Source organism: Salarias fasciatus, chromosome 16, assembly GCF_902148845.1.
Source record: "Salarias fasciatus chromosome 16, fSalaFa1.1, whole genome shotgun sequence".
In the NCBI taxonomy this organism is placed as follows: domain Eukaryota; kingdom Metazoa; phylum Chordata; class Actinopteri; order Blenniiformes; family Blenniidae; genus Salarias; species Salarias fasciatus.
In genome coordinates, this window is record NC_043760.1 from 20,798,736 (window position 1) to 20,870,824 (window position 72,089).

Below are 72,089 nucleotides of genomic sequence, written 5' to 3' on the forward strand. Positions count from 1 at the left end.
TGGCCATGTAGTGGAGATGTGTCGGTCATCCTGCGTGTTGGAAGAGAGGACCGAGGGAGAGGGTCGCTTCTCGCACGGAGACACGTCATCCCGGAGTGGAAAGAGAGAGGACGTGACAGATTGGAGGAGTAAGAAGGAGAGGCAGCCTTTCTGAGAGATGGCTGAAGAGCGGCAGAAGTATTTGTCATCGCCGGCGAGACGAGAGGAGGAGGAGAGCGAAATGAACTGAGGGATGAACGAGAGGGGGACAGAGTGAGCGAGTGAGCGGAAGGGACATAAGGAGAGATGGAGAGGAGTTCAGAGGGCATAATAATGACAAAATGACAAGGAGATGATCGAAGCATGGGTCATGTTTACCCACAGGAGAGGGAGAGAGAGAGAGAGATGCCGAGGAGTCTGGAGGCAGGGAGGCGACGGCGCACTGAAGGGTCACTCTGTTTACGGGGAGAAGGAGAGATTGAGGGATATTGATGTGAGGACGGAGGAGAGAGATGAAGAGAGACAGTCGGGGATGGAGAGAGGGCCTCTGGCTCTGAAAAAGAGAAGGGGTTGATGAAGCAGAGGAATGATGAGAGCCTGAGAGGGGGGAGCAGTCACAGACGGGAGAGAAAGAGGGGTGATAGGAAGAATAGTTAAAGGGAAGGAGAGAAAGAAAGAGATGCTGAAATCCATTGAGAATATGTAGCTCATTGCGCAAAGGCAGGCTTTGATGTCTTAGAAAGATTTGTGAAACATGAGGGATTCAGTCCGCGGCAAAGACACGGTTTTGTTTTGGGAGTTTTTTTTAATCCAGAGGAGACGAGAAAGGCACCGAGAACCCAAGAGTGATTTATCTGTGTCAGAAGATAGAAGAACAAGGTAGCGAGATGACTACAGAACTAGAGAAGGGCTCTCCTCCGAGCTGAGGAGGAGAGAGATGAGTATCTGTAAAGCATTTGTTCGAGCTAGATGGGAGCGGACCTCTGTGCTCCCCTGAAAAACCCTCAAAATTTAAGAAATCAATAACAGTCTGAGAACCCATATCAAACAGAATCACCCACCTGCACCAAACTGGGCCTTTTGAGAAATATATTTAAACTCGTAGCTTTACTATAGCAGTAGAGAAATGGTACGAAGCAACCTAATGAACTGAGATGATCAGAAAATACCGATGTTAAACAAACTATGCTTTAATTTAAGAAAAAAGTAGACAGATAAAATTGAAGTCAGAAAGAAAATAATTTTATGGTTACATAAATATTTCATGTCTTACATCTTATATATGACTTTTAATAGGTGTTTTTCCACTCTTCTTACAGATTTGCACAATGCTTTTTCTTTTTTATACATTTAAAAGCAGGCTAAGTGCTATATAATATACAATATATAAAATATATTTGCTATTTGCACAAAAAGTAGCCTATGGATCTGTTTGAAACCAGACATGCTGCAGCTTATTTTGCATGCACAGTGCACATCGTGAAATATACAGTCAAAAGCTTAAAACACTCTGGTGTTATTGTTATGAGAAATGAGAAGCAGAAGTGCTGATTATTGACGTAATTAAGACAAATTCTGGTAATACTGTGCAAGTCGTGTCTCACTAGAACACTGAAATTCACTTAACGTTAATTTCAAGATTCAGGGGAATAAATTAGTATATTGACAAACACTTTAAAAGCCACTATCAAACTTGAAAAGCGATTACTCCAATCTACCCCTCTTCTGTGTCAAAACGTTTGATTCTTCACATTTGAGTCACCACCATCTTACAAAAGGCACAGAGAACACAGATACTTGACAAACATAGAGCAGGAACAGTGCATTGTAACATATTACTTAAAAAAAAGACATTCCTCACTTATCTTCCACTGTTTTATTTATCTGTTTATTTCTCTATTTATTTATTTATTTATTTATTGGCCCTCTGGAACTGAAATACCGGCAGAATTAATTGTTGTGTTCCTACAAAATCCCCCGTCATTATATCACTTATTCTTTATTCGTCTGTCTTTTCCATCATAATCACATTGGTCGTAACTCAATCTCTGGCTATAAGAATGCTTATTTTGCGTTCGTTGTTTGAACTCTGCACAGGTTCACCTGATTGTGTTTGGCGAGGCAGATTTGAATGAGGGCGGGGGACGTTGTCCCAGAGAGTGAGTGACGGCCTGAGAGGAAAAAAAAAACAGATGAGACAAGAACGGAGAGACTGCTGAGTCACATGGATGGGAGGAAAATGTGGTAATGAGGGAGGTTAAAGAAGCCAGGGGTGGGTTAGAGGAGATAAATGGGACAAAGAGTGGGGTGGGACAAAAGAGAATGAGAGGCAGAAGGGGAATTGGAAGGTGCACTGAGGGAGGAAAGAGGAGAGGAGGATGGGAGGATGAAGCAGTGGCAGGCATGAGCTCATGCTCTGCTGTCATTAGCAGAGTATGTAGGTCATGCCTTTTCTCTCCCTCCTGATGATTTAGGCTCCGAGCACACCTGTTTGTTTCTGATCCCATCAGAAAAGGGCTCAAGTGAGTGTCTGTGTGTGTGTGTGGATTGTTTGGTCACGGTGTGAGTGCTGATGCAAAAAACATGAAGTAGACGTGATTTAATGTTTTTCTAAGGTGACGCATCAGATCCAACGAATTCTGATGCATCGTTTTAATAACTTAATTTCTCAGACAATTAAAGTTGAACTTCTCATAGTTACAGTCATATATGCATTGTGCCCTTTCCAAGAAGGGCCAAGGTCGTCTCTATTTTTCTAGCCAGCTGAGGTCCTTCATGCATCTGCCTCACTCTGCTGAAGGCCGTCGATGTTTGCAGTGTTTTGGTTAATTTCATCTTTTCTGTGCTTATATTAGTCACCATTAAGCCTGGTACATATTAATATTTTATGTTATTTATTCAGTTTATTCTGCCTTATTTGACGTTTAACTTTCTTTCTATTTATTCTGCGGTAATTCAGTGCAGAGCGATGCTGAAGGGAATGTCCCTCTGGGTCTAATAAAGTATTTGTATTCTATTCTGTTCTCTTCTGTTCGATCAAACAGAAGCTCAGAGGAGACGGAGCTTTTTCTGTTGTGGAATGAGCTACGACTTCACATCAGACGAACTCTGTCTCTGTCTATTTTAAAACTAATATTAAGACCCAATTCTACTCGTTGGCTTTCACCTTGAGACTCTGCTTCAGTTTTTAGCGTCACCATTTTCTCATTTCTTTTATTTTATTGCTTCACATCTTTTGATTTTAGGTATTTATGTCTATTCATTTCTTGCATTTTGTTGCAGTGGTGTTTGTTTTTAAAGTGCTTTTTCAGACCAAAACCACACAAAGCACTGCAAAATTGGGCTTTAGTCCTCTGATTTATTCCAGTCTAATCTAGTCCCTGAGTGCTGTACAAAAGATGTTTAATTCCACATTAACATCAACCACATTTAAAATCAGGAAGACGCTAAAGAAAAAATATTAAGTACTGATTCAAAAATACACAGTGTCACAGGGTAAAGAAATGTGCACACAAAATCAGTGTCCTTTGGCCTACATGTTGTTGAATACTATATGTACAATGTACAGTAGTTTTCGGTGGACGGTGCTGATGTCTGATCAGTACTTTTCATTATGATGATACAGCATTAACACCAGTTTCATAAAACGTTATAGAATATGGTCAGCTCCTCTGATAAAGCTTTGGAAGTGTTGGTCTCGATGAAAACAGTTCAAATTGGCATCAAAACATTAAAAAGATGAAAGTCAGCAGTGTATTAGTCAATCGCTGGCTTTTTCATTCTGTTTCTTGCACAGGTTTTATTTTTGTGTCGGTTCTTTGATGGTTAGATCAAGCACTTTTATCAGTTAAAGTCAAAGTGTTGCACCATCAGATAATCCTAAACACTTTGCTTTGTGGATTAGAGCAACGCAGAGAGAATAGCGTGCTTTAAAAATCTTCCAGTAAATACAAAATGTGACATCAAAAGGTTTGTTTAAGGACTATATCAAATATGAATGATAACATCATGAAAGGCGGGACTGAGAAACACAGAGGAACAAGATAAATTAAATCATTTTTATTAGAGTGTTTTCTAATAAGGCTTCTGATGTTTTTGTGGCGGAGATTTCCAAAACGATCTGAAAAATCTCATCATTGCTTTCAAGCAAAAATTGAAGAACAACTACCAGATCCTGAATGCTGAATGAATGACAGGCAGATAGACGTGCATGAGTGGAAGTAATTTGTAGCTTTATCAATAAGAGGAAAGGATTTAACATTGATGTGATGTGAGCTCTTCTGTTGGTGTTGAACCAGTTTTTTTTAAACCACTACAAAGTCATCATGGTGAAATAAAGGCATTGTTGATCACTTCAATTTCTTTTTTAAATACGATGTCGTTTTGATCAAGTAATTTCAGGTAAAGATACATAGACAGCTCTAAAAAGACATCCAGGTGTCTCAGTTTGGTTTTGAAGTTTGAGGAGAGTTTCTGCAGGAGTGAAAATGTTTTTTGTTTTAAGAAAAAGAAAAAAATCACACAATTAATGCATTTTATATGGAAAAGTCAGCCAAATGTGAGTAAAAATGTTTAATTGGCAAAAATCAGACATAAACTGCAGTGACTCTTTAAAGCGATACTTCAACATTTTGGCAAATTGGCCCATTTAGCACAATTCCTTAATCATTTCGAACAGCATACTTACTTTTTCTGTGAGGGCAAGCTGTTGTTTATTTAGAGGTGAGTCGGGGAAGGTTTTTGGGACTGACACAATGGAGGTGAATGGTATTTTTGTTCCCCCTCGTCAAACTCATCAAATACACAATCCAACAACCCCAAAACACTCTGGTGGACACGTTATAATCCGCACATTCACTACGCTGTGAAATATTAATGCAAAATTACCAAATTGAGTTGTTTATGCAAAGATTGCTAAGACGGAACTACTTACTAAACATGGCGTCTGGGCGTAGTGATTTCGAAAGAAAAAGTAGTTCCCAGTATTTGCTTCAGTGCCGTAACGCTACAATATTATTTGTTGGTGTTTCACAGCGTAGGGAATGTGCAGATTATAACATGTCCACCAAAGTGTTTTGGGGTTGTTGGATTGTGTATTTGATGAGTTTGACGAGGGGGAACAAAAATACCATCCACTTCCATTGTGTCCATCCCGAAAACCTTCCCAGACTCGCCTCTGAATATAACAACAGCTCGCCCTCACAAAAAAAGTAAGTATGCTGTTCGAAATGACTAAGGAATTGCGCTAAATGGGCCAATTTGCTAAAATGTTGAAGTATCCCTTTAAGGGAGATCCTTTATTATTTCAAACGCCACAAGATGAAATCTAACAAACAGAAGTCTTGATGGCCACATGTTTGACGCCGGAAATCATTGTTTTTTTACATTCAGAAATCAACAGTTAACCAGGTTCTTATATCCTTCTGAAGCCAATTCAATGCAACACAGAGTAAGGCTCAGGAAAACAAAACATGTTAGGGTTTGTTCTCATACAGTAGTCATTTAACAAGCACAATAGATAAAGAGGGAGAAAACAAACATAATTGCTAGTTTAGTACAGAAAATCCCCCTCTGCTGTGTCTTGTATTTATATCTCATTAATGAGACATAATGTGAGTGCGTTTGATGTGAGCCTTATTAGCTTTATTGCTGTTTATTTGTTGTATTCTTTTTCTTTTTTTTGGTTTGATTTCCTTTTTGTTTAAGATTTTATAGCATTATTGTTGTTCTTTTCTTTATGATGTATTTATGATGTTACGCATTATGAAGTAATGCTAACTGCGGATCCAAGGAAGAGCAGTGAACTTTGTAATGTCCAATAAGGATTCAGTTTAATGATGTGGCTGGATGATGGCTTTGATTAAGCTATTCTGTTGTACATTTAGAAACTAGACAACAGTGGAGGTGGATAGCTCAGAGAAATTACGTTTACCAGCACTGATGATACTTCTCAGATGAATCCAAGAATTGTGGGATTTATCTGCACATGAACATTTTAAGATCTTGATCAGTGGGAAGGACGGCTCAGTGCAGCATTAGTTGGTAGTGCAGAAAGTATGCTTCTAAGAGGCCTTTCTATGAGGAAATTGCAAATTTTTCCACATCTGCAACAGTCGTCATTGCTGTTGAGCTTTTACTTGACTTGATCATTTAAGTGTAATTTTGCTGAGCAGAAAAGAGTTGTAATTTAAAAATCAAAAGTGGTTTGAAATGGCAGTCAGAGAAAGCAGTGAACATAAAATAAAAGAAATGGAATGTGTGTGTGTGTGTGTGTGTGTGTGTGTTTGTGCGTGTGTGTTTGTGTGTGTTTTCTGTCACACATATGGAAAGGAAAGTCTGCAGAGTTTGCTGTAAAGTTGTTTATGAGCAGTGAGATCCACTGAGCAGCGACAGGAACTCTGGAGTTGCTGTTCTGTTGGAGGGCGCTTTTTAAAGAACCACGTCACTGATTCATGCTGTAGCTTTACTCCACCCTCCTTTTTTCATCCATGCAAACAGCTCTGTTTTGAAATCGTCCGCAAATGTCTGGCTATGTTGGATCAAATTAGTTTGTGGCTCAAAAAACCTCAAATCGCTATCGCTGAGTCTGGTTCAGTGACCAGAGGTCAAAGTTATCCCACATGCTGACAGCAACATGGAGAAGTTTAAGCAAAATTTGTCTGTAAATCACACAAAACTCTTGCATCACATCTCAGTTTCCTTACAGTAAAGGTCTCCACCTTTATCTTTTACAATAATCTTAAAAAGAAAAAGAGGGAAGAAAAGATGTCATATAGATACCTCAGTTATTAAAATCTGTGTCCCTTGGTAAGAGGTAATGGTCGCTCACTTATAGAAAATAGCTTCGTCAATTTGGCATGAAATTAGTCCAGCTGTACCTACAGTTCAGCATTTTCTGCACAATTGATTTATCTTCCCCGTAGTTTGTGACGGACTCAGATCTGGTCTGAAACGCTCGCCGTCCTGCTCTCAGCGGGCTCAAACTTTCAGACATCATGTCACCGCCGTGACGTGAACACAGGTGTTGCTGTTGCTGACAGCTGATTAAAAACACACCACATCGCTGGCTGACGCAACAACGTGACAAATCTCTCCCGTATCCCAGGCAGCATGTAACAAAACTTTATGACGGTAATCAGGTGGCAACATACAGAGATCTGTAGTGAATGCTGCAATCAAACAAAAAGAATAAACTCCCTATAACGGGGTTTAGCTTCGGGGTCGAAAATCTTTAAAGAACAAGGTTTATGAAGGCCTGACGCACAAAGATCCTCAGATGGAGTCACAGTCACAGTGTGCTGTACGCTTGTTCCGTCTCGTTCTGATGACTTTCTCCATTTCTTCATTCCTCTCTTTCGGTACAAACTTTCAGGGAAACAATCCCACCTCACGTTGGCATGCACAAATAAATGTGACCAGCAAGCATGAATTCATTTATTTCTTTTACTTTGCATGCTTCAGGTGAAAGATATTGACTTTCTGCAATGACTATAAAACAGGAGAGGAGGAATCACTGCTCTTTTTTTTTTTTGCCCACATTCAGTTACCATGACAACAAATTGCAAAAAAAAAACAAGGAACAGCCCAGAGAATAAATTCGACACTACGACTCGTTTCTGTTTTGTTGAAACTGGAAAGTCTTCCATAATTTAGGAGAAGCTTTTGCACCCTGTATGCATTTAATTTTAGATAGAATATGCTTATTTTCTGCATATAAACATTCCTCACAGCTTTAATCTTCCTCTTCCAGTTGTGTTTTTTTCACTTTATTTCCAGACTAAAATCGTTTTGCTTCAAGTTCGCGTCGGTCAAAGGTTGAAGGCTGGATTGTGCTCATCAGTCAGATGACAAGACTACCGTATCAAAGTAGATCCTAAGGCTACGGTGTATGTTTTAAATTTCCCCAACTTGAAATGTTTAGGAACAGTTGATCTGTGCAGCATATTGAAGTCGGCAACAGCCGGTGAATCTGAATCAGCCCGGTAAGTAGAGTTGGCAGCCAGACTCCTCTGTTTGTCTGTCTGTCTGAAATATGAAGGGCGATCGCTTCAGGGGACATTTCCTTTCTTCTCTCCACGCCCTCCTGCTTTGTCTTTCTGTGTTTTACTGTTTTATTCCACCTATTGATCTGTTAGCTCCTTCTTTATTTATTTATTTATTTTTTTTAATGGTCTTTTCTCGAGTCAGTTCTCCATTCTTGCTTCCATGACCCTTTGTCATCTGTCCCTAATCTGTCTTCCTTAAATATTTATTCATGTTAGATATTCAGATGCAGGCTGATTTCCACTACAAAATATCTATATGGTGATCTTTTAAAAGGAACTTCACATGACAAGAGCGTAACGTAAATTCGCCGTGGATCGGGGGGCATCTTATTTTGCCTGAAATGATGGAAAAGTTTACCTCATAATTATGACCTTCTGCCAAACTATAATCAGGAGCCTAATCTTTGTGAAACATATGGCTCTTATTAGATGTGCTAAAAGTCATCAAAAAAAGTTTTTTTTTCTTTTAAATTTATGCAACTGTAAGGGTCGCTGTGTTGTGTACGGTGTGTTTGAAGTGAGGAAGACTGGACATGTTGACGGTCGTTTGAGACATTATCGGCGTCATCTCTTTGCCCTTTATCATTTTTTATGTGTTGCACACAAATATTGGCTCTTTCACACACATCACTCAGATTATACACACAAGTATGACCAACACACACACACACACACACACACACACACATACTCACACACCACCCACCAGTCGTGCGTTGAGTCATCACCCCTCAGGTATGCTTGCTCTCTTGTTAAATCTCTAATGGCATTGGTTGCACGCCTTGCAGCCCACCATGCACACACACACACACACACACACACACACACACACAGACAGACACACACACGTGATTAGTCCCCACATTTCCATATGCACACAATAAAGAAACCTCATGCACACAGAGATAATAACCCTGCTCCGATATATTATATGCATTCATGGAAGCATCAGTGCGTGGACGAGAACAAATACGACCGTGTGCGCCGACACATCACTGTAATTGTCTACGGTTAATGTGAATGACAGCATTGTAGATTTAGTCTTTCCCTTGTAAAACATTTAGGCTGCAGCAGACAGCAAACCCGTGACTTCAGGGAAGTGAGACAGGCTCTGGGTTAGTGATGTGCACATACCAGAATACTTGTCCTAAAAAGGCCACAGTGTGTCTCTTGTTGGATTGTTTTGTATGGTCAAGTATTAACATTTACATTGGATTGAAGTTAAATGTCTTGAATGTGTTTTAGATCAAAGTTAAACGTTCATTGAAGTTAAACGTGTGCTCACACAATGAGTGGTGCTGTATCAGTGAAACGAGCTGTGGCTTTACTTGATATGGGATCGGAAAAGAAATCGGTGGCATTGCACATCACTGCTCTGGATTTCCCTTTTTTTTGCACTTTGCCCTGGATGAAAAAAACTACAATTAAAACTGGATCCACCAAAAAATACTGGCATGACTGAATTAGCACCACAGTGCTGTGATTTAAAAAAAAAAGAGAATTGAATTGAATTGAATTGAATTGAATTGAATTGAATTGAATTGAACTGAATTGGGCGTACACAGTATTGGAGTTGTTAGCACTCTCGCCTCACTGCTAGAATATCTGTGGTTTAATTTCAGGTTGGGTGGCCTTTAGGATTTTAAATATCCTCTGTGTGTGAGTTTTCTGTGGGCACTTCAATTTCCTCCCACGGCACAGCGGTTAGCACGGTGCCCTCACGGTGATATTATCCCTGCTTTAATAGTGAGGTATGTAGGTGGCCTGGTGTGTGTGTTTTCTTCCAGTCAAAAAAACCTTTGACTGGAAGGAGCTTTTTTGGTAATTTAGTGACAATATAAAAGGTTTTTAAGTGACATTAACCCTATATTTTTTTAAATTTCAATTCATATGACTGCACTCACAGTTCATTAGATATTTGATTTGATGTCAATATGATGATGTTGCCATTTGCACACCCTGTGTGATGAAAACGGCAGGTAAGCATTGTAGTAATGACAGTGTCTGAATCTCATCTACATGATATTGCTGTTACGTCACCTGTATTTCAGTGGCACTCACTCAGAGGCCAGTTCAGGATCATAATAACTCACAATAGATGTGAATATATATATATTTCTGTTCAGACTGGTAAAGTAGTTAAAACAGATGAATCTTTGCTCCGTCACACAAACCTTTGAGGCTGATGAATACGAACTGTAGCCAGAAGCTTCTTGTATAAACATGACGGCTCACAGAGCCGCCAGCTGTAGCCTTTTAGTCTCATTACTGTCTGTCCAGGGTGTCTCAGCTGAAGCAGAGGTGACATTCACATGCACGATTATCAAGCCTGAAGTCAGATTCTTGATCAATATGCGACACCTTTAATGACAGACAATGCAGTTGCCATGGATACACAACTCTGTAGATGCTCGGGCTGACGAAAAAAAAAAAAAACTATAGAAAAGGTTGTGTACATTTATTGCTTCGGTTCAATAGTTTGTGCAACATGATTGCTTTTTACTTGATCTTATTAACTCTGTTTGTGCTTTCAAGGGTCCTCTGGTTCGTATTGGCAAAATCACTGGTAATCCAATGCGACTGAAATTTATTGTGGCGCCTCTGAATGCTGGAGCCTGAATCAATATGTCACACCTCACACATGGCGACACGGAGCGGCGCAGTGTGAAGCGGGAGCCGTGGCACTGGCTGAGCGGCAATCTGGGCTTCAAGAGTGTTTCTCCATGACATCAGCCCCAATGTGTTTTGCTTCAGTTGCATCTGTGGTTTGTTGTTGTGGGAAGTTTGTGTGTGTGTGTGTGTGTGTGTGTGTGTGTGTGTGTGTGTGTGTGTGTGTGTGTGTGTGTGTGTGTGCATGTGCGCGTGTGTGTCAGAGATCAAATGGATTTACTTACACATGAGAACAAAATGATTTTAAATGGAAAGGTAGCAGATTGGTGAGGTTTAATGAAGCGGTCCTGCTGGATACTATCAGACACGAGAAGTGTTGTGAAGGTCGTCCGAAATCAGCGTACAGTCAGGTTATTATTTACTTATTATCAGTTGCTTGAAAAGGTAATTATTGTATTACATATTCTTTCTTCTAATTATGAAGCTTTGATAAACCGTGCAGCGCTCTATTATTGAATTGTTGCCATGTTGCAACAGCTAAACGGGTGTAGATCATTTTCACTAGAATTCACATTAATTGAAGGAAGTAGCGACTGAGATACAGCAGTAAATAAAATATTGGGATAAACAATAAAACAACAAAAGACAAGTCTTATGAAGATAAACCAACATTTATTTATACCCGTTAATGAAGGTCCTGCAGATAACAGAGAAACACAACTCTGCCCTGTGATGAACTGGTGATCGATGGTTAATCAGTTACTTGCTTGTTAATACCAAGAGTAGTGATGATGCTACAGTGTGGTACTTTGTAGCACATTGTTCCCATAAAGCGTTGCACATTCGGCCATGTGCATCTTGATTTATGATGTTCATTGATCTCATCATTAAAAAAAAAAAAAAAAAAAAAATTGGCTCAGATTATCCACCTTGTACTTTTCAGAACTATGCAAACTAAGCAGAGAGGCAGCGCTCTGCAAATCACACTCCGGCTTCTGCTGCAAACCGTTACAAACAGCCTTCGGTAGATTATATGGTGCCATACGATTCATAAGTCACTGTTATTCTGCAGGTCAGTGCAGAAAACTCTGTCAGCTCAGTGCCAATGCAGAAGTATTGCAACATTTAACCGTGAACAGACACGAGGGAATGATGGTATATTTAGTATATCTGGCTCTCTGTGCAGAAAGCAGAATCACGTTAGTGACTTTATTATAAATGTAGGCTGGGACAAAGGCGAGGGAATAAAAAGACATCACCTTAACTGGGGATTGATGTTATCCAGCCTTTATTGTAAGCGTGAAATGGCCCTCCCTGTCTTTCCATTTCCTCCAGTCGATGCATTTCTCTGTCTCTTATATTTTTCTCTTTTATTCTCTCCCCCACTTTGACTCACGTCTCAAAAGAAGAGATTGTATTAGCAAGGCCTCCTTTCTTGTCTCAGAGGAGAGGTGCATAATTACTGTGTCTGGGCTTTCGCCAGAGTTGCTCGGTCCTTATTGTGCTTTAAGAAACCTCATTTTCACAGCGGTGTCGCCGCACTTAAGTTTAGAAATGAAAATGGCTCAGTTGAGTTTTCACTCAGTCTTGTAAAGGTAATTGATAGAGTTCATTGTACAGCATGTGTTTCAGGTGCAGTTACACAAATTATACTTTATTACTAAATGAGCAGAGTTCTCTGAAATGTTCAACAGAGAACAGAATGTTTCGGCTTTCCTATCACTTTTAGAAAACACTTTTCAAGACACTTGGAAATGTCCCATCACCTCAAGGTTTTTTTTTTTTCTTTTTTTTTCCAGTTTCCCACAGTCTGGTGTTTGTCTTAGTGTAGAGAAAGTGTAAAAAAAAGACAGGATTGGGGATGGGAGGTTTGTACAAGGCACCAGGGACACGGGACAGTAAAACCGCTCTGATACAAGCCTCCTGCTCTCTCCGTGTTATTACGACTTCCTGATACTCGCCAGCTCCCTCTGTGTCACGGTGTCATTTATTGCTCCCACACAGAGATTTCTCTTTCATCTTTTATTATGATTTCTTCCCCTCATAGATATTCTTTTCTCAGCCTTTCTCTTATCTGTCGGTTTTTATCTCCGATTCTCTCCGTCTCTCTCTCTCTCTCTCTCTCTCTCTCTCTCTCTCTCTCTCTCTCTCTTTCTCTTTCACACACTCTCACACACACATGTGTGCACACACGGAGTGCAGAAATACTCTCCCTAATGAGATACAACAATATTCAGGTCTGGATCGCACAAACAGAGCTCCACCACTCACAGACGGCACACACACGATGTGATGAGACGCCCTCAGAGTTCTGCAGCTTATGATAATGTCTGTCTCTTCCAATTAGACACTTCTCTCTCCGTAATGTTTTCCACACTTTCACTTTTTTCCCCCCCCGTCTTTTGTCTGTCCTGTTTTTTCCCTCCGTAATTGTCTCTCTCCGTTTCCCCTCATCCATTCTCTCTCTCAGGCCCGCTATCAGCCCGTAACCTGTCTCTGACACAAAACAGATGTTTCTGCATCCCCCCTCCATTCCTGCCTGTATCTCTTCCTGCACCTCCACCTCTCCCTCCTTTTCGTTTTTTTTTTTTTTATCTCCGCTCACCTTCGGTTTTCACCGCTGTATTTTCTGTCACTGACCTTTTCCTCGCTGTCTCCAGTGTGCGTTGTTTCACGGCGCCTCCTTCTCTCTGTGTTTGATGGGACATCAACGCTTTAACAATTTCCAGAAGGCCGAGGGGCTGAGACAAATATTGTGTGACTGTCTTAGTCAGCATCGTCTTTGATGAACAAACACTCCCATAAATCCACGCTGTTAAGTTGGCCACTTAAAGCTGCTCTCGTGGCTGCGAGAGATGAAGCTGATAAGGAAACCACTTGTGGGGAGATAGGGTGCGACTCGAGATGGGGAATCTACCCACACTCTGATCGATGTGTCTCCTGCGCTGCTGAATTATTCCTGTCACACTGCAAGATTCTCTTTATCGCAGAGATTAAAACGACTTCGCCAGCAGGCGGAACACATCAAATAGATGTGTTTTTTAAAATCCACTTTAAGGAGGACTGCCTGCTGTCAGGAGAGGGTAGCTCCTCATATAGGCCTGCAACTGTCATGCATGTTAGATCTCTGATCTCTGACAGACGTTGAAGTTCCTTGCATCATTTATGCTTTGCTCTAAAGAGTCCTCTGACTCTCATGAATCTGCGGTTCTTGTCTCTATAGTGAACATGCATCCGCCTATTTATTGCCTTAATCCTCCTCGTATTTGTCTCTTTATCCGTGCGTTCCCTCGTTCCCCTTTCTTCCAACTGGTGATCCCCTACTAATCTCTTCCATCCCCCGATCACCGAAGGCGAGCTCACCTGCTGCCGAGCGCACGGTCTCATTATCCCCGCCACCTGATGAGCATGTGCTCCAGTTTGAACGCAGCTGCGAGTCTGTTTGCTGGTTTTGGTGGCGAGCGCTCAGTGTGACTTCCATTTATAATCCCGCAAAAAAAAAAAAAAAGTGGTTATTTCACACCTGCTCTGTAATTTATGTATGTAATTAAAGTATATATGCGGAGTAAAACACTGCTAAACAAGAGGACTCTGTGTGAATGGTTATGTCTGAATCGCAAGACAGATGTTTTTCAGACCCGAAGTGTCAGAACGGTTTTCAAGAAACAACATTTGAAATTTCCAAATCAGCAATCTTCCAAACATGAATCAACCAGAAAATGTGTTTCGGGTTTGTTTCTCCGGGCCGTCCCATAACACAATTGCATCACTTTGTTTCAATGCACCCTCTCCAGTCCCAGTGTGACAAGCCATTTATTCAATTTGCTGAGAGTTTCTCTTCTAAATCATTGAGTTATAATGACAACAGAAACACTCCCTTCTGCAATAATCCGAGGAAGCCTCACCTCCATAAATCCAAAAGTTCCCATCCACTTTAGTCTTCCTGGTTTATTGCAGAGAAACTTTGTTGAGGTCTTCCGTGCAGTTGTCAGTACTCAGATGCACTTTAGCACACGCGACTCAAAGAAATACCTGGTGGAAATATTGTTTTGACTCCTTAACAAGCAGGTCATCATATTTCATAACCTTTTGCACTTGTTCTTGTATAATGCAAGACAAAAATATCCATTTCTCCATCGTCTCTACAGCTTTATCAGGGAGACAGATGGATGCACGTACGCACCTTCACACCTGCAGGCATTTTAAAATTGACCAATTGACCTTATCCACGTTTTAGGACTGTGGGAGGAAGTACGCAGATAAAATTCACCCATGTAAAGGGAGAACGTGCAAAATCTGCATGGAGAGGCCCTCGAGCCTTGAACTACTAAATGAAACCACCATGATTTTCAAATACATGTCCAATGCATAAGTGAAATCCCAAAAATGAAAGAGAAGTTAAAAATCTAATCACTATCAGTACGCATGATACTGGGCTTTCCCATGTATTTCGATAGGTTCTCCATAAAGGGTTAATTATTCCTCAGCAGTAAATTAAGCTGGTATGATGACAGTGCAGAGGAAAACGAACCCTCATACTATCGTCATTTATATTGCACCATTAAAAACAAAGTGGTTTAAGTCATTAAGCGCTTTGCAAACTTTGTGCTTCTTCTAATGTGGTGTTTTTATGCTGCGCTGCAGAATGCCGCCTCAGCATTTGCGGAACACAGAAACATAACGAGCGGTAAAAAGCAACAAAATGGTAAGATTGAACCTTTAATGCTAAGGTAGTTAATTATTTAAATTTAGCAGCAGCAACACATCACCGAACATTAAAGACATGCGCAGAACACAGCTTATATGAAAGCACAGTGCATGCAATTGTGAAGCAAAAGACAATGAGAAACAGTCCCAAGAGAAGTCCATCCAGAGAGTCGGTTGGTTTAAAGAGCGCTGTAGGGTGTAGCGCTTCACTCTCACAGTGAAATGGTTCAAATCCAGGCTTTGGGGAATTTGAATGTTTATGTTTGCATTTGGGGTTAAGTGGTGACTCTGAATGGAGTGTAGATGTTAATGAGATGATGTGAGACTGTCTGTTTCACCGTGTGCTGCTGTGATGGACGGGTGAGGTTTCCAGGGTGTGCCCTGCTCACCCAGAGTCAGCTGGGACCGGCGCCAGCCTCCCGTGACACACAACACCACACTTGCTTGTGGTACAAGCAAGGAATATCCTCACAGTAGTAGCAGATCTATTTAAAATAAAAGAATCCCCGGTGTGACGATAATGAATCAATGATTAATCTTTAGTAGGCAGGGATGGATTTTTCAGGTGTTATTATACTTGTTTTCAGAGAAAAACATCTGAAATGCACATTAAACATGAACGCACAACATCTAAATGTCAAGTTTGTTTCCCCCTGAACCGCCATGTTGCGTAATTCGATGTACACCAGCAGATCTAAAATTGTTCTCAACAGATACAAGTCAAAATTGACCCAGAAATGCTTAGCGCCAATGCAAATTTGTTTTGTCCTAAAATGTGTAAAGCAATCCTATTCTTCATTAGTAAACAGCACAGATTCACAGATCTGTTTTTATCCTCAGCAGGATCAGTCAAGCTCAGATGTCACCTCAAGAATTTTTGGTGATTTTTCTTTAAAACAAAAGACTGTTAGGGAAGTTGCGTAATGTTCTCTTAAAACCACGACTCAAGACCACGCTAAGAATACAGACATCTACATGTAGCATTATTATTTTCTGTCAGTATTTTTCGAATAATTTCACCTCCTATGGTACCAGTGGAAAGACTGAAACACATCAAATGATGTGTTTTCATATTATCACAAATGTTTCACATTTAATCACATCAAAAAATAAATTTACTGAGTAGAAGAAGCACATTGACAGTTTCAAGTGACCTATACACTTTTATAATGTGTCTTGTTTCTTTTGCAGTGTTCAAGACTTTCGGTATTAGTGCAGCAGAGTCTGAACCGCTCTTCAGGGCCACACCATAACGTCGATGATCATTGAACAGATTTGAGGTCTGAGAATGGTTCACGGCCCTCTTTTGAGCAGATGCATCATTATCTGCTTTCTGAGCCCTTTAACTCGGTTTTGTTTTCCCCCGAAAGCCTTCTGGGAGTCTGGTTTGAACTGCACACACTGTGTAATAAAGCAATAATCTATTCAGAGAACAAATGAAGCAAGATATTTCCACTTTAGTGTTTAAGTGAACCCAGCTGTAGTTTCTGTTGCAACATTTTAGTAAAATATAATACATTTGGAACAGTTTCTGTTTACAGTGGACTTACCTTTTAAAACTTAGATGGTTTTTATTATCATTCTAATCTGATCAAGTCTCGTAATGCAAAGTACTTCCTTGAATGTGCTTGTGCGAGCGTACAGTATGCCGTGCAATGGTCCAGTTTCCATTCCCAGCAAAAGTAGGCCAGCGAGTTACCCATGAGTCAGTCTGTTCTCCAGAGAGCGGAGACTCCCTGACAATGACAGCATCGGCAGCAGCTGACCAACACACCCAGCCAGTGAGACACACTCACTGCTGTATCAGCTTACACATGAGAATACTATCACACATACTGTACTGTATGAAACCATCAGTACACACACACACACACACACACACACACACACACACACACACACACACACACACACACACACACACAGTGCTGACCTGTTGCTCGTGCTGAAACACACCCAGATTTTGGCCTCTGCATTATTTAGTGATAGATACTGTAGCCGTGCGTCTCCCCTTCTGTGAAAATGTGATTCTGAGTTCACTGACTCTCGGTTGAATTCCGACATGAACCGTGTTGAACTCTGTGATTCTTTTGTTTTTATTTGTTTATTCATTTTTCAAAAATTAAATACGATCTATTTATGTATGGATTGCATATTTTACACCTTTCTCCATTGTTGCAGCTATTGTTCGATTGATTTATGTTTCACTGAAAGGATCAATGTGCAGGTTCGGCTGGCATTCAGCGTTCGGGTTGCAACTATTCCCAGTCTTAAAACTCACAAAAAATATTCTATCCATTCTGGATTATCAGATAAATGTGACCAACATGTTAATTTATTTGAGACTTATGAAGATGGAATAAAAGACAATCGATTTTCGGTTAAAGTGGTAATAAAAATATATTCATTAATATTAGATTAGTCTAATCTCCTTATAATTATGTAATCTAACAGCACTGGAAAGCTTGTTTTTTTCCCCCCTTTTAAATGGTGTTACATTTATCAGGAAAATGTCCTTGTAGAATGGACAGTAAAACAAAGTAGGCCTATATGAGAACATTTTTATCACATGCTCAGCTGTGACCTCTTGCTTGCACAGTTGTTGTTCTGTCCGAGCTGCATGAATCATCCCTCCGCTGCATCTCGATGGATACCGACCTTGTCGCTGCGCAGCAGTTTTTTTCTTTTAAATTCATTCTATTAGACACAGAGATTTCCCTTCAGTAAACAGTACCATGAGGTTCAAGCATTCAAATGACTGTGAGAGGATTTTCAAAAAGGATTTTCTGCTTAATTTTCACAGATTTACACAACCGAAGGCTAAAATCAATCTGTTAGGTTTGAAAAACAATGAAGACACAACCCTTTTTTTTTTTTTAACCACCGTGAGCCTCAATGAAATGTTGCATTTCTGATGGGTCTCAGTGAAGGGTGTCAAACATAAGGCCTGCACATTAAAAGTGGGGCCAACAGAAGGTCCAGTTCCCTGCGTAACATGTGATGAGACGTGTTTGAGCGTTCAGTCTTGACAGAGATTATTTGTGCCGTTTGTATTTTTTTTTTTTTTTCTGATGTATTATTTGAAACCAATTTTAGAACAGCTTGTATTTGCGTCTCTGCTATTTCCAAGACCGTCCTTTGTCGGTAAACATGTTTACTTGCTTCTTATATTTCTGGTCACCATCTGTGTTCCCATCCGTGTGATTCTGCAAGAATCTATAAGACGACTGACTGAAGCAGCGGTTATGAAATGAAAATCAAGCAGCAAATAAATGCTGCGGCTCACTTCCTTCCACACACTCCAGCAAAAATTTCCCCTTTTCAGTCGGCTCATGACTGCACAGGTGGGTCTTTACTGAGGTACATTTTCTGCTGTCTTCATTAATGGAAGAGGAACCGAGTCGTACCCGAGGGGAAACCTATTTAAATGTGAGATTACAGGTACTCTGATTCATGCGTCGCATAATAGATAAAAGGATAGAGTGAGTTATGATTGGCCTATCTGCCCTGCTTAACATTAGATTGCACACAATTTGCCTAATAGACCTGAAGGAATGTGAAAAATAAAGCGTTCACATATCTGAGCATATCTGGAGCCACGGGGTGAAGTTATCACGTGCATGGCAGTGGGTTTTTTTTTGTTTGTTTTTTTCCCCAGCTGCAGGAATAATTTTCCAATTATTTCCAGTTATATAAGCATTATTGCTATGAAATGAAAGAATTCAGACCATTTTTATGCATTCAAATCATTAATGTTTCCTTAGAGCGGCAGAAAAAAGGAAACATTGGAAAAACACACTCATGATGGGCGACCTAATGAGGCGTCAAGATGAAATGTCTCTTTCACTCCAAAGTACGTCGTTGTGATAAAGCAACATCTATTATATCAAAGGAACGTCAGCGTCTGCGGCCTCGCAGTCTTTTTGTGCAATATTTTCAAATGATGTGTGACCTTACTGAACCTGAGTAACGTAACAGTGGCATTACAGATTCCTTTAGACAATCTGTGGCAAGTGACCACACTGTGGAGTGTTATTTTGCACTCCTGCTTCACAATGAAAAGTCCGATTCGGGACGTTTCTGTGTGGGTTTTTCTTGCACAATGCAAAAACATGTACTGTAGTTGAGTTTAACTCATTGCTCTGAATTTCCCACCCGTCGCCCGCTGGGATCGGCTCCAGCCGGGGCTGACCCTGAGTTGGGGTCAGGAGGATAATCTGTGGAAGAGTACATCTCGGAGTAAATATTCTACCTGAGTTGCATGCAGTTCTCTGTTCAGTTTGACCGAGGTCTCGACTGAGCGAGGGGAATCTCCCCGAAAAAGTTTCACTCATAAAATGAAATGTTCCACTAAGAGACTGTGTGTTTTCTTTTGCGCTCTCACACACACACACACACACACACACACACACTTACACAAGAAGAAATCATTAGAGGGGATGAGCTGCCGTCTGCGACTGAAACATAAAAGCTGGGTGGACCGTGACATGCGTGGCGTTGATCTGCCAGGTTCAGCTGGCACGATCGATCAGTCGTGACGTTATTGATGTGGACATGTGAAGGGTGGGCAGATTTAGCGGCGGTGTGTGTTTTTGCTTTACACGTTGCGGAGTGTCAGTTTCCAGGTAGAGTAGGAATAAAATATGAGGGATTTGTTCAAAAATGCTTCTGACGCATGTGTCTAAAGTGTTTTTCATGAATTACTTTCTTTTCCATGCTCCGCTGAGTCATAGCTCCATTGATTATGTTACCACTGACGCTTCCACTGGCAGCGTTGATGCACTGCCTTCATGCTGGAGGCTTTTAGTGAGAATGACAGGCTCAGAGAGCTTCCCTCCTTTAAATTGTAATGCACTTGTTTTGTCAAGTTTGAATGGCGTGAGAGCAGCGCTGGGATTGATGTGTTATTTGGCCAGAGCTGGGCTAGAGAAGGGTTCAGTGTTTTGGCTCCCTGAGCTTGACCCTCGACCTCCATCAGCTCCCCAGAGTGCCTGAATGCCACATCCTGAAATTGGACGGGAAGATATGGAAAAAGGTGTTTCCCCAAGTGGATGATTGGACTGTGTTTTTAGTTTTACATTGTGATCACTCCCAAACTTATAACGCTGTGATGATTACTTCTGCAGAAGTCATCCTTTCTGTGCTGGTATTTGCTGTAATATTAGCGGAAGCCTTTGTCCACACAGTCTCTATTTTGCTGCTGTCTCTCTCTCAGCTGCTTCTTCTGCTGCCAAGTTGTCCATGACTGCCAAAGCGTGGACCATTTTTCTGGGAAGCGTGCGGAATTGAGCTCCCGCAGATGTAAAATTCAGAACTTCATTAAGTATTGATAACTCACGCAGGCCGACATGACCTGTGTGCACCGCTGTTTGACTCCCGACTCGCCGATGAAAATTCGGCTGAACTTTCTGCTGCGAGTGAGAGGATATTTGACACATGCTGCTGACAGCTCAGCTGATGCATCACAGCAGCACTACAATAATATGAACGTGTGAACAATATAGACATCCCAGCAGAGAGACAGTAGTGTGCAAGTGAGTCATGCACATGTTACTTTTACAAGTATTTAGGTTATTTTTTTCTTGTTTCGTTTTTTGCTCCAACTGTAATCAAATTTTAAATGTAATCATTTGAAATTAAAATGTGCAGTCACTCCAGGCACAACCCTACACAGGGACCATATTCTAATCATTCTGGTAAAATCCCATAATATCTGTTCAACATTAAAAGAAATGAAACTTTAAAGTAGCCTAAAAATTAGATTCTAAAAGACAGAAGAGTACGAGCTGCATCGAAATGTTCTCCTCACTCTTATTGCTCTGCAACACTGAACCCATTCAGTAATCTCGTGTGTAAGGTCAAAGTGAAATGAATGCTAAATAAAAGGCTTTTGTGAGGCTTCATTAGTTAGTTCAGGGCTGGCAGACTTACAGTGGCACGAAGAAAAGATTAGTGATATTTTATATGCTAAGAGGGATCACAAACATGGAACCGTAAACCAGTGTGCCACAATGGATGGAGGCTCTCCAATACTGTAAAGGAGCTAATTCAAAACATGACAAGTGTTCACAGAAAACAACTGATCTCATCTAAAGAAGACTGTACACAGAGTACAGTCCCAGCGTTATTCCCCCACAACTATATTTCCCCGTAGATAAAGAGCTCAAACCGGCCGGCCCAAATGACTGGGCGGTGCATGACTGCGATGTAGATTATGAGAACTTTGATCTGCGAGCAGTTTCACATCAATGAACTTCAGAACCGCAGTGCTGAAAATCCATTCCTCCTTTTTTTTTTTTTTTTTTTCCTCAAGTTTGACAAATATCTGCGCTTTCACTGAGACGAATTGTCTCCATTTGAAGTATTCTGATCGATGAGCGCTTTGTCTGACACCAAAAACATTTGGACCTTCTTAAAGATTGGACACAGCTCTTTCCAAGTAAACCTGGAGCTGATTTCAGGTCACAAGTAATTTCAGTTTAACAGCCTTGTTTCAGGAACAAGAAGATATTAAGAATTAGCCCTGGGCCAGCTAATAGACCGTACACGAGTGTTAAATTGGCCAACATGGCTGGTCTGAGCCTCGGGAGGCCGGGGGTAGCGCCGGACAGCGTCCTCATTACATGTTTGTAATCAAAATCTCTCTGTGCTGTGATAACCCAGTCCTGAAGGTTTATTCCATGAAAGGCAAATTACCCTAAATCATCAACATGTTGATGAAAGATGTCTCTGTGTTTAAGGGTGGTGTTGACTGACACGTTTTCCTCACAGTGTAATGCGAAGCAGAAATGTGGACGTATTTTCCACAGCAGGAAAAAAAAGGGAAAATACAGTACTCTCAGTGTTTTGATTTACAGTATATATGGTGTCAGCTCCGCTGACAGCCAAGTAAACAAAAGCATTCAATAATGATTCATTCATATTTCAGTTTTTTGGGGGGTTTTATAACTTTGGGAGCATCAAAACACTCTTTTTTTTTTTTTTTTAGGTTAATAACCAAAATAGCACTTCAGTCCCACACAGAGGATGTACAGATCCTGCTGTAATTATTTTTTACTCTGTGTAAACACCAGGTGTGAGCTGAGGCAGGGCCGAGCGTGGAGCCGCTCTGCAGGCTGCAGTGAGTTTTATGGCGCTTCCCGAGGAGTGGTACATGAAGTCACCAACATGTGTCTCATCGACAGCTAAGACCCCATTTCCTGGTTTGACAGCTGAGTTAGGGATAAGACGTTTTAGCTCTCATAATATACTTCTCAAGAAAAACTTTGGCTCTCGCCCTCCCAGAAGTTGTTTCTGTCCTCTTTGAGTCCACACATAAGCATCTATTCTTTAACTGCACCACCAAACTTCAGCAACCTCTACTAAATGAAGCAAACACTGATTTTTTTTTTTTTTTTTTACACTTTTATTCGTGACTTGAAGCTGTTAACAATATAACAAGCAGTCTTCGTTGGCTAATGACACATCAAACATATAATATTATTCGTTATTCCACCCATTATTCCAAAAACAAAACTGACACTATTACAGCAGTCTTTAAAAGACGAATAATTTAGGGATAATGACGACATTAGCAGTTTAAGGAAACCCATGTGAACTACTAACTCTGTCGCATAGGCTAAAGACAGACTCTAAAAGCACACAGGAACACATTTATACAATCTTTATTATCCAAAAAAAATAACCCTTTGATGAATTGACGACATGAATGCTTTGTACCTAAAGTGTGCCTTACTTATGTGCAGAGAATGTGAGATACAGTCAGTGGTACGCTGTTCATCATGGTATCAAAGAATAAACATACAATGGAACACAAAATGAGTCAGAGAAAAGGCTTATGTTAGGACAGACTGTGATGCAGAAATCCTCATCAAATTGCAAAATACTGATATTAGTTTTCGATATTTGCAACCAAACACCACAATAGAAAATCCAATATGTCAATAACAATGCAAACATAAATTAGGTCAATATCAAAATGACATTTTTATACAGAGTATACTTTTGATTTTGCAATGTCTGAAAAATGAAAAAAAAATCTATTTTATGAATAAACACATCACGAAGCCAGAAATATGTGATGTGACATTAGATTGTCTGCAGGCTGTGAATTACAGACAGCTTTGTGGTAGGTTATCTGTTGTCTGAAGTAAGATACAGAAATGTATATATTAAGGGTGCAATTTGCCAGAGGAGGTTTGTTGAGCTGAAATCTATTGTTCTAATCTATCTATCCATCACATGATGATTAGGCCAGTCCACCAGCAGACCAGACAAAATGCATCAAATGAACGTATTTCAAAATCCAAGTGAATCAGCTTTGCAGACTACGTATCACATATCAAGAGTAACGGATCAGACTCAGCGTTGTCTCATGCCCAGAGGACAATTTTGGCTGATATCAGTCTTCCAAAGGAATTTCAAATTAAAAGATCTTGTCAGTAACAGCTGTTGGAAGGTTTTTGTTTTGCTGAAATATATTTTGTAGACTAATCTTTTCCAAGCTTTTTGAAACTGAATGTCAGATATGTACATACTTTTAGGCCTGCAACTGTCTTGCCTGCTACCAGAAACGTGGTAAAATAAATAAATGATGGAAGCCTTCCATGTATATAGATATGCATGCGGAGCCATTGAAAAGCTCCGTATGCATGTATCACTTCACTGTAGCTTAGTTTATCATTTTAATTTGCCATCATTTCTTTAGCATTATATTGACTTCTAAAAAGGGTCTTTTTGAAAATAAATACTTTTAAATCCACTTATCTGACTTATGTCCCACTGGTTTCTTCACAAATTGCACCCTCTCTATATATTTCATATTCACAGACTTCAGTTTAACTGTTGAAATGTTTAGTATAGAGGTAAATAAAGACAAAGCACCCTTATTGAGGTTTTAGATTACTAAGTTAAAAAAAAACATAGTTTGAAGTCGTGCAAATAAGTACACTGATCAAAGAATCCTTCACATAAGGGATACAATCTTAGAGCTTTTTACACATAAATACAAACGGTCTGGATTGTTGGGATCAGCCATTGCTTGGTTTATATTCAGAATCATAAGTTCTACTGTGTTGTTCAACACAAGCACAGTTCTCAACAATTGAAAATTGACCAGGCCAGGGAAACATTTGCAACTGAAAAATCAGCTGTTGATTCAGCCTTGAAAAATAATCACTGATAATTACATGTGCATTCGCATCAATGCCACAATCATGTGATGCATATCAGTTCAGAGAAGGTTTCACAAAACCAAGGCACGTCAAGGTAAGCGTGTGGCTCCACCTGCTTTAAAAACCTCTTGTTTAACACAAGTTAATTGTCTCATGCAGAGTAAAATGCACAACACTGTTTTTGGAAAATAAAAACAGGCAAAGGGGGGTCTTCTTAATTCCTGACATGAAAAAATACACAGTATCAACAACAAAGTCATACACTGAAATATATACATGAGAATTACGTTGCAGATTTTAGTTTAGCAGTGTCCTTTCTGAGATGAAGCAGTGTCTGCTGCACAGAGCTTTGCAGTTCCTTTGGGCATGAGGGACACATGGTCTTAACAGAAAAAGAGGTCATTCACAAGTTCAAAGACTGGAGGAGTCTCTTTTGGATTTGTGTGCGTGTGTGTGCATGTGTGTGTGTGTGTGTGTTTCATTATATAACGTGCAGGTAGGTTGCCTTGGTGTCCACTCCGATCACATTTTTGGCGGTGCATCTGTAAAATCCTGTGTCTCTCCCACTGGGGTTCTGTATCACCAGGGAGCCCTGAGGACTAAGATAGCGGTTGCCATAAATCCGAGGCTGACCCATCACCCTCAGCTGTGTCAGGTCTGGTGTTTCCCATGTTACTGTTGCCCGCGGTGTTGCTATTGTCAGACAGGGCAACTCCACAGCGACACCAGGGCGGGTGTAGGTCACGGGGGCGGGGCCTTTCGTGATGCGTGGAGGGTAGGCAATAACAATGACAGGAACTGTGAGGACTGAAGGCGAGGAGGAGTCGGAAGAGGTGGACCGGCAGGTGTAGCTGCCCCGGTCGAACACCGAGGCCTGCTGCACCGTTAGTGTTCCGTCTTCTTGGACTGAGTAACGGCCTGAGTCGCCACTCTCCCCCCTGGACAGCACCTTGCCACTGGGCATGGTCCAAATGAGAGAGCCCTGGCTGTGTCCGGGGGTTTGAGCAGTAGGACAAGGCAAGCGAAGGGTTTCTCCATTAATGATGCTCACCAAAGGCGCTGTTCGGGCGCTGACTGCTGGCTCTGAGTTAGGGCCTTTGAAGGGTGGAAGAGCTGCTTGGCGAGGAGCTGCTGGCAAACCTACGCCTCTCTGCAGGGGATTTTGAGTGACGGGATTTCTTGGCTGGAGCACTATAGGCGACACTGGCCTTGAGCTGAGGGACACAGCTAAATCTGATGAACTTCCTGTCTGAGGTGTCTCAACTAAACCAGGTGTTCTTGGCACAGGTTTCTCCACATTCGGTCCCCAGTGTGGCGATCGAGCCTCCACCTGTGGCTCTGAGACCTCCAGCTCTACCCGTATCGTCCTCTCTTCTCTCTCTGTTTTCACGACACAAACCAAAGTCCCAGCATCACTCCCCCTCACACCCCTCAACTCCAAGGAGCCATTTCGGTGCACGGTGAGTCTGCTGCCATAGTAGGGAGCTGGCAACATGCCGTTACCAGGGAGTAGCCAGGCCAGCCGGGGTGGAGGGGAGCCTTGGGAGGGACATGGCAAAAGAACAGTCTGACCTTTAACAGCCTGCAGCTTCACTGTCGTCACCGCACCCAGAACTGTACTGGTAGCGTTTTGCCTTCCCGTATTGCTGATTGAAACACCTCTGCTTCTTATGTTCTCATTAGTCCCTCCGAGATTATTGCTCCCACTAAAACCATTTTCTCTACTAATGTTTGTGCCACCTCTGCTGCTCGACACACTGCTACTAGAGCCCCCAATATTTCTTGAAATGCCACTTAACCAAGCCTGGGCTGTGTTGGAGTTTGCATCATTTCTACCTCTCCCTGCAATGACTTCATTATTATAGGTCCCAGGATTCCGTTCGACACCATCTCCTCGAACTGTGCTGGGACTGTTAGCCGCACTGTTACTAGTACTTGAGATGCCAGCTCCATTTCTAGTTGTTCCAATATCATCTGCTCTTATGCCTACATTTCCTCCGCTCACCCCAGCACTGGATATACCGCGGCCCGTTTGTGTCGAGATTCCACCGACAGGCCTGTTAAATCCATTTTGACCATCAGTCCTGAGACCAGGATTAGAGCTGCTGATAGCTGAGTTAACAGCAGTGTTTGGTACAGAGTTTATTATCCTGCTATCAACACCACCGCTGCTGCCATGCCCATTGTTAGCACTCATTCCATAGGTAGGAGCCTCTACTTCCAGGCTAACGATCATGCTCCGCCCCCCAGCTGTGTTGCTTGCCCTGCATGTATAGTTTCCTGTGTCGATCCTTTGCGCCTGGCGGATCTCTAGAGTTCCACCTGAAACGACCACAACCCGCTCAGAATAATAACCAGATCCCGAACTCCGTGGGATGACGCGGTTCGCTGGGGAAAACCACGTCACCGTTGGGGGAGGATCTCCGGTGGCCTGGCAGGAGATTTTGGCCGTTGTCCCCTGATGTACTTTGAGGACATGATAGGCTCTGTTGTCAGTGAAGCTTGGTGGAGACGTCATCATGACCTTCACTTTGACCTTCAATTGATTGATAAAAGAATCATTTTCACTGACATGTATGAGAAACTTTCATATTGAAAAGCTGAAAAGTGTAAGAGCAAACAGTGAAATAAAAGCAGGAAACTCCACAGCATTTCTGATCGGGGAAAGAAATCTGCTTTTCTTACCTTCATGCTGTCTTGACCGCCTTGATTCTCAGCATAGCATGTATACTCCCCTTCTTCTCTCAAGCCCACAGCTGGAACCAGTAAAGTCCCATTGTCAAACACAGTTAGCCGCCGTGCTCGGCCTCCTCTGTCTTCCCCGTGCAGCACGCTGTTCACCATGGTCCCATCTGGTAAGCTCCAGCGAACAGCTGGGTCCGGCAGTCCCGATGCCTGGCAGTCCACCTGCATGCAATCAGGGGTTCAAAGATGCAAACATTTAGACGTCTTTTCTTTATTTTAAAGTTGGAACTGAGGTCATAAAAACTATGGAAATCAATCAACTTCCTATTTTTTTTAAATTCATCAATACACTCTGCACTATATTTAGGCTTAATTTATTTGGAAAAGTCCATGAAAAGATCACTTAAACCTCATAAATGTTTAAATGAAATTTAAAATATGGGCCAACACATTCCCGGAGTAATACAGTTTATTATTTCTTGAGTTTCATTCCACTTGACTTTGTTTTTATTGAGTCTTTAAATATTGATGTGTGCAGAGTTATCCCCCGAGGCCTCTGTTGATGATTCATCGCAGCTGACTGGGTGACCTGACAGGGTTTCTGTTTCTTTTCGAGTCAAAAAAAGGATGCACTTTTCAATCAAACAATGAATAAATAAAGAACTTGGGACTAAATAAACTAAAAACTCAGCTTTAGAGGGGAAGACGACACACTGTTAAATTACACCAACCTCCTGCTACGCTATATTTCACAATGTTTGTTTGGCGTGACATTAAATGTACAACAGTGGATTTTTTTTCAAGGTTGGCGTGGACCTCCCCTACAGGCATTAAAGAGCTTAAGGGGGATCGCAGCAGCAGGAGACTGGAGGGAAGTAACACTTTTTCCCTACATTATTTGTTATATTTTAATATTTGAGAAGAATTGAAAAAAAAAAAAGAACGAAGCAAAATGCAAAAACTGGCATCTATTTAACTGCAACACAATTTAAAAAAAAGACTTTAGAGAAGAGAATAGAAAAGATATATACAGTTTAGTGCTGTCAGTTTTAATCGTATTGATCGCAATTTAATCGCATTGATCGCAATTAATCGTGATTAATTCATGGAGAACTGTCAACAATTAACTTTTTTAAAGTTGAGATTAATTGCAATGAAGAATCTAATCCTCATAAATCAGTCCCAATGTCAGGAAAAAACACTATTATCCTCTAGTTCTTTTCTTTGACCCAATTGGCTGACCTCAATGGATTAATCGTGATTAAAATTGACAGCACTAATATAGTTCAATCAAACTTACCTTTAACGGTTTACCAAATGACACCATCTGATTGAGTGGTTGTTTTGGCTCAATCTTGGCAGGCTTGGTAGCCACTGAGACGCGAAGCAGGCGATAATCATCGGACACCTTGTTGCGGGCAATACAGAGGTAGTCTCCTGCATCCTTGTCTGTGACTGACTGGACTGATAGAGTGCCGTTTGGATGCACCTTCATTCGTCGATCAAAACTTTAAAAACACAAACACATAATGATTAGATAGAGATTTGAGTCAGACGAACTATTAAAACATATGCTAAGATATTCAGTCAAAAAAAAAACAGTTTCAACTTTACCTCAAGTGCACATCCACAAGTTTCCTACTGGGTGTCCTCCAGATAATGATGGGGGCAGGGTTGCCATTTACAGAGCAGTGAAGCTGTAAAGTCCCCCCATAGTGGACAGCAGAAATGGAGGGTGATGATGAGACGATACGGGCCTTGGTGAAAGGGGAGACAGGCCATGGATGCAAAACAGCTGGGATTCTTCTGTCTGCTGAGAAAGACGTAGTCCCTCCTGTGTTGTTTGTACTGGGTGACACTCCGGTGTTGTTTGTTGGCACGGGGGAGGATGGGAAAGAAGAGGAAGGATTTGTTTTTTTGATGTTGGTAAAGAGTGTGGGGGATGCAGTGGGGGCTTTGTTGATTTTAGAAGATGAGTTCGAAGAATTGGGCTGATGAGGATGAAAAGAGGAGTGGGACGTGCTGGAGATGAAGGTCCTAGATCTGTCATGAACAGATGGTGGGGAGAATTTAGAAGAGCTGAGTGGATCTGTGTGGCGTGTAGGAGCATTCAGATTTTTGTCTTTATTGAATAACCATGAAGAAGATGGCTTTTCAGTTGCAACAGTTTTTGCCACCTCGGATCTTGCTGGTCCTTCCTCTTTAATTTCAACCTTCACTGTTCTCTTATCAGCCCCAACAGCGTTACTTGCTGAACACTCATATCTCCCTGTGTCCTTTGGCCCAATTTTCCTGATATGCAGTGTCCCATTGGGCAGGACAAAAAGGTTGCCATGGAGGAACTGTGATGGCCGAACGAGGGTCCCATCTGGGATTCTCCATCGTAGAGTTGGTGGCGGGGCGCCTCGGGCAGAGCAGTGTGCATAAACAGGCCTCCCTGGAGACAACAGCAGGTGCTCCTCTCTGGGCTGCTGTATCACTGGGGGCAACGAGGACACATGGACTCGCACGGAGGCACTGGCAGCACCTGCTGAGTTAGATGCCACACAGCGGTACACTCCTCGGTCGCTCGGTAAGGTCACTGAGATGTGAAGGGTTCCATTCGTATCCATTTTGATCCGATTGGTGGAGCGCTCAGAGGTTACAACGGAACGATCGGGCAGAACCCATGAGAGCAGAGGTGTGGGGATACCCTCCGCTTGGCACTCGAAGTGCACCTCTCCCCCCTGATGAATGGTAGACTCTCTGTAACTGGGAAGCTTCATACGAGGGGGGCGGGTCCAAACTTCAAGGGTAGTTAGCAATCTGTGATAGAGAAACAAACGACACTGATCAGCCAGCAATGCAACAACCAGCTTTATGATCAGTAATTCTGATGTCTGTAGCAAAACCAGCCTGGTCTGCTGATGCATGGGTATTATAGGAAAAACAAAGGCACTCTATGGCATCAATATACCGGTAATACCAGCTTAGCTTTTTGAGATGGAAGATTCATCAGTTAAAAAGACAAAATGTTTATTTGCTGCCTAATGCATCCCACCTACTAACTGATGCCACGGTAAAGAGGCAATCAGTGTTAATCACTTCATCTCTCAGTGCTCGTGCTGTTTTTGATGATCAGTGTTTATGCTAAATGTATAAACATATTAGCGCTTCAAATGAATGTCTAAGACTGACCAAGATTGTCTGTGGTACATTTCGAAATACAGATATCAGATTTAATCATATGAAGAGCTCCCTAGCTGGTTAAACTTGTCGAATAAAATTCGCTTAATATTTGTTTGCAAGAACAAAAAGTAGATTTAATTGTAAATTAAAGAACATAAGGTTATAAAGTACTGCTTATTGTAGGCTTAGTGAAGAAAAAATGTGGAAATTGTTTACTGTACAGTGCATTAACTTGCATAATTGGTGTTGGGGAATCTCACCTGTCACGGCCCAGGTAGCTCTGTGCGCTGCAGATGTATGTGCCCCGGTCCTGCTGCTGAACATTCTGGATAACAAGTGTGCCATTTTGCAGGACCTCATAACGCTGAGCCCTGGAGTGGACTGACATCACCGCTCCTGAGAGGAAGACAGGGAGCCAGGCAGCAAGGCGGAGGGAGGAGAGCAGCAGTAAGTGAGGCAAACAGAAACAAATTGGAAAAGAAAGTTGGAAAGTGAGTACGCAACAGAGAAAAAAAAGCAGGAACAGGGACTCTCTGAGTGGCACAGCGTGAAGTCAAGTCACCGATGCAGCTCGCAAAATATTCCATTACTTGCTTACAATGTCTTTCCCACATGGTAAGCCAGAGAAAAGCCTATTGTGTGCCTGCCAGTGTGTAATATCGGGAGAAAATCTTTTTTTTTTCCCCCTCTCAACAGCAATTGCGCTCTTTCATTCGCTCAATGTACACATTAAACTTAATTTCTTTGAGAGTTGTTAACTTCTGAATATAAATACAAACCTTTATCCACTGTCCTTAAAAAACACTGTAGATTTTCACAGTGAAGTTGAAAATACACACAAATGTAGACTGGTATGACTGATAAATAACCTTCTTTCTTTCATTTTTTTTTTTTTTTTTTATATACTGTAGATACAATTGCACTTGTGGCACAAATTTAAACAGATGATTTAGTGATTAGAAATATTGGTTTCAGTGAGTCAGAGTTGTCGATTCCCTGGATGGATCTGACATATAGATGTAATGCCAAGTAAAGCACTGTAAATGGTACAGAATTATACACAAATCTGGTTATAGATGTTTCATATAGAACGTATGTGCATGTTGAAAAATAGTGTCACATTGTGTTTACCTGTTGCAACCTTGGTCCATGTGATGGAAGGTTTTGGCTCCCCCTGAGCTTCACAGGATAACCTGGCTGTACCCTCCGCTGGAAATGACACCGTCCTGATGTGGGGGTCTGCAATCTTTGGTCTCGATCTTGCAACAGCAGCCTATGTCAAAGATGTCAAACAGATGTTTGAGATTGGACATATTTATTGAATTGCAGACCTACAGAATTGTGTGTCTCATTGTTCTTTTCAATTTTCAGCTAAATGCCATGGGAGCCATGGATTTGCAATAATTTATTGGCAGCATAGTTGCAACAAATAGTGAAAAAGTCAAACACCAACAGAACCAAACTCACAATTTTGTAAACATTCTACAGAAACAAGCAAACAAAGTCCACATTACATGAAATTATCAAAGAATCAAACAGCATGTGGTAATGGGGATAAGCGTTAATACCACAATACATCTGTATGAAAACCTTTCATGAGAAGCTGAAAACCATCTTTTGTTTACCACTAATTTAGTCAATTCATCAGCCAGACTTTTTCTCAGAAGTTTTGAATTGACTGCATTTCTTTTTCTACTTAAACATCATAATTAAGAAATTAAACTTCAAATTGAATAACCCACTGCCATCTTCTAACGACAATTAATCACTCGTGACAAACCCGAGGGTTTGGCCCATAGAGATTTCCTCAAAGAGCTTTAGAAATAAATTAGCAATTGATTATTTGAGTTACCATGGGGTTGGGCTTTGCTGATTGTGCTCCATGTGTTTTTCATCTTTTCTCAGATCACTGACATTCTGAAATCCTCATTAAATTGGACTGTCATAACATCCCTCAGTTTTAATGTTTCAATATCAGGCTATACACATCAGATTGTTTTCAGATGTATTGCAGAAATCTCAATCCAAATGGCAAAATAGGGATATAACAGTAATCCTTCTGGACTCACCACAGGAGTGACAGAGAGTGACGAGGATGACGACCAGTGAGACCTGCTGCGGTGTGAATCTGGTATGGAGTTAGCTCCGGGGTTTTTCCAGTCAGTTGAGGGTCGACTGTGGCTTGGAACCCCAGGATCTGTATTTTCTTTGGGGTCAGCGAGGCCAGTTCCCACCCTCTCTGAGGACAATGCTTTGGTATTTGCTGTTGTTGTTGTTGTTGTTGTTGTACTGACTGTACTAGGCTTAGCTTTGGTTGTAGTAGCTGAAAGGGTTTTGTCTGAAATAGAAGTCGAAGTAGTTGTTGATGCTGTAATTAAAGAAGTGTTGGGGATTCTCAGGATTTCGGTCCATGCAGTTGTCTTTCTTGTGGTAGTATTACCACCAGCAGCGTTCCTAAGAGTATGAGTGGTGGTAGAGGGTTCAGTTGTAGTCGTAGTAGTCATAGTAGTAGTAGTTGTTGTTGTTGTGGTAGGATTTGTTGTAGTAGCAGTAGTCGTAGTGGTGGGAATAGTAGATGTAGGAATAGAGGTGGTGGTTTTGTGAGTGGTTGTAGTAACGGGAGTTGTAGTATGTCTAGTTGAGCTGGACGTTGGAATAATGAAGCTAGGTGCAGTAAACACTGTGGAATTGGAAGTGATGAGAATAACAGAAGTCGTTTTGAGATGTATGTTCTCACCATTTGTACCTGTACTTCTGGTGCTGTCAGTATACCTTGGAGAAGTTGTAACTGCTTTTGAAGAAGAGGTGGATGATGGGAAATCAATGACAGGATGAGCGGTTGAGGAGTGGGACTCATGTGGCACATCCGAGAAATTCCTTTTTTGGTCTCCACTGAGTTTGTCTTGGGGTCTATTAACATGTTTGCCTGAGGCTGTTTGTGTTTCTGTGTGTGTCTGTATACCATGTGTAAATGTCCCAGGATGTGTGTCTGGCACATGTGTTTTGGAGATTACATCATGGGAGTGAGTGGGTGCTGATGTGTTGAAATGTGTTGACTCTTCAGTGTTGGATGTCTTTCCTGAGTGAGTCACTGTGTCTGTCTTTGTAGGAGAGGGGGAGGAAGCTGGCGAGGATGATTCTAAAGTAGAGAAATGAAGAGCGTTAAGGACAGAGGAAGATTCAGGATTTAGAGCTACTCCATTTAGAGAAGTCCTACTATGGTCACTGGATGTCAACAAAATATCTGGAGACGTGGCCGTTGACACCGGCAACAACATATTCAGTTGACTTGTTGTAGTGTCAGGTGTCACAGCTTGTGACCTTGGGTTCACAGGGTCAGAGGGCGGTTGAGGTGGGGCCAAAGGTCGACCCCTGGGCCTGTTGATGATTCGTCTTCGCTGTCCAATCTTCCTGCGTGAGTTCCATGGACTTTGAGGTCGGGAGTTTGGAACCAAATTTGGAAGTCCCTGTTGAGGATTTTGAGTCCTGCTACTGGGTGAGTTAGGGTTTGCGGTTTGTGCCTCTTCTTCAGGAGATTCAATTTCATTTGCTCCTGACTGTGGAATAGATGTGACTGTTTTTTTCTGTGTCACTGAATTTGTTGGAGCCTCTGTTCGCAGGTCTGTTACCTCTGTCTCTGTAGGGGTCTCAGTGTCATTTTCCGTGTCTACTTGAATTTCTGTTGACTTCTCTTTACTTTCCTCTATGCCTGCATCTGCCTCGCTGTCTGTGATTGGCTCTGTTGTTGGCTGTGTCTGTGCATGAACTGGTTGAACTGGCTGCAGCCCTTCCTCTTGCAGAACGGCCTCATCCACAGACGATCCTTCACTTTCTGCTCCAACACTTACTCCCTGACTTCTGTCATCATCTATATCATAATCTTCATCATGGGCTTTTGTAGCTTTGTCTTTACTTCCTCGAACCGGTTCAACTGTGGGTGCTGTAGTAGTGATGGGTTGGCTGTAATTAGTCTTTTGGCGAATCTTCGCCAATAGGTCTGCCCATTTCTGCGGGTCTATCCTTTGCCTGTTTTCAAAACGGTTTCTTCTCTGGTCAGTTGCTGAAACGGGTCGTCCACCTCCTCTTGTGGGGCTTCCTCTCACAGGACCACGTCTTCGTGGTTTTCCAACCGGAAAACGTCTGTTTTGGCTTGGCTGAAGCGATACTGGGTGTTTTCTATTTCCTACAAAAGAGTTCTCCTCTACTTGTTCTCCATCCCCTGATGCTTCATCCAAGTCATGAACTAAAGGGGCTCGAATTTTTGTTGACCTGCCAGCAGCTGACTGTGGCCCTGTGGGAAACGAAGACCTAAGAGTTGGAATATGTCCTGAAGTTAATATCAGCTGCATTGACATAGAGTCACTCCCATACCGGTTGACCGCTGTGCAACGGTAATGGCCTGCATCCCTCAGCGAGGGGCGAGACAGAACCAGACTTCCATTCAGGTCTATTGAGAGTCCACCTGACACAGCTAATCCCCGCCGTATCACATTTCCATCTGGCAAAATCCAACTCAAATAAGGTTCTGGGGAGCCAGACGCCTTGCAGGACAGTTTTACAGGTTCCCCAGCAGTTCCCATGACAGGAGGTCCCACTTGTTCTCCTGAAGGTGGGACAGAGGACTCTTCCACTGCCAGGCGCAGTGGAAGAACATCTACGTCCCTCGCGGCAAAGGCAACACAGTAGTAAATCCCGGCATCGGAAAGCAGTACTTTTTTCAGAAGTAAACTGGAGGCTGAGGCCTGAAGCCTGCCACCCAGGCTGCTGGAGGGGGAAGTAAGCCTGGATCCATCTGGAAGTATCCACTGTACTTGAGCGTTGCCAGAACTGAGAAGAGGGCAATAGAGCTCCACCTTGGTGTTCGCTATAGCCGTGACTGCTGTGGTCGTGTGGTTAGTTAAAATCAATACCCATGGATGAGAAGCAGGAGAGGGTGTTGATAGCTCAGTGGCTGGGTCAGGGTGAGTGGAAACCCTTGTTGAGTATATGAGGTAAACCTTATGTGCATTTGACTGTGCTCTGTTCAGCTGAATGCTAATGGCGGGCTGTAATAACCAGTGCGGTCTGGCTTTTACAGAAGCTTTGACTCCGGTGTGATAATATCCATCCGTCTCCGTTGTCTGCTTGTAGCGGTAAGCCAACCCTGGAGCTTTGCTCAGCATGATCTCCCTCTCGAGACGAACTGCAGTCTCACTGTAATAAGCCAGAATCCTCCAGAGTTTTTCATAGCTCTGTCTCTCCATGGGGCACTCCAGAGAGAGAGACAGGGCTAAGGGAAGAGGAAGCACAGAGGGCTGGGAGAGATCTGGAGGGGGCACAATATCCTGAGAGCTGGAAGACTGAGTGATGTTGCAACTCAAATCAACACTGTTCCCATGTTCGTCAGAGAGACCCAGGGTGGCACTTCCTAAAGGCTCTCGGAAAGTCTCACTTGATTGGATTTCGCTGAGGTCTGTCTCTACAAGGGTCTCTTTTCCTCGCAGGATATTACTGGGTGAGGTGCACAGAAGGGAGGTCGGCTCAAGCAAGCCTTTGTCTTGAAGTGAGCTGGGTGAAGCACAGAGGGGACACTGAGGGCCACCAGGACACTTCAGTAACCCTGTTTGAAAGAGAGACAGACATGTCATGAACGGTTGTTTGACCATTTCTAACATGTCCACTAACAACAACCTCTTGGCAGCCATGCAAATATCTTAGGACACACTTTAGCTATCTGTAAATAAAAGTCCATATTAAGTCATTAATTAGCCATGCTACCTCATTTTAGGAATTCATTACACTTTATATCTCTCACTAATTAGGAATGGCTAATTCATCTACTCATAAATCAAAAATGTGCATGACTTCATTATAACACAATAATCATTAGCCTATATTTTAGCTGCCACACATCAGTGCTGTCATCACAGATTAGTCATGCCAGGTTAAGTCTGGCATATCAATGAGGCACATTTCACGGTCCAGCCTTCTTTGACATCTCAATAGCATCCACAACACATATTGCAAAATATTGAGGAAATGGAAGGAAACAATGAAGCCTGCAGGAATCAAGAGAACCCTGGTGTAATGGTCAAACATAGTGCATATGCTTTGTAGATCTATATACACAAAAATAAGTGTCCTGTTATTTTGCTCCTGTTTGCTTGTTTATTTCGATCACCTGGACCTCCAGGACCTAATGCAACCTGCGGCTACAACGTGCCTGCTTCACTGTCTGAACTGCAATCAATAATTGAAGTTATAAAAATACACGTGTCTGTAGGAAACACAAGAGTGAATGAACTATTTGTCAAATGTTTTCGTCACCTGGATGAGCAAGACTCCAATCGAGAAGCCAGTTCATTCGACAGTCGCAGCTCCACGGGTTAGCGTGCAGCACGAGCGACTCGAGCAGAGGCGCTGCTGCTAAAGTGTCTTGGGGTAGAGTGGTGAGGCTGTTATTGGAAAGGTCCAAGTGTCTGGAGGAGAGAAAGGCAAGATTTATATGAAGAGGTCAGGTGAGAGTACAGAGGTTGAATCAAAGACACTCAGGAGAGAGTGAAAGTTTCCATGTCAAATACAGAAAACTCAATCATCAACTCAAGTATTTTAATCAAGTCTTTCCTAGCAAGATTCACGTTGTATCTGTTTATACTCCAACTTGTAGGACAAGACAAAGACGAATTGACACCGCTGTGGCTTTAAGGAACAACATCTGTTCGTCTAAATACCAATCAGTAAGGAAAAGTTCCCTCTTCAACAAGGCTATTACATTCTTTGAAGAGTCAATCATGTGCAAAATATTACCAGATCCGCCATTTCATTTCAGTGATATCCAAAATAATTTGCTTTTATTCATATTTCAGCCATTTTCAAGTAATTTTTTGTTAAATCGGGTCAACTTATTTAAAAAGGCTGAAACCTTAATCAGGAACAAATGTGATCACTTTTAAACCAAACCCTTTTCTCAACACGGACTATTAATTTTGATTGAAAAAGCTCACCTGAGTGTAGAGAAGTAATACGTATTCAGGAGGGACAGTGTGCACAAAGTGTGAGGGTGCAGCTGATGCAGCCTGTTCCCCTGCAGACGCAGCAGCCTGAGGCTGGGCAGCTGGAGGAAGGCCCGGGGGTGGATATATTGAAGGAGGTTGTGATCCAAGTACAGGCGCAGCAGTGAGGTCAGGCCAGTGAAGGTCAGAGATGAAGAGATCTCTCTCAGCTTGTTATAGCTTAGCTTTAGTATCTGTGGGGGTGGAGGAAATAAAGTGAGCAGAAAAAAAAAAAAAATGAAGGATTACAAGAACCGACATCACTGCTGATTAAAAACCAAGTCTGTGCCGCAATCATAAGTCTGCCACTGGACACCACATGCTTGTAGATTAAATATATAACAAATAATGTGTGGAGGGCTGGAATGAGGGCGGGGAGTGGAATGAAAATTCCTTCTAAGCAGAAATGACTGACAGCATACGGTGTAAATTTAAAAGAGTATGAGGACTTTTTTTTCTGGCAACTCACCACTTTACATGTCAAAATTGGAATAATAGCCTGCAGCCAATAACCACACAATATATTCATGATGTGAGCTGGACCAAAGCAGTGAAAACTAAAAGGATACTGTAGCACAGGGGGTCGACAGCTTTCCAAATATGAAATTTAGCCTTTTATCCCCAACAGAAGACTCGAAGGAATCGATTGCTATTCCAGTCATGTGTAGAAGAACCCACCGAAAACTTAAGAGGGTGCACCATGAAAATCAGGTTGTGGAATTTTGTTTCTGTAAGGCTTAAGATAAATCTGCCCTGCAGCAGGCTACTTAGCTGGCGGAGCTCCAACAACTGACGGATCTTGCGTGTGAAGATGTCAGCTCATGGAAATATGGATTCGATTATCACAAAGTGGCAAATATATCAGCATCTGCATGAAAGATGAGGGGAGCAATTGCTTGTTGAGAAATATCGCTTCCCCGTGGGCTGCTAATTCTGCCCTGAGGTTGCTGCTAAGATGTCCAGTATGTTTCCTGTCACTGAACGGTGAGTGGAGTTGAGGACATAAATAATACGTTACTTATACAGAAATGACAAAAATATGCTTGGAAAAAATGAGCAATGTCCTGTTGACTGTTGTATTAATTGCATAACTTTACAAATCAAGCTATAATTAATAAATGTGTCTGACTGCCCATTACTGTAATGTTCTTCTTAAATTGCAACAAAAAAACCTTTCAAAAAACACATATTTTAATAATCCCTGTTTGCTTTAATGTTAGCATATTTGTCTCTTGAGGTTAAAATAATCTGTATACTGTTAACTACAAGCACTACACACACCGAGGGTGTGAAAGCTGGATTCACTACGGCAGAGGTTTTGAAATAAAACAGAGGCCCATGTGTGATCCACCCCATCTAAAGGCTGCAGAGGGATGAAAGTGAATTTTGCTGACTATTCTCATTTTGTTTCTTGGAAAAACTTCAATCTCTGTGGAGTCAGTAGTTGAATATCTGCAGAAACACTAATTTATATTCCCGATGAACAGTCAGAGTCCACCGTCTGCCCTTCAGATGAGCACTGGTGGTTGGTTTAGGAATGGACAACTCAGAACACTTCCAATAAAGGTCCTCAAACCTCAGATCTGATAGAAGAGCTTTGAAACATGAACTGAAGACATCTTTAGAGTCACTTGTCATGTTCAGTAACAAAATGATGTCCATGCATCGTTCCGCTAACTGCCCTGTCTATTCAGCATTTTGTTTGCCTCTTTGTTTATTTCTTGATTGGCAGTGACTGACTGTCACAACCATTGTGATCGGATTTTTCCATCTCCTGTAGCAGATTGTGTAGCATCTATATAAAGAAACTGAGGTAAAGTGAGTGGTGTTGGAGTTCTTCTTCCACTTCACCTGAAGTGACTTCATGTCTCTGAACACTCCATCTGGAAAATGATGGAGGTCATTGCTGTGGAGCATCAGAAGCTCCGCCTTTTTCAGTCCAGCTAGAGACTTGTCATGGAGCCTGCGGATGCTGTTGAACCTATGGGAGCAATAAAACACCTTTTATCAACAAGAATTGAAAACATGATATAAAATTAACATATATGTATGCAGTGACAGCTGGCCAGTAGAGGGCGATAGAGCATTGCCCCCTAGTGTTTTTTTAACTATTAAATACATAATGATGAAATTAACAATAATCAATTATTTTGTTCGGTTAGTGTGTTTAAACTCACAGCAACATATCTATAAGAAAATATAGATCGGAATTCTTGGAGAAAAACGCTCTGCTGAGGAAAAGTCACCAAGTCAGTGCAGCGGCCAGCTAAATACTGACAAGAGATTTGCACATAGCTACGGGAATGAATTCAACAAGCATCTCAATTCTGATGTCTCAAGGGCGACAAAGATATAGCCAAGAAAAGTGTTTTAAGCATTGTTTCTGCCACAGGGGGGCACTGCTGTAACAGTCTATACTGTTGTCTATACAAATGTGCTAACAGAACAAGTTGTTTCTAATTTGGTTCTAAACCTGGGTTTGTACAAAATACTATTTTGTTTTTTTCTAGAATGCCTCAAGTTATTAATATTGGCATGAAACAATTGCTTTTTCACAGAGCGCAGCTACCCAACCATTTATGTCCGATTGTTTTTATTAAAACTGACTTAATTTGCACAGCTCCACTACATCCTCAATTCAATAAAGATCTTTTATTTCCTGTCATGGATTACTGGACAAACTGATTAATCCAGGTGTGAGATTGATCCGTTTGTCCAGTAATCTAAGACGGGAAATAAAGAAGCTACACTGTGTTCAGGAAGTAGTGGAGCTGTGTATAAAGCTCACAGGCCCACTTCGAATATATTCTCACCAGCTGCCACTGCATGTACGGTAAACGTCATCCATGTGGAGGTATGTTGCAAACCTGAAGGTTTTCATACCCTAGGTTAATGCGACGTGTGTGTGCAGGCAGCCCAGGAGGTATATTGAGTAGAGAGCGGAAGGTGCAGTGGACTTCATTGGCCTGGTAGCAGTTACAGCTCCTGGGGCAGGACTGGCCCTTGGGCACCGAAAATGTCAACACCAGGAGAGCTATCAACGCTGCTGGCACACACACACTCTGAGACATCTTCACTCAGAAGAGGAGAGGCTGCACGGAAATGATCACTGCCAAAGAGAAGAAAAGAAATCAAGAATTTTGCTCCAATGGTCTGTCATAAAATCCAGATGAGGATCTCTACCCCACCCTCCACCCCTCCCTCTCTCTCTCTCTCTCTCTCTCACACACACACACACACACACACACACACACAAAGTTAGCCTTTCACTTACTCTACAGCCACACTTGCATATTGCACCTGTCTCGAAGATAACATTTTATTCAAGTACCCAGGCACCAATGCGCATGCGCCAAGCCTCAGGGGCTCATTAAGTGTCTCGGATAAAAATTGACATTAAAAAGAAGAAGAAGAAAAAAAGCGCAACAGGCTTCAATACTTAAAAGGAGCTTCAAGAATGGACATAAAATTACTTTGTGGAAATATGCCTGGTCTCCCTTTCTCTAAACCATCTCCCTCTCTCTTATCTAATCTTCCACAGGCGCGGAAATGTACTTAAACCATTTAATTTCACCAAAGCAACAGTCGCTCCGGGAGGCTTTTCAACCTGAAGTTGAAATGAAAGTAAATTACGCTCCCTCGCGAGGAGCTTTCAAGATGAATAGATTAATCTGCTGCAATGCGCGGTCATGATTGGTGAGTGCTTACCTTGAAATCCTTTGGTCCGCAGGAGTGAATTATTTCACGGAGTAACTCATTTCGCTCATTAAATGTCGATTTGAATCCAGTTGCACGGGCCGGAAATTTGTCGTGCAATTAAGCAGTTTTTATTCATCCATAAACTCCAGTTCTGAGCAGAAAGCCTGCAGAAGGTTGTCACCTCAGATGTCACTGCGAGGAAACCCTGGAAAGTAGGAGCGCGTTTGTCAACTTCAGAAAACAAAACTTGGAGGGAAGAAGAAGAAGAAAACAACTCTGTAAATATATCCAAAGGCTCTTTTTGTGCGCCTGAGCAGAAGAAAAGTGGCGCTGGGAGCGACAGGCGGAGTATTTGCAAATGCGCCTGGCTCGGTGTGGCTGTGTGTGTGTGTGTTTGAGTGTGTGTGTGTGTGTGTGTGTGTGTGTGTGAGTGCGCGCGCCTCGGCGTGCAGGCCACTGAGTGTGTATTTGAGTTTGGAAAAGAGGACTGGACTGTAGTGACGCTCAGGCAGAGGGGTCTTACCCGAGGAGGGGCTTTCTGGTAAACCCAGAGGTGAGAATTCGCTGCGCGCGGGGCTGCTGCTGCCGGAGCGCTCCTTCCTCTGAGCGCGCGCCGCGCGGGCCAAAGGAACCAATATGTTCTTAATTAGTTGCAGCTCGTTTCTGCAATCTTTATCAAAACCCACTTTATTACTTTCCCCAGAGCTGTATATTCGTCTGTTTTGTGATGATTATTTTTTTGTAGGGACGACAGAGGCTCGCTGATTCCATCAGAGGAGTGATTCTCTGCGTTATGGGGCGATATATATCCCCTCTACCCCTCTTCTGCTGATTTATTGGGTTGCAGGGGGTAAAATCTATCTCCTCCTCGCTTTAATTAAAACCACCCCACCAACAACCCATCACAAAGACAGCTCTTTTCACTCTTTGCTGTCGCTGATTTTAATTTTAAATGGAGTTCTTGTATTTGTGCTTCGAGAGGGTGGCTGCTGTTGTTTTTGTTGTTTGAAGCGCTTTGTGCTGCGTTATTTTTGTATGAAAGGTGCTCTCAAAATGAGAATGAAAGGCATTTAAAGCCAAAGAAAAGCAGTGCTGCCAACTGTGATCCTGCATGTCTGTTGGGATACAAAGTAATTAAAAGTGTTTTAGGAAGTGTGCAATTTTGATCTGCCACACACTTTACATTAACTTTTTGCAACTTACACTTGCTATTAAACTAAAGCTTATTTTATACCTTATTCAAATTGCATTACATACAGTTCTAAATCATTTCTTTTAATGATCAACTGTTATTTTTAATTAATTTGTGTCGAAAATTATGAAGTCCCAACCACTTCTTTTTGGTTTTTTTATATCACACCTTTCTTACATCCTATCAGGATACTGATTCATAACTTGACAATTTTATTGTTTAAAGCTACAGCAGTGCCTTTCAAATGATTTATATATTAAAAAACACCTCGCATCCCAAATTTTAATTTCCTTTGACCTGACACCAGAAATAATTAATGCGACAAGGAGGGGCCACAGAAAACTAATTAAACCGTGATGCAAGAGACATCAATCATGTCTCTCATATTGCTAATATCTAAATTACATCTTGTAAATTCAGTGTCCTTACATATTGCTTGAACATGTTTTTTTCCATTCTGCAGGAAAATAATTTTGTACAGGACAACAGCTCGATCTGAAATGACTTTTTTTTTCTTTTTAAACAAATTTTAGTCAGATTTATTATACTTTGCCTTATTTACCCTCCTGAGGTCATTAAAACTTCATAGACTACCAAAATAACACACAACACATGACCTCTGTGCCTCTACAGGGTCTTCGGGTGAGTTTTTTTTCTTGGGATCAGACAGCCTTCATAGCTGTCTCCATTTACATGCACTGATTGACATTAGATGAGTTTCAGTGTTGTCTTGAAAAAAGTTATAATCCACATCTATTCCGAATGAATGTCTGTTTGAAGTTATTTTTGCAAACTCTTTGAACAATAAAGATCAAATTAAGCTTTGGCATGTTCAGTTAGTTATTTAGAGCGTCCAATAGTTCTAGAGAGGTCAAGAGAGTTTTGTGTGATCTAATATTCTCAGCGATTCTTTATTGATCACATCTCTTTCCAACAGGTTTGAATGAGGGGAGAACAAAAATAGATCCCCCCCCCCACAGCTGTTCTCTCACGCAAGTGAAAACCCGTCCACCCACCCCCTCCTCCGTGGCCCAGAGAGAGATAAGTGGTTGTTTTCTCACGAAGCTGCTTCCTAACACTAGATTAGATATTCCAGCATTAACCTTATTTGGCCTGTACAGAAAAAGCCTGCATGGCTCCTGCTCTCAAGATTTCACCCCGGCAGAAGGCTTCTTATAAACACAACAGGGGGCAGCAGCGCGGGAAAGCAGGAGCAGATGTGAGAATAAGGTCACCACTGAAGAGTTTTGAATTTTCACATCAGCCGCCTCAATAATGGATCGCAACATTAATATTGAAGGACTGCTTATCCCCCGCAGCCTGACAGTCGACAAGTGAACATCCGCACACATCTTAGCGGATGAGATTTGATGCTTTACAGTCGCCAGCCCAGTTCTCTCTGATGTTTTTCAACAGATGATCCAATCCTTACCACCTTATAACCCTTGTCTCTTCAGGCTGTGAGTGCTTAACAGTTCTTGCGCGGCGCTGATTTCCCCGTAGCTGAAATATGGCTGCAAAAGGCATTAGGCCCTATCCCAACTAATTTCATCACAATAATATTTACTGTTATTGGAAGGCGAAGCGCTATAGTGAATAAATCAGAGTCTATTTGACTGGAAACAAGCGAGGCGGGATGTTATATCAGTGGGTCTTTGGGGGATTTTAATGAATGAATGAAGAGAGGCAGAGAAAGGAGAGATTTATGAGGGAAAGGCATTGACTGTACGTGAACAGTGACCAGGTCTAAATGAATCACTTCAGTAGACACAACCCAATTCTCTTGAATCATGTCCTCAGTTACTCAAAGCAGATTTATTTAAAGTGTTGATTATGTTTTTTACTTCTTCAATTTTGATGAACAAATGTGACTTTCAGGGTTTATTGTGTACTTTAATTCAGTTCCCAGTCTTATACATTAAAAAGAAATTACTATAGTTCGTCATTTATTTGAATAAGTTAGTTACAGTATACAATCTTAACCAACATATGAAGATATTGGAAAGGCATGTAAAGTGGGATGAACGTTTATGCAGCATAAACATCATGAGCCTCTGAGCCGGGCTCAATACGCACTCTGCCTTGAAAGTTCATCGACATCCTCCACAAGGAGAGTGAGTCACAATGACTGCAGGAAGGACGAGCCGCTCACAGAGTGATGGATCGAAGCAGATTCTCGGTAGGGTGAAGTGTGGTAGGTGAAAGATGAACAAGGGCCTGCAGCCTTGAGAAAATTGGAAAGCAGAACTGCGCAACAAGAAGTTGTCAGAGAGAGAAACTCACGCTTGTGTCAATGCATCATAAGCCAGTATATGTTATTTATATCGTCAACTTATTCCTGTGCTCGAGTTGGCATCACACTGATTTAGACTGAGAAGAAATGGAAGATTGCTATTTGATCGAAAGTGGGGGTTTTTTTCATATGAAAGTTAATGTTGCTTTTCATTTGGAAATCAGTGCCAAAGAGCGTGTACGAGGAGGGCAGAGGCTCAGAATGAAGCTGTGATGTGTTCTCAGTCGGCGATGCTTCGCCATGCCGTATCACCTGCTGTCGGCCCGCCGTGGGTTTTCAGGCTCAAAGTCGTGAAGCTGCTGGTTTGGTTTTACCTGAGGCGGCTGTGGCTCAGCTGGTAGAACAGGTTGCCTTTCAACTGCAAGGTCGAAGTTCATTACTCTGCTTCCACCTGTCCAAGTGCCCTTGAGCAGGAAGCTGAACCCCAAATTGGTCCCAGTGGATGTTTGCGTGCCGTGTATGGCAGCTGCCACCATTAGTATCTGAGTTTGTGTTTGAATGGGTGAATGAGACTATCACTATAATACTAACATTGCTTTTGGGAAATCTGTTATGGCCTCTTGTCAGAAAATCATGAATGATGTTGCAGATGCAACACGCACGAGCCGGAGACCAACCTGGACACCGTTCATTTCAGTTGCATTTTTTCCAATACAGTGAGTCAAAAGTCCAAATTTCAGTGTTATCATGTTTTCTAGACGACCCACAACTGGAAATGCATCCATGTATGACACACTGTGGATTGAGAGAAATGACAAGAGATTATTTAAGTTTTGACTTTGAGATTAATTTTGAAGCTTTTCGCCGGCATGTTATCAGAATGACAGTATGGTTTATGGAGTGTAGATTTATTGCAATTCCCAGAATGTGCAATCCTCTGAATACCTTGTTAAGCAGCTGCTCCGTCCACAGTTAGTGAAGGTGTAGTCTGGATCTTTATGCTCGCCTGCCAGCCTCTCCTGCTGAGGCTTTAAAAACTACACTGGTCATCAGGGCTCTCTATCTTTTTTTACTCAGGGGTTTGGTGCTATTTAGGTCAACTAGTGGAGAGCTGAGTCATGGATCCGAGAAGTAAACAACCCCAGTGAGATGAAACCAGCCTGCTGATACATAATTTCAAATTGTGTGCATTATGTATTCTTTTTCATCTGGCTTTGATGTCTGAGAAACTCTTTGAAAATTTCTGGCAAGAGAAAGTATTGGATGCATTAACTCAATTCTGGTCCTTGTATTATTCAGCTTTCTCATTTGGGTGATTTCTTTTTTCCCTTTTTCGTGATTCTGTTCTTTAATTAAAGTTATACCTGCTGTCTTTGTCAGAAAATCTACAGAGGTTGAAAAAAACCGAGGAACTATAAGAGGAGGGAGAGAACTGAAATATTACACAGATTTTGGGCGTCTATTACTGGCAGAAAAACATCCCGTCTTCGCTCCTTCACTGTTTCACCTTGTTTGTTTACCGCAAACTTGATAATGTGCACTGTTGAAAACAAGAGAAAAGAAATATGAACACTACAAATGTCCCCATAGAAAGGGCCAACCCCCACCCCCCCTTGACTTCAAGGTCATTTCTGAAAGCGAAAATGAAAATAGAGAGATCAGAGAGGGCATACAGCCGGGAGCTATCCTTAGAAAAACCAAGACCTTCAATTACATTCTTTACGGCCTTGAGGCTCGGAGCGGACTCAGTCCACAGGATCATTAAGTGCTGCTTAAAAGCAGGGACGCTTTGTCCGGCACACACTCTGAAATCAGCTTTCTTCAAGGGTTAATCAGTTGCTACTACATGAGATTCACAAAAATCCAACAGACATTATTGTCATTTCTTGAATAGTCCAAGAAGCAGCAGCGTGGTTGGAGTGTTTACTGCTGGACTGGCTGCTAACCTTCCTGTAGTCTAACTCTGGAGTTGAGTCTTTCAGTTTGAGCCAGAAGGAAAGCTGCAACACCGGGACGAGGACCCTGTGGTCTATTATTGATTTGAGGCTCCAGCACTTTATGGGGTCAAGCCATGTCTGGCCAAGAGAGTCCAGCGGCCGGGCCTGACAGCCGTGGCGGGGCTCCAGTGGAGCGACTGTGCGCCGCATAAAAAGACCTTATACTCACCCATCATACATAAATATTCACTGTAAAGTGGCCGCGGCCTTGGAGTCGGACATACGCTCTGACTTTAGAGGAAAGACAGGGGTCAGTGGATGAAATAAAAGATGAAGTAGGAGAAAATGGTGTCGAGCAGGACAGCACATTGAAAATAAAGAGAAAAACGCTGGAACGAGAAGCGAGCTACGAAGGGAGAAAGAAATGAGAGCGAGAGAGGTCTGGGAGATCTCGGTCTGATCAGTCTAAAATAGAGAGCTGATTAAAAGTAGGATCAGAGGGGTTAGTTGGGAGTGTGGTGAAGTGGGTGGGGCCTGCTTTGAGGTAATCCTAAAGGCGGGTCTTACACATTACGAGGCTTTAAAATCAGCAGGAAACGCCAGCATGCAACGCGTCACTCAGGAAATATCTGCAGCAGGAAATGTCTTTTTGTCTCTCATATCAGGAGCCCCTGTGCTGCTGTCACCTCATTGTTTCTCCTGAGCATCGCTGTTTGTTTCTACGAAGACAGCTCATTAGCAGCATTACACATGATTTCATTACACTTTGTAACAGCCCAAAACAACATAAATAACTTAATACTTTGTTAATCTGATCTAATTAGGCTCATAAATAGTAATTCTCACCTTATGAAAAATTATTTATTTCTCACGTCTTAGTTTTCCGGTTTCCAAAAAAATACATAGATATTTTAATAACAGTAATGATAATAATAATCAAAGAATACATGAAAGAGCTCAAATGTTTCAATGATTAAAAGCAGATGTAAAAAGATCGCTTTCAGCAGGTGTCATTGTTCTGTTAGTTTTGTGCTTTGTCCCGTCCTCATGCTTTTGTTCAGAGTATTTTCATCCCCCGGGTCCAGCGCTTGGTCCTGGTTGTGAGGGAAAACAGTTTATATTGGATCGGTGAAGGACGGGAAGTTGGTGGAGGCTCTTGAAGAAGAGGGCGGCGCAGTCATGGGAATGGGTTCAGACGAACAGGAATTCTGATCATACTGCATTTCATTTGAGGCTGTGGAAAGTGGAACCTAACAGAAAGCTCTTAAAGTAGTCGAGATGAGAAAGTAACAAAGGCATGAGATGGATGGTTGGAGACGAGCAATGCTGAAGAGGTGAAAGAAAGCTGTTGTGGAAACTCTTTGTCCAGTTCATGAATCAGGTGAACTGAGTTCAAGAAAAACATGCTGCGCCAGAGCAAGGGAGCAAAACATTGCAGTGTTTACATCAGTCTTATATCATATAACAAGTGATCATCGTTAATGTAAAGATATGAGACCATAAGAATCAGAGGAAATGCAGATCTTACTAAATAATATAAGGTGTTGGTTGTTGAGGCCAAAGTGAAATTTAATATTTTTTTGTGCATATGCAAACTATAGGAAAAAAGAAAGGTTTGTTTGTTAACTGTTTACCCGTCGCTGCGTCTTGCTGTGTCTGAGCTGCTGTCTGCATTCATTTAAGGCAGAATGAAAGACACCTGGGAGGAGGACCGGTCTCAGGAGGATCCACAACACTTCCTGACTGCAAAGGGCAGAACGCTGAATGACAGTTATTGTATTTAATTTACGATCAGCAGTTTTGGCTTTCATCAAGTTTCTGATAATAACAAGCATTTAGATTGAGGCTCTGACGTGTTCTCAAAGTGTTGAAATGAGGCGACGACATGTGTTTGTGTGAGTTACTCTGAAAGAAAAGCAGCTCCACCGCGTGCTTCCCTCCGAGTTTCTGAGAATGAATCTTATTGAATACATTTTTAGTTCACGATATAATTAATATTAATATTTCATTCAAATCTACTGTTTGAGAACGGAGTGAAAAGCTGTCAGGTCCCATCAATAGTGAGAATTAATGCATGTATTTTAGTTTCTCAGTAAAACACAATACTGTAGATTTAGTCCAGATTCCTCAGTCTTCATAGAGACACAGCATTGCCTTTTATTAACACAAACTGATCTTACTTGCTACAAACCGCTGTGGGGCCTCAGTGGAGAAAAAGGAAGTCAGAAACAGAGAATCCGCCTGTATTATCTTTGACTTCGCTGAGACGTTGTCTTAGCTCTGCTATTTGCACAGTCTATTACTCCAACTGGTGCAGCTCACCATTCACATCCATAAAGCACATTCACATGGAGGTGTGAGTAAGCTGTTGCTCTAACTAGCTCCGGCACTTGAGGTTTTTTTTACTGGGTTTCCCGGCTCCCGCGGCTCCTCTGGGCCTTGTTGCCCGCTCTTGACCGGAGGCTGAAAATGAACTGCAAAATTCTGTGAGCTAATTTAGCTCTGTGTTGGTATTCAAAACCCAAAACAGGCAACTGAAGAGGGGGGGAAAAAGAAAACTGCGAGGCAGAAACATCCTTTCGACTATAATTGGTACAGACGTTGTATAATGAGGAATAAATCTGATGAGAATAAAGAATAAAACTGCTACAAACTCAATCTTGTCTGCTTTGCTGTTGAAAACACAATCATATCTACTCTATAAATTCAACGCACCTCATTTTTAATTGCTGTTGAAGAAGAAATCTGAAGCTTTGTTGATGCTTCAAGCCAGAAGCGTTTTCTGCGACCGTTTGCCAGAATCCTGCTCAGCCCGCCGTTACAACCGGGACGAACATTTGCAGACATGGGGTGTAAACACAGGTCATCTGGTTTGAGGATAATGTTCTTCAATAATGGCTTGCTCGAGAAATGTTTACCTGACAGGTCTTAGAGTCTGAATATAGGATGCAGAATGAGCCGTGATGACAGTTAAAGGTAATAGCACACTTTAGGGACTTCAAGAGGGAAAAACGCATTTCAAAGGAGGTCTGTGAAGTCTCAGCTCATAGCCTGTCCAATAAACAGAGCCTGCTTTGAAAAACAAACACAATTTAAAGTTTAAGTGTAAACCACTTACCTTAAATACGAAAGAAATGGCCTTTTACAGCTCAACACAGTAATTTAGCCAGTTTACCGAGAAGTGTGAAAAGTGGCGGCCAACCTACCGGCGGCGAGAGTGAATCAGCCAGGGCCGGCTGAAGCGCAGTATATGAAAGACCGACGCAAACAGCTGGAATAGAAAGAAAACATCATGAATAATAATGACTGAAGACAACATTAATCAGTCCCTCCGGGGACGCCGGCGTCAGACGGCGTGCTGAACGAACTCGTCCTCAGAAAAATGACTGGGACTCTAATTTGGATGCGCACGACGTGAAGGGAAGTTTTTTCATGGAGTTATAAAGTTTAAAGGATAAAGCTCTTACCACCAGCTAAAAAAACATCTATTGAACTAATTATGTAAAATTGTATTGGTAATAACGCCTTAAAAATAACACACTGATTTAAAACCACTGCTGCTTTTTAATGGATAACGGCTTATTTGTTCATCGTGTGATTTATAGTGAAAAGTAACTTCTGTGAGAATATACGGTACATACCATCTAGGACCACTAGATGTCACTGTATGACAACAGCGCTGCTACAATACTGAAGAAAAACCTCCAGCGCTTTGTCATGTTTTGTTTGTAATGAGTGGTTCTGTTACTGCTGATGATGATTTGCTGCAGTGAAATTTCGTTGATCGATAATGAGAATAAAGTCTCTGAAATCTGAATCTGAAAAATCTCCACTGCTCTGTTTTACTGACAGCGTTTGCCGAGTGTCACCAAAAATCTTACAACACCAGCATACACAATGTATATGTGTGGTGAGATGTGACTAATACTCAGGAGTAATTCATAGTCTGGATAATCCTGTACTAATCTAAAATTAATAAGATTCACCTGCTGAGGTTTCCTTGATGTCGTACATGGAGGAGTTGATCTTGTGTTGCTGCTTATTCTCATTGTCATTCAATAATCCATTTCTTTTGTGTTACGCCAGGTTCTCCATTAAGATTGTACCTTTCTTGTGCGTACAGAGTACTTGCTGTAGAAAATATTGAACTTATATTGACGGAAATAAAAAAAGCACTTCCTTATTTGTTTTCTAGTGAACTGATGTGACTTGTAAACTTGAGTGAGCGCGGCAGTACACGAACCCACGCAGTTCTGAAAGCTCAGCTAATGTATCACAGCAACACTACAAGGAACCACAAAAAAAAAGCCCTAATTGAAGGAGACAATAGAAAGTAACTTAATTTTTCAGAAGCCTAACTGGGGAACTCCATTACTTTTTTAAAGAAGTGGCCTGTAAAAGAAATCAATTACTAACTTTATTGTACCTTTCACAGCTCTGGCAGCATCACTGGCTCTCGCTCACATTTTTATCTTTTCATCTCCTCCCACTTTTCCTCTTCGACACTTCGACCTGGAAATTCACTTCCTTGCAGATTAGCCTGCGAGGACATGCATAAATGCACCAGAGCAGAAGTATTAGCTGCTCTGCGGGCCAGACACTAATTCTGCAATTATTTCAGCCGAACACTCTGACTTTTGCGTTGAACTTTCACACCGTAATGTAGACATTCTTATGCAGGAGGTAGTGTTAGTCAGAAGCATTTGAAAATAATGAGTGAGTTTTCTGAATGTCCCATAAATGTATCTCGTTAAATCCAGGAGCATTAGGAGAAAAAAATATTTTCAGGATGATTGTACATCCCTGATATACTGGTGACAAGGTTCAAACAGAATCACAGCACCGTGACTTCAGTTCTTTAGCTGATGTTTTGGTCTCAAACTTATTGAAGAAAACCCTGAGGTTCCAGTTCAGTAATCCTCTAGAATGTTCTTTAGGATAGTCTCTCATTATAAGACAGAAAGAGTCACATGGTATTCCCCTTTTCTTTAAAAAAAGAGCATCTAATGCTTTCGTTGTATAATTATGTTCAGAAAAATGTCGAAAAACATCCGATTTAGCAACAAAAAAATGCCTTTATCTATTGCATAAAAGAGATTTAAACTAAATCAAATGTGTGTTTCACTAACTGAGCACCTTCAATTTGATTCCTTTGTAAGAGAGTCAAAAAAATCCGGCTCCGGTTTGGTTTTGGTGGGTTGTATTGGTTCCTCTAGTTCTCCATACATACACATATTTGGCATCTTCCTCTGAAACTACACCAGCTGAAAAAATGCCTCTCAGCATAATAACAGCAGCATCTCTGCTAAAAGCTGAACAACTGGCACCTCAAACATCTTATAAACATGCACGATCATTTAAAATGCAAACATTTACTGACTTTGTAGGTCAAAATTACAGTAATCAACATCTCCATTAATGTGTTTGCATAAAGTTCTTCCAGCATAATGTGCGATCAGAAACACACACCTAATATTTTTTAATCACGAGGGCAAACACACTAATTAGATTTCACCTGTATTATTATTTGCGTCTGTAATCCTGTCCTCAGTGTGTTCTGGTAATGGATCAGTTTTAACGTGTGTGCATGTCATGTCATGTTTGTGCTTGTTTCTATATGCACAAAGCTTTACTAGTTCAGGCCCGATGTTCACTGCCTTTCCATCAGATTATCAATCAGTTAAATTTTTACATGAAACAGCTTGTTATCACTGTTATCATTTGTCTTGGAGACTATTTAAGTCAAATTTCGTAGTATTTCACGAGACATTTCAGCTAAAACAACACACGAGCCTCATGACGCTTTCAGCACTTTGAGATGATGGATTTTCACACTGATGCTTCTCATTAAACCGAGTTGAGACAAGATGCATGGAGGTGATTTCACTTTACTCTTTAAGTTCACTTTTAGAGTTTGTAAACAATTAATTTGTTTGATCTGCAGCCATCGGGCATTTGTGCCATTAGCGAGGTTGGAGGAGCCGGCTTAATTTTGCCGCAGTAGAAATATGATCCTTCATCTCCAACAAGAGCTTGTCCTTTGAATTAGCACTAAGTATGACTGAGATGAAGGAAGCTGATTAAACTCACTCTGGTGGAAATACTATCCTTCATACACTTCAAGATCTTGTATTCCTAATTAGTTGAGACGATGAGTCCGCCATCTATCATTGTGGCGGGCGCTGCTCTCGGACTCCTTTAAGAGCTGCAGTGCGATTTCTCCACATCCAGAAGCCAACGCTGAAAAGTTTGAACCATATTGTTATATTGAGTTAAACTCTGTGAGGACGGCTTTGGATGAAGTAGGAAACAAATAAACCGATGAGCCAAAATGCTGTTGCCTGCTTTGCTGCACGTGCGCTCCGTAAGCTCTCTCAAGGTTCCCTGTGGCATCCGTCACCAGGACGTTAGCGGCACATCCTGTCAGACCTCTCGGTTGTGAGTCGGGGCCGCCATAGTGCAGGGCTGCTCCTGCACATTCCCCACCCGGCACCCTGTTTAACCTCTTCATGCTTTGACCCTCCTTGGTCCTCTGTCAATTGGTACCTACCACTGTTGACCCAGACTTCCCTACAAGCCTTGCTATTTCAGAGATGCTGGGACCTCATGGCCAAGCCGCCTCGCGATTCATCAACATTGTGAAGGAGATTTATTGCAGACCTTGGTGTGTGGCATCGCTGTGAGGCGAACATTATATGTTAACCTCATATAATCCGTGACTGGCTGTAATTCTTCGGATTTTTTGTGTATAAATGTTTGTTTTGTGACAAAATGTTGCATGTTTTGGTGGTTTCTAGTCAAATATAAAATTTTTAATGCTACTATGTTCAATATTCTACATTTTAATACAGCAGCTGGTCATGAGAAAATTTAGCATTCGGCTCATGAACCTCAGGATTATCATCCAAATCGGTGGTGCTGCTAAGATTTATGGATCATCCTGCCCCTTCCATGGCTTTGATTTTCTTACCCAACGCTTATGCTGTTTACTTATTTCTTTAAAGGCTCCTATAGATTGTTTTGGACTTCCTGAACTTTGATATATGACAGTAAGTTTCACCGCAGAGTGTGGAATTCCACAGAATTTGATTTAGCACCCCCACATGATACAACATGCAGGAACAGCAGCGTTATCCTGAACGTCATCTGCCTCCACCACCTGTGCCTTCACAAAATAACCAAGAATCCAGTGCTTTTTAGGTGTCAAACATAGGGCCCACAGAGCCAAAACGGGCCCACAAGAGAATCCCTTTTAGCCCCTAAGGTTATAAAGTGTAAAATATATTCCAAAGAGATTTACTTGCATTTTTTCCAGACTAAGGACTGCCGCCTCTCATTTTTTACACCAGGACTGTTCTGTTTTAATACAACTTGGAAACATAATAAAAAAGCTGAGACCAAAACTGAAGGATCAGCAATGCAGCATTAGCATCAAATCCCTATTGGAAGGAGGAATTTGTGAAAATATTCATGCTGAAGCCTGCAATCTGCAAAGAAAGGACATGCTTTTGGGACCGTAGAACATTGTTATACATATAAAAAAAAAGTCTTGATGTTGAAATTACTTTCTTTTCAAACTATCTCACTTTCTTAGGTATTCTTTAGGTGTAGACTTCTTCAAATGTCCTCAAACGTATTTGCATGGAAACAAAGGCGCAGTTTACATTCAGGAGTCATTTAGCTTCTGAGATTATAAGTGTCTAAAACCCCTGAATTAAATTAGTCTTTGTGTAGAGAGAGAAGAAGCTTGTCTGTGAGTGCAATATCCTAAAAACAACCATCCTCCCCTCGCTGTACAACACAAGATCACAGATATTAAGCCACCAACTAAGATATCATCTTGGACATCTTCACACACTCCAGCAGCAGTGTTTTTTCTCATGGAGATCAAAACCAAGACGGACAATTTAAGCCTGACAGAAACACATTTAGACGCTGTTGCTCTGTTGTTTTCCCTGCCTTCAAGTGGCCACTTTGTTTCTTAAATCCGGTTATTTTTTTGTGAATAGCAGGTTTTAGTGAGCACTTCAGCCTTTGGTGGCGTTATTCTGTATGAAAAAGCAGAAAATGCTTCTTGAAGATTGAATAAGAATATCAGTGTCACACAAGTGCAATTCCTCTGTGTGTGTGTGTGTGTGTGTGTTTCTATTTGAAAACAGCAGTGAATTAAAACAACAAACAAATAAAACAAGTGTCTGAGGTTTTCACGATGAATTCAGCCCAGAAGAGCCTTTGTTGCACATCCGTCCTTGAAGTCACAGAATGAATCAAACGCATCCTTCTTCACTCACACGCTCCACAGCGACACAGCGGTTTGCAGAGAGAGCAGCTCGGATTATTCGTGGAAATAAATGTCCCTGCGCTTTACAATCTCAGGGACAAGCATGTCGCTGTGTAGTTTTAGACGTTTTAAACACAACATCAGTTAACAAGAAGGAGAAGGTGGTGGAAACCATCACGCCCCTTTTACTTTAAAGTTTATTTATAATTAAACATTTCAAAAAAAGTAGAGATTTCTTTCTTACGTTTCCACTGGGAAATGAAGTTATTGCCGCCGTAGAGAACCAAGTTTTAATCAGGAAAAAACTCCATACTTTATTTACGTAACATCACTAGCACATTGTTTTAAATCCGGCTCCAAACCGATGAAGGTCAGTTCATTGAAGATACGGCATTTTATCATGAAATCATAAATAAATAACAGGATGGTGTCTGAGCTGGATATATAGGTAGTTCTGCAGGTGACAACCCGAGGAGAGTCCTCATTAATAAAACCTCCACTAGTGTCCCATAATAACTCACATCACTGCCTACCTGAGGAGAATGAAATCTGTTCTGAATAATGACAGTGCAACAGTAGCGTGATGTGTTACTGCCATTAGGCCGCCAACGTTCCCTCTCAGCTCCTCTCTGCTCTCTCTTTCTGTCCTTTTCCTTCACCCTATACTTCATCCCTGTCTCTCCTATCTGCTCCTACACTTTCACTGCCGTAATGGCAGTGCGTGCACGCCGGGTGCGTGTGCGTGTGCATGTGCGCGCGCTCCTGTCATTGTATTTCAGCCAATCTCCAGATGTCAGGGGGCAGGAGGGCTGCAGATGGTCGTCATTCCCTTCTGACAGCGACAGGAAAAGAGAAGGAGAGACAGAAAGCAAAGGACAAATGGAGCATGTGAGGGACGGAGGGAGGCTGAGGGTGGGGGGGTGGGGGCGAGGGAGACGCAACCATAAAAGACAGTAAAGACGCTTCTCTTGTCACAACAGTTGCAATATTGCTAACACTTAAACTCCACTCTGCTTGAGGGGATGTTCTGTACTGGGGAACTGATGGAGTGAAAAATACATTAGAAATGTGTTCCTCGCGCTTGTATCCGTTCTTTTTATAGACTTAATGTTGTTTCCCTCACAGCTACATGGTCCAGTATGATATGCAATATAATCCCGCCCCATTCACAATGTGCCACGGTGACACCACTTCAGTGACGCTTTAAAAAAAATAATACTTTCCTTCAGTTCAGGAGAAGGTTAAAGATACACGATCACCACCTAATGAGGTGAAAAGTTTTATTTATTCAGAAACTCCTGACTCGGAAAACGGTTTGATGTGAATGCTGGCATTCGGAGAGGAGGAAGAGAAGGAGGTAGAGAGGAATGTGGGGCAGGAAAGAGAGGAATGGAAAGATGAAGTGAGGGTTAATGAGGAGTCTGACGCTCCAGGGAGCCTTCCCCTGGCTCCAGACGTACGTACAAACGCACGCAGACACCTAGACCCCGCGTTAAAACCCCAGTAAAAGCCGTTAACCTGTAGTTTAGCTTATCAACTGGCCAATAACACAGGAAGGCAGCCTCATTAACTGGCTTAAGTATGTTCAGAAGACAACAGGAAGGTTTGTGAGAATGAGTTCACCCTCCCAAAAAAAAAAAAAAAAAAAGCAGCGGTGCTCTGGTACACTGTGACATCAAAAGTAATCATGCACTTATTAATAACAGCTCCCAAAGCTCAGCGCCTGGATGAAACATCATAAACAAGAAGGAGGTTACACTCAAAGTGCTGTTGTTTTGGCTTAAAGCGCTTATCTAACAGACTTTATTATGCTGAGGAACACTTTGGGTTTTTCCTCCTTACTTTAAATCAAACACCGTGTGCTCTTTTTTTTTTTTTTTTTTTTTTTTTGTAACAATATCTTCAAAGTGCCTAAATTTAAAAGTACTGCTTTGACCCGAGTGAGGAAAAGAAGGATGGAGTAAGTAGATCATAGGCAAAAGTTTGATGTGAGGTGAGTGGATAAAAACTATTTTTCTAATGTTCTCTTCCAAAAAAAAAAAAAAAAAAAAACTTAATGCATCCCTGTCTGTAAATCATGTGTGCTGTGTTACTCAAATTAGTAGAGTTTGTTTATTGTATATATAGGATGAATGAGTCTAATAACAATTGACTCTCATAGGAGACCCTGAGGCGGATCTGAGTGTGTGACAGGTGAAATCAGCTCCGCCACCCTCAATTGGAAAAACTGATGGCTGTATAAATGGAGGGAATATTTTTGCTTTAATAAACTCAAGTTTTCATTGCAAAACCAATTTTAAAAACACTGGAATGAGGAGTAAAATACAGGCAGGACACTGCCATAAACGTCTTCAACTCATATTTCATGTTATTCACAATAGAACATATACTGCAAAATGGATGTTAAAAAGGGTAAAATTGTAACATTTATGCAAAATATTGGCTCTTGAATATGTTAAAATATTTGGACATGGGCTCTGGAGTTAGAAACAGATATTTATCATGTAACACGTCAACATGACTCAATATTAAAAAGAAAGTTTTAGAGAAGCCATAGAAATAAAGATTGAAAGATGCTAAAATTGTTAAGGGTTTGTCTTTCACACTATCTACATCGCAGGTGCTCCCACTGGGATCCCAGAGCATGACCTCTGACCCATGGGGACTCCAGTGTGTGGGGTTCAGTGCAGAGAAATAATTCGCCCAAGTAGGTCAATAAAGTGTGTTTTCTCTCAATAACATCATCAAACTATTTGGAGAATATCTGGACTTTTACTGTGCAAAATGGCACAAAGCTGAAGGTTAATATCAGATGACACTGCATCGATCACAGCAGCATGACTTTGCGGCAGTAGAGTCAAGGAGCTGAGCTGGCCTGCCTGCTGTCCACAACTTTCAAAATATCATATCTTGTCTGTGTTTGATGGTGAATTAAAAGTCTTATACATAAAGTTGTGAAATCCCACTCATTTAAATCCCGCAAAGTGTTGAAGCTGTGGACTTCAGTGGGACGACTCGTCCTCAGAAGAAGGGCTCCTGGTGCTGAACATCCCTCCACGAATGAGAAAAAAATTCCTTCAACATTTCTGAAATGATAACATAGCAGTCAGGCTCAGACAGAGACGGCCCCATTTGTGCACAGAGTGAGATAGAAAGCAATGCTTCAGCTTTCCCGGGAAGCCAGCGCCATTCATTCTTTCCAACAAGTGCAATATAATCAAACACGTAGCAGGAGACATGTGGTGAAGTAAGTGTTTTATATCGACCACATAATTAAATGATTATCACACTTGCTTCTTTCTCTCTTCAGTGACAGCCAGCGTTTTGTCCGACCTTCAGAGTGGTCATCTGGAACAATTATACACATTTGTCTCTTCTGACAGGATCCAACAACACCAGTTCTGAAACTTCATCCTTGTATCTGTGAGATTATATAGATCCAGGGTGTCGAACATACTGAAATGGAAGTGTAAAAAAGTGTGTGAAAGATGTTAGCTCTAGGTTTTCAAAGAAAGAACCTGCTATAAAAAAAAATTAACACTAAACTAAAAAATTGAGCTTAAAGATTAGTGATGCAGTAATGAAATACACGTTCATTATCTCTCATAAATTAGATTTTAAGATTTTAAGGTTGGATGTGTGAAAACCACCAAATTATGTTTTGAGAAACAGGCTCGGTGAAATCAGTTTGAAAGGAAACACACTGACAGACATTCAGTATAATTCAAGAGACTTTTGAAGCACAAACTCATTGCTTCTGTGTTTGGAATCAGTTTTTATTCAGTGAATTTTGGGGTCAAATGGTGGATCTGATTACAATGGCTTTTCTTTATAAAAAAAAAAAAATCAAGTTGTTCAGGTTTTGTACAGAGATATCTGTTTGATGTAGATTTTATTAAACTGTGAAGAGAAACATCTGGAGCTGTCCTGACTTTAGGGCTGATGTCATTTCACTGGTCCGACCCAATTAACATCAAATGTGTTCCTCTCTGGCCTCTGAAATGTAACGAGTTTGACACCGACGACATCGACAATCAAATACTTACAACGTGTCATCTATTAGATGTTAATGTTTAAAAGTGACAAGGTGACACCGGGGGTTCGTTTCTCATAACGTGAAAGCATCAAAGGCTTTCAGCGACTGTTCAGCAGGACATTCTTGTTTTATGTGAAGCTGCAGTGCAGCTGCAGATTTGTATTTTAGTGCAGCTGAAGCAACTTTCAGCCTGTTGTTGTTGCATTAGTGTGTTCTTATATTCCCTCCTTGAAGGGTCCTTGGTGTTTGATTCTGTGGATCTACTCATAAACATGTTGATGTAGACGGGACACTTTCTGGATGTGTTTTCGTTTTTCATTCCGCCCTGCTGTTGGGGTGGACGAGTCTCCCAGGACACTGCAGGTCATGTGGTATTTGACACAGTTTTAGGCGAGCAAAATATTCGATGATAAAAAAAACAGCGTTTTTCAACAATTATATCGCAGAGATCAACAGTTACACGATCAAACTGAGAAAATGTATTTCTCATTTCACGGGGCCTTGAAGTCATCTTGTTTTTGCCTGATAGTGTTGTTTTTTGTTGTTTTTTTTTTCTGTGTGTGTGTGTGTTAGTTCCCACTCAAAAAATACAGCACAAAGAGTGTCTGAAGCAGCGAAGACGGAGGCTCATTGTTCTGTGGATCAGCCAGCCAAAAATCCATCATTCATTGATTCTGTTCTATCCCTCCTGTAGTTCCAGGACCTTTGATCGCCGCTGATTGTCTCTGCTTCTCCGTCCTCAGCTCCTTCCTGCAAGCTGAATAATGAAGTCTTCACTCTGCGAGTTGCATTCAGAGGCAGAGTGTGAAGTGAGTGAATGTCAAATGTCAGCCGGCGCGGTGACTGTGTGCGTTTGTGTGTTTTGGTGGAGGGCGTGCTCTTTAATCTTTGACCAGCTGGAGGGGAAGAGAACTGCGCTTCCACGTTATGGTGTGAAGTGACACACACACATACACACAACAGACTACCTAACCTCAATCCAATTGTGAAAAACTGCATCTTATATATACTGTATATTTATAAACCTGTCTGAATTGAGTGTTTTAAGTAGTTTTCAGGGTCATTGATGCAGCGCTTTCTCGAATCTCCAGCCCTAACCTTAACCTAAAGTGACCTTTCATTTCAGCAGCCTTTAAATACATGGAAATTGCTTTCTTGCAGTTTTTCGACCACACAAACACACACACACACACACGCATGCAAAACACGGTTTATTCACGCCACATAGTTTCTGTGTGACACTCCTGTCACAACAGGAAGCAAACAGACCCACAAAGTAAAAACAGTGACTGGGGTGCAGAAACTGCATTACAGGTCATAAAAACAAACCAGCGAACCAGTGGCGCTGAGTAAAAGGCCCAATTTGGCAATATAACTCAAATCCACAGCTTTTGGGCACTTTTTTTTTTTTTTTCCTTCAAACCATTCGACCTAAATTGTATTTAACGTGGGAAAAGCGTTGTACGAAATTGTCACACTGATCAAAAACCCAGAGCTCAGCAGTGTTAATACACCGACGTGGCAGAAAATACTACAGCTCAATTTCTATTCAAGTCAACATCGTCGTAGTTCTTCGGGGCAGAGATAATAAGCAGCATCAAGGTGCCTCCGACACCAATCACAGGATGAATGCGAGAGAGGAGAGGCCGACAGGAGGACAACACAGAAGCAGAGTATTAATAAAGAGATGTCTTATCTGGGGTTTCGCACAGTCTCTTTAATAAGCAGGATATGCTGTTTCAAATCATCAGAAGTGACAGGGGATTTTGCAGATAAAGCCCTCAGTGATCCTGAGATCCGATGCTGGCAAGACACGGGGAGGAAGGTGGATTTAGAAGAGACGAGCGAGAGAATGACCAAACGCCGGAAGACGGACGGAGGGGGGAGAGAGAGCGTGATACGGAGTTGAAAGGATGAGGAGCTTGTAAAGAAAGATGAAAAGTAAGGTCAGTGTAATTCCTCAAAGGGATTAGCGCTATCTTCCACAGGGTCCTGGACACACTTAAATAAATGCAGACCTACAGCGTGAGCATGTGTGCGCACACACGCAGGATTTGTCCTGATCCAGTAATAATCACATCACATCTGACGCTCCGCTCATGACTTCTGGCAACATGCACACGGGCCAACTGTGCGTCAGCGAGAGGGGAGAGGAGAAGAAGAAGAAGAAAGAGAGCCCGTGCATATGCATCTGCTGCGAGATAAAACTAATCCCGAAGGAATGGAACATCTTTTCTCTTTCATCCGTCCCCCCACTTTCTTTTCAACAACATTTAGAGGGACAATGCGATGCTTCTGCAGCCCAGCAAGAGGAAGAGGATGAGGCACAGAAAGAAAGTGGGAGACATAAAGGGTAACGGAGATGAAGAGATTAGGAGTGAAAGCCGGGGAGGTTTTAGCGTGGAGAGGACAGCACTTTAAGGATATCTCGAGCTTTTTATCTTTCTTGTTTAATTTCATTTTGCATAGTGTTTTGGAAAATGTGTTTTTCTTTTGTTTCCTTTGCAATCAGCCTCATGCAAATTCAAAAAGCTTTTGTTGGGATGAATGTGATGGCCAAATAATTTCAGGGAAAGTTTATTAATTCATGATCCAGGAAGAGTACCCGCTCTCTGGCAGTGGTTCACCTCACAGTGATAAATCCCCGGTTCGATTCCAGCCTTAAGGGGCCTTTCTGTGTGGTGTTTGCATATTCTCCCTCAGCATGTGTGGGTTTATAGATCACATAGGTTCCTCATTAGTTTTTATTTATGCTGGGTGCTATAAAAGATAGATGTATGGTATTTTAGAAAGAAACTTAATTATTTATCATTATGTAAATGAAATAAAATTGTCATCTAAAAAAAGAAAGCTAATGAAATGGATCTATGAGGACCAACCAGGATAACTGACAGTGATGCTGATGAAAGCATCTTGTGCTCGGTAAAGCGTCCCATTTACAAAAAGTTTCTCTTTTTGTGCTTTTGTGTCGTTATTACAGATTGAACTTCAATATTGAACCACGTATACTTTCTTTTGCCTGCTGTCCAGATGGCCTTTTCATGTCTGTATTTGCCTTTGTAAAAATAATCAACTGGTGTTGGAGCTGTCTCACACAAAGGCAGATAAGATTTAGTTCAGCTGTCAAAAGTAGTGATAAAACGAAGATTGATTTACAGTTTTTACTCCAAGTTGTGTCACGATTCCACATCGTCTGCTGCTTCTTCACTTTAGTTTTTTTTTTCTTTAACTAAATGTCTAATTGAGATTTGTCCCAACAGTTGGTAAAACATTAATTCTTGTGTCAGACTGCAGCTCAACACAAAGAGTAGCTTTGTCACTGCCTCTTGTCCCTGGCAGAGTTTCCAAAGTCTGTTTTCTGGGAGTTGCCAGGTTTGAAAACTCGTTTCCAGTTTCCAGTTGGTTGAACATGTTGCCCCGATAATCTGATGATTGGTTTTGTCTGTCCAACATAAATATGGTTAGAAATGACTTTTATCGATGTTTTTTTTTTTCTTTCTGTGTGTGTTTTCACTGTTTGGAATGAACCAAGCGCTGCTGTCTTTCCTGCTTTCTGTAATTTCCTATAGAAAGTAGCGATAACATGTGTCTCCAGTTACCGCATACATTTTACAATGGGAGAAAAACAGCCAAGGACTAAATGAAAGGCAGAGCAGACCCAGAAAACTCCATAAAATGCACACATACATACATTCAGGGTGCACACACACTCTCACACACACACACGGTCTGTACTGTGCAGCCACTGAACGTATGCAGCGGCGGCTGGCGCTCGGCTGCGCAAAGGAAACACCACAAACAGGAAATTCTGCAGGATTTCCCACAGATCTCTCTCTTCATGTGGCGGATAGCTGGTAGCTCAGGCTCGGCCACAAACATGTAAATAGACAGAGGGGACGTGTTTTTCTGAGCGAAGACAGGATACCCATCAGACGAGTCATGTGGATTATTTTACAGGCCAGGAGCCAAAAAGCGACACCGTCCTTATCGTGCAAACAAACACCATCATGTTTGGAAATGACCAGTACAAAAAACAGAAAGTGTCAGGACTTTAATAAGCTTTTTCTTTTTCAATAACACCATTATCCTTATTATTCTTACATTTGAGCCGTCGTCTTGATCATAAAAACCTTTGACAATCCTTAATTCCCTGAAAAGGACTCATCTTTATGCGACAACAACACAAAATAAATAAAATGCAGCAAGCAGGCAGTTTTATTGACAAACACATTGACAACAAAGTCTAGTTGATCCCACAATATACTTTATAAATCCCTTAATGTCTGGTAAAAAAAAAAAAAAAAAAACAGGTCAAACCACACAGTGGATTCAGTCCTATAGCTGAAATTTGCCACAAGTTTGCATCTCATTTAACTTTCAAAGTGTTTGGATGTACTTTTCAGAAGCTGTTAATACCTCAACCGTGTTTCGTTTATTGGCTTTTTAAATTATTCCATGAGGACCAGTTTTAGGGGAGAAAAACCTGTGAGAAAGTCATGTTTTACTGTAACACGCTGCTTCTGGCAGTAAGAGGGCAGTGAGCTGAAGAAGTAAAGTCAGCCGTTCATCATTTTTACTCTTTCTTTATACAGTCTGTTGCAAGTTTATCTCATCGGTTTTGTTTCCTCTTATAGTTGTGAATACTTGTTGGGTTTCTATAAGGAACTGGCGCTATGCTGAAATATGCAGTATTACAAATTTAACGCCAAACGCCCTTGATGAACCTGACTAGTTGGGTTTGCAAAGCTCAGTAATGCTAAACTACTGAACCAAAAAATTGCATGAATTGGCTTTCATGAATTTAGAGGCAGGTTAGCTTTGCTGTATGCTTTACATTTTATTGTGATTCAAGATTGCACTATTAAAGAAAAGGATATATTTGTTGCTCATCATCAGTTTGGACATGGTGACCAGTGGGATTTGGACCCATAGCTTTGGCCGTGTGTTTATGCCAAGTTTAAGAAGTAACCCAAAGAGATTAATTAAACTTAATACATCCGAGTAATCTTTGGCAGATTTTACTCTTTTTTTATGAGCTCATCAAAGCTCTGCATTCACTGACTCACGGTCTCCGGCCGCTCTGATAAAGAGCACGCTTCCCTCCAATCTGTTCTCAAAGAATGACCTTTGAGAGCGCAGTGGAAAACTCCCCGTGGCGAAAGCATGTTTAGATCTCACTAATGCCTTTGATAGGAATGTCCAGTTTGACAAACAAGCAGCAGATTCACCACCAAAAGCCCTGTGATTACTTTAAGAGCAGGCTTTGGAAGCTTTCTTTAAAAATGTTGGTCAAATTTCAACTTTTAACAAAGATGGCCGAATTCTGCATTCCTTTTGCTTTCAGGCCTCGAAAGGGTTAATTTAACAATCATTACAAGCCTCAAAGGGACAATGACTATAAATGCTAGTCCGAAAGACAAACTGTTAAAGAAACAGATGAAATACATCAAGGTAAACAACAAATAAATGTTAATGGCTTTGCATTGATTACATAAGGTATATACATACGAAACTCTCATTATCAAATAAACATTGTTTTTTTTTCCCCGAATGCAGATTCAGGTTAAGCTGCTTCCCACCTGTTATCTGAAAAGCAGGAGATCATCAATCCTTTTGACACACACATTTAAAACCGAGGTCCCAGGATGGTAAAATCATTGGAAATGAGAGGGCCTCTCTCTATCTAAAACCACGTTGCTATGACGACCGCCGAGGGAAGGATGAGTAAAACTCCGGACTTTGGCTGCGGTTATGTAACAAGCGTTGGCCGCTCAACCTGTCTACATTCTGACCTGCTTTCAGTTTCAGCCATGAAAGGATCAGCTGATAAACCCCCGTCTCCACACGCAGCGAGGTCGCTGCCACGCAGATCAGATAATCTCTTTTGGCTTTTAAAACGGGAGGAAACCGTGTTGTGACTGTTTACACGGCTAAAGAAAGATCCCATCTCCGCTGGTGCGAGCTTTAAATTAGACATGGAGTCGGTTGCTGTGGCTGAAAGGAGAGGAGAATCAGAAAGGCAGCCAAATCTCATCACATGATGCTATGAAATCTAATAAAACGCGCTCTTGAGAACCGATTCTGCACAATAAATTATACATTTAATCTAAAATATTACCTCTCCATTGTCTCCCCTTCTTTGCAGCAGCACATTAGAGTGTGAAATGACTTCTCGCTGACACATACAACTCCCGTTCACCGTGAACGAGTCCAGTGTTCAGTGTTTGCCGGCGGCTGCCAGTAGCAATAACGCTGATTATTGATCCCCAGGTGCCACTAGAGCCATCCATGCCCTGGAAACATGTGCACACACAAGCAACAAATACTGATGCATGCACTGAGGATAAAAGGATCTGCGCTATTATCAAGGCACAAATTACAAATATAAAGCAGCAGCATGTTAAATGATACAGACACAAACAGCTTTCATCAACTGACAGCGCTCCGCCCCCTCATCAGCACACAAAGCTGTGGCAATATTAGAGATCCCCTCTGGCCTGTGTGTGACCACCTGCAGGATAATAATTACTGACAAGCGGGGAATAACTTTCAGACTGAGAGCGCCAAGAATTATAGTATATGCAGATGCTCACATGAATACACGCAAAGCAAACATGCAAATGGCCACATGCAAACAATTTTGTACACAAAGAGACTCCCTCATGCTGATTTTGTTATGCACAGGTTGATCATATATATTTTTAATAATGTTTGTTTGCCTTCCACCCAGTGTAGTTGTGGGCTTTTTTTTTGTGCTAAGTGGCGCCTTCGCCTTGATGAAGGCGATGAGAAACAAAGAAGTTTCCCCAAAATGATGGAATGTAACATGTTTTCATTGTGACTATGTTGTTGTTCAGGTACAGGTTGAGCTTGGGAACTTTCTGTGTGGAGTTTGCATGTTCTTCCTGTATGAGTAGGCGATCCAGTTTCATCCCACAGTCCAAAAACGTGTTTGAGGCTAATTTTTGACTCTACCCATTTCTATAGTAACTGTAATCTAGTAATCTTGAATGGTGTAAAAGTAATCATGACTCTTTTTCAGGTGCTTTAGCAGACATTAGAATGAGGAAGAATAAAAACACTTACAGATACTTATTTTTCTGAAGGTTCAAATGTGTTCATTGAACCTAAATCGGCATTCAGTTTGTACATTTCCATTTTTACACAACAGGCCAGTCTGCAGCCATTTACTGGAAACTGACCCCTGAACTAAAATGAGTCTGACACTCCTCTCTAAGATGATTAAAATTGATTTGACCGGAGTTTTGTGCATCTCGGATTCATTCTGCTGGTCGCAAACTGCTGCAGTTTCTCTGTAGTCTGTCATCATTACAGGTGAGAAAACAGCGTTCATGCACACTGAGCTGCGTCAGATTGATAGACACAAGGTCAGAGAGGGGGACGAGACGGAGAATCGGTCCAGCACTCAGACAGGAAAAGTTCAATTACAGCGTTGGCTTACCTTTCACTCCTACCACCTGACCTCTGACCCTCAATCATACCTACATGAGTGAAGTCCATCACACACTAGCTCAAAGGCAGTTCATAACTCCATTTTTTTTTTTTTTTTTACTCACAGGAGAATCGCTGATAAACTTTCAAATCTAAAAAAATAGACATTATTAATGAGGAAAGTGAAAGTGATGTTTGCATTCAGCTGACAACATGTGTGATCAACTATGTTAATCTGTCTCCAGATGTATCGAGTGCTCTGCAAACCGCTCTTAAAGCAAAAACCGGTTGCAGCGGAGACATTTAAAGAAGCTAAGGTCACGCTTCCCAAGTGATGTCAGTGTAATAAATGTGGCTGCACTTTCACTTCAGACCGAGTGCGAGTTTTGGCTTGCGGGAAGCAAAGAAGGCAACGGGTGACAACTGTTTCTAAAAACGACTCCCATAATACATCACTGAACCTCACATAATCAGAAACACTCTGAGCGGATGTCGGCGATCCACACGGCGAAGGTCACGCTGATGACAAGAGAGACATGGAGGTGTCTGCGAGCGAGGTTTTAATTAAAGCTCGTCACAAGATAAACTCCCTGAAAATATGACATTATATCTATAATTAATATTCATGTCAATTTAACGTCCTCGTAATTAGATTTTGAAAATCACTTTTTAAGGGCCTCTGTAAAATGACTATACAGTGATTCTATTAACTACACGTGTCCTTTTCTCCTGAAAGAACATGCAGTTTTTCACAGGCCGAGTAATCAGTTTGATCGCCGTTGTTGCTGGTTAGCAGACAGCTAATGTGCCGGCAGCACTGCTGACTTGGCCTTCCAAGTTTGCAGGTTGTGGTTTGTCTGAATTGCTATCCTAAACGACGCTCCGCCCAATAAAGCTCGAGTAGTAATTTAACCAAATAAAGGTTATTCACTCACGGGAACAGGTTGCCGTTTCTCCTGAAAGGCTTGTTGGTGAAAGAGGAATATCGTGTGTACAGCAGACAGATTTGGTTTTTCATTCACAATAGATGTATTTATTCTGGTTGTAATTACTTTGAACTGCGGTCAGTAATGTTTACAGGCACACTTCTACAGCACTTGATCTTTGATATTATCGTCGGCTGTTGATCGCTTGTATGTAATTTATTTCCGTGGCACTAAAAGTCAGGTAATTGAGGAGGCTGGGAACCCTTTCTGCAGAAATACACACACATGCCTGTGTGCATGGCGGCCCTTGTGTGTGAAAATGAATTTTTTTTGTGTCTGTGAGCTAAAATATTGCGGTTGCATTTTTCCCGACAGAGCAGATTGCTATTCAGGTTCAAAATCTGCGAGATGAAACTGGGATGAGAGATGGTTATTCTACGAAGGCCATTGATTCCTGTAAGAGACAAACCTGTTTGTCTAAGTGATTCTCCAGCCTCGGGTCTGAATGCACAGGTACATGCAGGAGGAGGGGAGCGCTGTGTTTCCCCCCCTGATCAGTGAAAGTCAAACACACACATTCACACAGAGACAAAGATTTTCACATATGGCAATATTAAACTGAGGCCCTACTACAAACACACACATTAAAACACACAGGTAAGAAAAGCCACATGCAGGCAGTTACGCAGAAACTTCACACACAGAAGCCTAGTTAAGGATTTACTGGGAACAGAGGTTGTAGTTTGTGCTCTCAGCTGCACTTAAGGAGTCACTAATGTCAGTGCTAAAACTAAATCATAGCCTCCAGTTCAGTTCACCTCCGCAGTCAAACGCATGGACACACACGGACCCGGAGCAATGTAAACATGCTTACAAGTCTCACATTCTTACACACACACACACACACACACACACACACACACACACACACACACACTTGTTTGATGTCTGTGACCTTGTTTCTGCCGGCCTTGACACACCTGCACTGTATCTGCCCGTTCAGACAGAAAATTTAAGTGGAAATCCATCCAGTTTGGCAAAAAACGTGTGTGTGCCTGTCTGGGTGCATGTGTGAGCAAAACGCAAAAAAAAAAAAAAAAAATTCCGAGAGAGCACACACACAGATGAAACGAGATAACAGAATGGGGAAGTCGTTTGAAGTGAAGTTTGTGAATTCATGACCCAGTTGGTCTTGAATAAGCGGCCTCCGCTGTGCGATGGCCAAACAGCTCGCCTCTCTTGAGGAGGACAGACGAGTGTATTTGTTTGCAGGCAGTCAGCAGATATCGAACTGCAGCGGAGTGTTTATACAACAGAGTTTTTGAGTCGTCTGCAAACTCTTAACAAAAGGAGCTATTACGTCTATCAAGCGCTCCGAGAGAGTCGGCGAGGAACCGCGGAGCGGTCCTACATTCCTCATGAGCAAAACCCTGCACTGTGACGGTCGCACATTCACAGCCAAAAATATTGGTTTTGCGAACGCCGTCCGCTTAAATAGAAAGGAGGGGTGGAGTGAAGCGGAGAGGGACGGAGCGAGGCAATAAAGCAGGCGGCTCGGACGGAGGGAATGAAGAGGAGAGAACAAGTCACCGGGACTGTGGAAGGCGACAAGAAGGCAGATGAAAAATCGCCCTTCTCCTCGTGGGCTGTGGTCGAGGTAACAAGGAGGGGAAGAGAAGACCGGGGGGGGGGGTACTTTAACATCAAAGAGAGGGAGAAGAATATGAGTTTGACCCGTGCAGAAGAGGCCAAATGGGTTTGACCTCCGACATCTGTAAAGATACAGTTACCCCGAAACATCTTTGATAAACGCAGACACTCGCAAACCGAGTGGAACAAACCCCGAGCAAGATATCGGCCAGCGTCTCTTTTCACACCACTTCCTCTCTCTCTTCTGCGTGACCCCATTTGCTTTATTTTTTTTTTGTTTTTTTTTTTTATCTCCTCTCTGTCCTATTGGAAACACAAACACCCACTAAGCTTTACACTTCAAATGAAATAAAAGCTGGTTGACTTTAAGCTTCTTCACGCTGAAACACCCATTACACAAACTCACAGATAAGCCCGCATGAGCGAGTCGCAAATATAATCTAAACAGGTTTAAATTGACTCCGCCGCCGCCGCCGCGACGCGCTCGTCTCGTCTGCAACAATCACAGAGCGAAGCTACATTAGAGGCAAGTGTCACCTTCTGTCTAATAGAGAAACTGCTGTTTTAGCCTATTTGTTGACATTATTAGTATTCTGCCGCCGCGTGTGCTCACTGGGAGAAAAGTCATATCAGCTTAACCATCGAGACTGAAGAGCAGAATACAAAATTGCTCCTAACGGTGTCAACAATGTGACATTCTGGCTGCCGGGAGAAAATAACATTTTTCTCATTTCCTGCGACAAGAAGAATATATTGAAGTCTCAGAAGTAAACATCTTAATGATTAACAAGGACACTATGAAATTCATATTTTTAAACCCATCCATCCATCTTGGATATCAGTTTATCATGTTCAGGATTCCAAAGGATGGAATGAAACTTTATATGATTTTCCTTTACTGTACTTACTTATTTTGTTTATTTTCAAATACTTTTTAAATGAATTTATTGTTGTGAATATATTCTTAATTCCATTTCATTTCAGCTAATTACTCCTAATTACAGTCATTGTTAGTACACAATGACCGTTTATTGTGGTTTTCTTTTGATTCTTGCGTTCACAGTTTCATTGTCTTTACTTGTTTTGTCTCATAATCACCTGTTAAGCACCTCGAATTGCAATTACCTGCATGAATGGTGCCGTATAAATAAACTTTGATTAATTAGGTCCATTAAAGCGTAACAAGGGACTTTGTCAAGATTACCACAGGTCACCTTGGTTACAGAAGAAAGTAATCAACTTCACCATAAGTATCTAAACAGTCTATTTTTACTAACATCTTCTGACTTCAGCTATAACTCAAGCTGTAATTTCTGCAGCACTGTGGCTTCACGGTGGTGTTTACTCATCAGCCTGATCCGATATGACATCCATAATTTCAGTTATGTGTTTATCACTAACCAATATGATGGTTCTGTAGAAATCGTTTATTCTTTTTAGGATTTTTTTAACATTTCAGGAATTCTGTTTTACTAAATGCAGCATGCACAAGCGGTGCCATGTGCTGGAGAACAGACCTGCAAAGCAGATTTTTTTTTTCTTTCTGTCTCATTTCTAATTCTGCTGTGACAGCTGAACCTGCAGAGAGAGAGAGAAAAAAAAAAGAATAAACAGACACATATACAGTTTTATTTAACCAGACCAGAATCCTGCTGCCTATCCTGGATGATGCTTTGGAAGACGGATGGATGCATCTGATGTCTGAGTGCAACATCTGATCTTCTGCACATCACCAGCCACAAACTGGTCAGATTATTTTGGATCACCAGCGTCCAAGTTATGGCCTGCAGGCTGATTTGGGGCCAGTTTCTGCTGAGGGATCACATTTTAGTGCATGATATTGGGAAATGCGACGACATAATGGACATTAGCCGAAAGTTCTCATAAAAGGAACAACTAAAACTCTACACAGAGACACATATGATCGTTAGAAATGTCTCACTGAGCATCAATATACTGCATTTGTTTCTTGCTGTATCGTTACAAGAAAATGTGCTGAAAACACTGTACATCAGTTTGTACACATTTCTCAGAAATTGATCCAGACATTTCATTTATATGAACCAGTCTGGGCCCGGAGCAGGTTAAAAAAAAAAAAAATCCAGGAGAATTTGATAGGGCTGCATGAGTCTACAAGTACTGGTGAGAGCAGGCGCTGCTAAGTAACGGGAGACAAAATCACTTCTGCGAAAATAAATGCCGGTCAGGTTTTTGAATTAAAAGAAACACTTCTGACCATCACCTGTCTCTGAAGCACAGTGACTTGAAATTGCTGTGTTTATAGCTTATCTCTGCTGCGGGTTTTATTCCCACTCTTGAAGAGTGCTGTATAAATAAACATGTGTACCCAGAGCAATGAAGAAACAGAGGCTGAACTGATTTTTTGTTTTGGTTTTTTGGGACTTTTTCTTGCCGGGGCCTGAAATCAGGCAGCCAGTGGTGTGAACCCTGTCAGGTACACTCACATCCTTTGGAACAAACAGCTGAGGGCTATCTGGGCGCCTTTCCTAAGAAAAACTTTGTACCATTACAAGGTCGAGCGAGAATCTCGCTGAGTTATAATCACGTTAGCCACATAAGAGCAGATTCAGACTCCACAGAATACGGAAATAATTGTACACGCTCTCAGGTAGTTATCTGAGCCTCCCAGCTGTGAGCCTACTAACCTGAGTTACATCAGCGCTCGGAGAGACCCCCGAGAAATGCTTTACATAACAGAAACAGACACACACAGACATGCATGTACACGAGAAGGGAAGAAATGCAGCCGCGTTGCGCGCACGGACCGCACGCAGCAGCGCAGATGCCTCGGTGCAGGTCTGGGGCGAGGTAGATAAAATTAGGAATACATCAGTCTCGGTGGACTGTGGCTGTGCATCTGTTGAGTGAATCAGCACACAGAGCGTACAGTACCTGGCCGGCGCGCTACGCCGCTCTGTTTGTCTCATCTGGCTCTACATGACCGGACTGGATAAGCAGAGCCATTTGTCTCAGGATGTGCTGTCGCTTATAAACCGCTGAGCAGTTCCACATCCTGGGTGCATAATGAGAGAAGACTGATGAGAAAAGTTACGTTCGGGATGTTAAACTTTTTTTAAGCGATTCGTGTCAACGGAAAATGTAAAACTACGACTTTATGAGACTGAGTGAAATCCACCACATGGTCAAGTCTTTGACCTTGATGTTTTGCGGTGAAGGTATGTAATATATTCCCACAAAACAGCTTCAATCACAGATACAGAGCAGCCCGACAAAACCCACACGAGCGCTTTCTCTCGGTGTAGG

The 72,089-nt window shown here is 41.7% G+C and overlaps 2 protein-coding genes across 3 annotated transcripts; both read right to left on the bottom strand.

Annotated features, from left to right (window-relative positions):
- Nucleotides 1-22,750: 22,750 nt before the first annotated feature.
- Nucleotides 22,751-32,921, bottom strand: LOC115403552 (matrix-remodeling-associated protein 5-like). 2 transcript variants are annotated; one of them, XM_030112496.1, is made up of 8 exons: nt 32,437-32,921; nt 31,499-31,640; nt 30,628-30,763; nt 29,377-30,004; nt 28,814-28,956; nt 28,500-28,707; nt 27,200-27,421; nt 22,751-27,050 (listed from the first exon to the last, which is right to left on the bottom strand). In XM_030112496.1, exons 1-8 carry the CDS (start codon nt 32,869-32,871, stop codon nt 24,996-24,998), a joined length of 3,969 nt encoding a protein of 1,322 aa, XP_029968356.1. In that variant the 5' UTR covers nt 32,872-32,921; the 3' UTR covers nt 22,751-24,995. The 2 variants fall into 2 exon arrangements, with proteins under 2 accessions (XP_029968356.1, XP_029968355.1); XM_030112495.1 differs by having other exon boundaries at nt 28,814-30,004.
- A 110-nt stretch (nt 32,922-33,031) lies between these two features.
- On the bottom strand, nt 33,032-40,469 carry LOC115402684 (matrix-remodeling-associated protein 5-like). The gene is made up of 7 exons (XM_030111209.1): nt 40,282-40,469; nt 39,250-39,379; nt 37,351-37,592; nt 36,674-36,825; nt 34,135-35,966; nt 33,140-34,104; nt 33,032-33,047 (listed from the first exon to the last, which is right to left on the bottom strand). The coding sequence occupies exons 1-7, from the start codon at nt 40,467-40,469 to the stop codon at nt 33,032-33,034; spliced, it is 3,525 nt and encodes a 1,174-aa protein (XP_029967069.1).
- Between the last annotated feature and the right edge of the window lie 31,620 nt (nt 40,470-72,089).

Bases quoted from the DNA above. Each gene is read 5' to 3' on its own strand.
- LOC115402684 (XM_030111209.1), bottom strand. From the start codon at position 40,469: ATGTCTCAGAGTGTGTGTGTGCCAGCAGCGTTGATAGCTCTCCTGGTG. The intron at 37,593-39,249 runs GTGAAGTGGAAG...CCACCCCCACAG, and splicing joins GAGACATGAAGTCACTTCAG to ATACTAAAGCTAAGCTATAA. The intron at 36,826-37,350 runs GTGAGCTTTTTC...TCTCTCCTCCAG, and splicing joins TATTACTTCTCTACACTCAG to ACACTTGGACCTTTCCAATA.
- LOC115403552 (XM_030112495.1), bottom strand. From the start codon at position 32,871: ATGACTACTACGACTACAACTGAACCCTCTACCACCACTCATACTCTT. The intron at 30,005-30,627 runs GTGAGATTCCCC...TCTCTATCACAG, and splicing joins AGCTACCTGGGCCGTGACAG to ATTGCTAACTACCCTTGAAG. The intron at 27,422-28,499 runs GTAAGTTTGATT...GATTGCATGCAG, and splicing joins CATTTGGTAAACCGTTAAAG to GTGGACTGCCAGGCATCGGG.